The sequence below is a fragment of the Mesoplodon mirus genome (genome assembly GCF_964341445.2).
Source record: "Mesoplodon mirus genome assembly, chromosome: 1".
NCBI lineage: Eukaryota > Metazoa > Chordata > Mammalia > Artiodactyla > Ziphiidae > Mesoplodon > Mesoplodon mirus.
In genome coordinates, this window is record NC_138976.1 from 208,484,685 (window position 1) to 208,556,773 (window position 72,089).

General features: G+C 38.3%; 1 protein-coding gene across 1 annotated transcript; it reads left to right on the forward strand.

The window, feature by feature from the left end:
• Positions 1-14,444: 14,444 nt before the first annotated feature.
• LOC309807201 (E3 ubiquitin-protein ligase RLIM-like) lies at positions 14,445-33,517 on the forward strand (the record flags this gene model as incomplete). The annotated part of the gene is made up of 3 exons (XM_082626542.1): positions 14,445-14,555; positions 30,351-30,594; positions 31,926-33,517. The coding sequence occupies 3 exons, from the start codon at positions 14,445-14,447 to the stop codon at positions 33,515-33,517; spliced, it is 1,947 nt and encodes a 648-aa protein (XP_082482668.1).
• Positions 33,518-72,089: the final 38,572 nt, after the last annotated feature.

Here is a 72,089-nt window from a genome sequence, read left to right on the forward strand (position 1 = left end):
TTATTGATTTACTTTATATTCCAGTATAAGCCACTACCAATCAAGCAGTCATCATCTGCTTAATCCAAAGTTTTATTTTAAAATTGTTTTTTATGTTGCTTTTTAAGTTGATATGACATCTGGATTCTAAAACATGACATTCTGTTCTCTTTTGGATACAGGAAAAAATATTTTGATGTTTGAGACTGTATGATTAATTTTCCAAATGGTGGAAAGAGTACTGGATTGAGAACAGAGATTTTAATACTTCTTAATATTTAATATGCAATCATCTATCTTTGGTAAATTGCTTAGCTAAGCAGGCTCATAGTTTTCTCATTTGTAAAATGAAGGGACTAAAATATCTCATGAACAACGTGTTCTCAACCCCTTTAAGGGTACATGACTCTTAGTCACATGTTCATTGGATTACTCCGGAAATTCTTTCTAAGAATAAGACAGTGTAATTTTATTTTATTTATTTTATTTTATTAGTTTCTGCTTTATAACAAAGTGAATCAGTCATACATATACATCTGTTCCCACATCCCTTCCCTCATGCATCTCCCTCCCTCCCACCCTCCCCATCCCACCCATCCAGGTGGTCACAAAGCACCGAGCTGATCTCCCTGTGCTCTGCGGCTGCTTCCCACTATCTATCTACCTTACGTTTGGTAGTGTATATATGTCCATGCCTCTCTTTCGCTTTGTCACAGCTTACCCTACCCCCTCCCCATATCCTCAAGTCCATGCTCAAGTTGGTCTGTGTCTTTATTCCCGTTTTACCCCTAGGTTCTTCATGACATTTTTTTTTAATTCCATATATATGTGTTAGCATATGGTATTTGTCTTTCTCTTTCTGAATTACTTCACTCTGTATGACAGACTCTGGGTCTATCCACCTCATTACAAATAGCTCAGTTTCGTTTCTTTTTATGGCTGAGTAATATTCCATTGTATATATGTGCCACATCTTCTTTATCCATTCATCCGATGATGGACACTTAGGTTGTTTCCAGCTCCGGGCTATTGTGAATAGAGCTGCAATGAACATTTTGGTACATGTCTCTTTTTGAATTATGGTTTTCTCAGGGTATATGCCCAGTAGTGGGATTGCTGGGTCATATGGTAGTTCTATTTTTAGTTTTTTAAGGAACCTCCATACTGTTCTCCATAGCGGCTGTACCAATTCACATTCCCACCAGCAGTGCAAGAGTGTTCCCTTTTCTCCACACCCTCTCCAGCATTTATTGTTTCTAGATTTCTTGATGATGGCCATTCTGACTGGTGTGAGATGATATCTCATTGTAGTTTTGATTTGCATTTCTCTAATGATTAATGATGTTGAGCATTCTTTCATGTGTTTGTTGGCAGTCTGTATATCTTCTTTGGAGAAATGCCTATTTAAGTCTTCTGCCCATTTTTGGATTGGGTTGTTTGTTTGTTTGCTATTGAGCTGCATGAGCTGCTTATAAATTTTGGAGATTAATCCTTTGTCAGTTGCTTCATTTGCAAATATTTTCTCCCATTCTGAGGGTTGTCTTTTGGTCTTCTTTATGGTTTCCTTGGCTGTGCAAAAGCTTTGAAGTTTCATTAGGTCCCATTGGTTTATCTTTGTTTTTATTTCCATTTCTCTAGGAGGTGGGTCCAAAAGGATCTTGCTGTGATTTATGTCATAGAGTGTTCTACCTATGTTATCCTCTAAGAGTTTGATAGTTTCTGGCCTTACATTTAGGTCTTTAATCCATTTTGAGCTTATTTTTGTGTATGGTGTTAGGGAATGATCTAATCTCAAACTTTTACATGTCCCTGTCCAGTTTTCCCAGCACCACTTATTGAAGAGGCTGTCCTTACTCCACTGTACATTCCTGCCTCCTTTATCAAAGATAAGGTGACCGGGCCTCCCTGGTGGCGCAGTGGTTGAGAGTCCGCCTGCCGATGCAGGGGATACGGGTTCGTGCCCCGGTCTGGGAGGATCCCATATGCCGCGGAGCGGCTGGGCCCGTGAGCCATGGCCGCTGGGCCTGCGCATCCGGAGCCTGTGCTCCGCAACGGGGGAGGCCACAACAGTGAGAGGCCCGCATACCGCAAAAAAAAAAAAAAAAAAAAAAGATAAGGTGACCATATGTGCGTGGGTTTATCTCTGGGCTTTCTATCCTGATCCACTGATCTATCTTTCTGTTTTTATGCCTGTACCACACTGTCTTAATTACTGTAGCTTTGTAGTCTAGTCTGAAGTCAGGGAGCCTGATTCCTCCAGCTCCATTTTTCGTTCTCAAGATTGCTTTGGCTATTTGGGGTCTTTTGTTTTTCCAAACAAATTTTGAAATTTTTTGTTCTAATTCTCTGAAAAATGCCAGTGGTAGTTTGATAGGGATTGCATTGAATCTGTAGATTGCTTTGGGTAGTAGAGTCATTTTCACAATATTGATTCTTCCAATCCAGGAGCATGGTATATCTCTCCATCTATTTGTATCATCTTTAATTTCTTTCATCAGTGTCTTATAATTTTCTGCATACAGGTCTTTTGTCTCCTTAGGTAGGTTTATTCCTAGATATTTTATTCTTTTTGTTGCAATGGTAAATGGGAGTGTTTTCTTGATTTCATTTTCACATTTTTCATCATTAGTGTACAGGAATGCCAGAGATTTCTGTACATTAATTTTGTATCCTGCTACTTTACCAAATTCATTGATTAGCTCTAGTAGTTTTCTGGTAGCATCTTTAGGATTCTCTATGTATAGTATCATGTCATCTGCAAACAGTGACAGCTTTACTTCTTCTTTTCCAATTTGGATTCCTTTTATTTCCTTTTCTTCTCTGATTGCTGTGGCTAGAACTTCCAAAACTAGGTTGAATAAGAGTGGTGAGAGTGGGCAGCCTTGTCTTGTTCCTGATCTTAGTGGAAATGGTTTCAGTTTTTCACCATTGAGGACAATGTTGGCTGTGGGTTTGTCATCTATGGCCTTTATTATGTTGAGGAAAGTTCCATCTATGCCTACTTTCTGCACGGTTTTTATCATAAATGGGTGTTGAATTTTGTCGAAAGCTTTCTCTGCATCTATTGAGATGATCATATGGTTTTTCTCCTTCAACTTGTTAATATGGTGTATCACATTGATTGATTTGCGTATATTGAAGAATCCTTGCATTCCTGGAATAAACCCCACTTGATCATGGTGTATGATCCTTTTAATGTGCTGTTGGATTCTGTTTGCTAGTATTTTGTTGAGGATTTTTGCATCTATGTTCATCAGTGATATTGGCCTGTACTTTTCTTTCTTTGTGACATCCTTGCCTGGTTTTGGTATCAAGGTGATGGTGGCCTCGTAGAATGAGTTTGGGAGTGTTCCTTCCTCTGTTATTGTTTGGAAGAGTTTTAGAAGGATGGGTGTTAGCTCTTCTCTAAATGTTTGATAGAATTCTCCTGTGAAGCCATCTGGTCCTGGGCTTTTGTTTGTTGGAAGATTTTTAATCACAGTTTCAATTTCAGTGCTTGTGATTGGTCTATTCATATTTTCTATTTCTTCCTGAGTCAGTCTTGGCAGGTTGTGCATTTCTAAGAATTTGTCCATTTCTTCCAGGTTGTCCATTTTATTGGCATAGAGTTGCTTATAGTAATATCTCATGATCTTTTGTATTTCTTCAGTGTCAGTTGTTACTTCTTTTTCATTTCTAATTCTATTGATTTGTGTCTTCTCCCTTCTTTTCTTGATGAGTCTGGCTAATGGTTTGTCAATTTTGTTTATCTTCTCAAAGAACCAGCTTTTAGTTTGGTTGATCTTTGCTATCGTTTGCTTCATTTCTTTTTCATTTATTTCTGATCTGATCTTTATGATTTCTTTCCTTCTGCTAAATTTGGGGTTTTTTTGTTCTTCTTTCTCTAATTGCTTTAGGTGCAGGGTCAGGTTGTTTATTCGAAATGTTTCCTGTTTCTTAAGGTGGGATTGTATTGCTATAAACTTCCCCCTTAGAACTGCTTTTGCTGCATCCCATAGGTTTTGGGTCGTCGTGTCTCCATTGTCATTTGTTTCTAGGTATTTTTTAATTTCCCCTTGGATTTCTTCAGTGATCACTTCGTTATTGAGTAGTGTATTGTTTAGCCTCCATGTGTTTGTATTTTTTACAGATCTTTTCCTGTAATTGATGTCTAGTCTCATAGCATTGTGGTCGGAAAAGATACTTGATACAATTTCAATTTTCTTAAATTTACCAAGGCTTGATTTGTGACCCAAGATATGATCTATCCTGGAGAATGTTCCATGAGCACTTGAGAAAAATGTGTATTCTGTTGTTTTTGGATGGAATGTCCTATAAATATCAACTAAGTCCATCTTGTTTAATGTATCATTTAAAGCTTGTGTTTCCTTATTTATTTTCATTTTGGATGATCTGTCCATTGGTGAAAGTGGGGTGTTAAAGTCCCCTACTATGATTGTGTTACTGTCGATTTCCCCTTTTATGGCTATTAGTATTTGCCTTATGTATTGAGGTGCTCCTATGTTGGGTGCATAAATATTTACAATTGTTATATCTTCTTCTTGGATTGATCCCTTTATCGTTATGTAGTGTCCTTCTTTGTCTCTACTAATAGTCTTTATTTTAAAGTCTATTTTGTCTGATATAAGAATTGCTACTCCAGCTTTCTTTTGATTTCCATTTGCATGGAATATCTTTTTCCATCCCCTTACTTTCAATCTGTATGTGTCTCTAGGTCTGAAGTGGGTCTCTTGTAGACAGCACATATATGGGTCTTGTTTTTGTATCCATTCAGCCACTCTGTGTCTTTTGGTGGGAGCATTTAGTCCATTTACATTTAAGGTAATTATTGATATGTATGTTCCTATTCCCATTTCCTTAATTGCTTTGGGTTCGTTATTGTAGGTATATTCCTTCTGTTGTGTTTCTTGCCTAGAGAAGTTCCTTTAGCATTTGTTGTAAAGCTGGTTTGGTGGTGCTGAACTCTCTCAGCTTTTGCTTGTCTATAAACGGTTTAATTTCTCCATCAAATCTGAATGAGATCCTTGCTGGGTAGAGTAATCTTGGTTGCAGGTTTCTCTCCTTCATCACTTTAATTATGTCCTGCCACTCCCTTCTGGCTTGTAGAGTTTCTGCTGAGAGATCAGCTGTTAACCTGATGGGGATTCCCTTGTGTGTTATTTGTTGTTTTTCCCTTGCTGCTTTTAATATGATTTCTTTGTGTTTAATTTTTGACAGTTTGATTAATATGTGTCTTGGCGTATTTCTCCTTGGATTTATTCTGTATGGGACTCTCTGTGCCTCCTGGACTTGATTAACTATTTCCTTTCCCATATTGGGGAAGTTTTCAACTATACTCTCTTCAAATATTTTCTCAGTCCCTTTATTTTTCTCTTCTTCTTCTGGAACCCCTATAATTCGAATGTTGGTGCATTTAATGTTGTCCCAGAGGTCTCTGAGACTGTCTTCTGTTCTTTTCATTCTTTTTTCTTTATTTTGCTCTGCATCAGTTATTTCCACTATTTTATCTTCCACCTCACTTATCCGTTCTTCTGCCTCAGTTATTCTGCTATTGATCCCATCTAGAGTATTTTTCATTTCATTTATTGTGTTTTTAATCGATGCTTGATTCATCTTTAGTTCTTCTAGGTCCTTGTTAACTGTTTCTTGCATTTTGTCTATTCTATTTCCAAGATTTTGGATCTTGGATATAGAATCTTGGATCAGCTTTACTATCATTATTCTGAATTCTTTTTCAGGTAGACTGCCTATTACCTCTTCATTTGTTAGGTCTGGTAGGTTTTTATCTTGCTCCTTCACCTGCTGTGTGTTTTTCTGTCTTCTCATTTTGCTTATGTTACTGTGTTTGGGGTCACCTTTTTGCAGGCTGCAGATTCGTAGTTCCCGTTGTTTTTGGTGTCTGTCCCCAGTGGCTAAGGTTGTTTCAGTAGGTTGTGTAGGCTTCCTGGTGGGGGGGACTAATGCTTGTGTTCTGGTGGTTGAGTCTCGATCTTGTCTTTCTGTTGGACACGTCCGCGTCTGGTGGTGTGTTTTGGGTTGCCTATGGCCTTATTATGTTTTTAGGTAGCCTCTCTGCTAATGGGTGGGGTTGTGTTCCTGCCTTGCTAGTTGCTTGGCATAGGGTGACCAGCACTGTAGCTTGCTGGTCGTTGACTGAAACTGGGTGCTGGTGTTGGGATGGAGATCTCTGGGAGATTTTCGCTGCTTGATATTATGTGGAGCTGGGAGGTCTCTTGTGGACCCGTGTCCTGAAGTTGGCTCTCCCACTTCAGAGGCACAGCACTGACTCCTGGCTGCAGCACCAAGAGACTTTCATCCACCCGGCTCAGAATAACAGGGAGAAAAAGTAGAAAGAAAGAATTAGTAGAAGAAAGAAAGAGAGAGGGGAAGAAAGGAAGAAGGGAAGAAAGGAAGGAAGGACGGAAGAAAGAAAGAAAGGAGGGAGGGAGGGAGGAAGGATGGAAAGAAAGAAGGAAAGAACGGAGGGAGGGAGGGAGGAATGAAAGCAAAAGGAAGAGTGAATGGAAGAAGGGAGGGAGGGAGGGAGGAAGGAAAGAAAGAAAGAAAGACAGGAGGGAGGGAGGGAGGAAGGAAATAAAAAGAAAGTGGAAAGAAGAAGGGTGGGAGGGAGGGAGGGAGGAAAGAAAAAGAAAGAAGGAAAGGAGGAGCGGAGGGAGGGAGGGAGGAAGGGAAGGTAGGAAAAAAAGAAAGAGCAGGTAAAGTAAAATAGAATAAAGTATGAAATATAGTAGCGTTATTAAAATTAGAAAGTAATTATTGAAAAAAAAATGGACCGATAGAACCCTGGGACATATGGTGGAAGCAAAGCTATACAGAGAGAATCTTACACAGAAGATTACACATACACATTCACAAAAAGAGAGCAGGGGGAAAAATCAAAAATCTTGCTCTCCAAGTCCACCTCCTCAATTTGGGATAATTCGTTGTAAAAAGAGGAAAAGGGCGAGAAGTCTGAAATCTTGCTCTCTAAGTCCACCTCCTTAATTTGGAATAATTCGTTGTAAAAAGAGGAAAAGGGGGGAAAGTCTTAAATCTTGTCCTCAAAGTCCACTTCCTCAATTTGGGATGATTCACTGTCCATTCATGCACTCCAGAGATGCAGGGCACATCAAATGGACCGTGGAGCTTTAATCCGCTGCCTCCGAGGCTGCACAGAGAGATTTCCCTGTCTCTTCTCTGCTCTCACAGCTCCGGGGTCTCAGCCTTGGACCTGGCCCCGCCTCTGCACGTAGGTCACTGGAGGGTGTCCGTTCTTCGCTCAGACAGGACGGATTTAAAGGAGCCGCTGATTCGGGGGCTCTGGCTCACTCAGGCAGAGGGGAGGAAGGGGCGCGCAGTGTGGGGCGGGCCTGCGGTGGCAGAGGCCGGCGTGACATTGCAGCAGCCCGTGACGCTCCGTGCGCTTTCCCGGGAAAGCCGTCCCCGGGTCTCGGGACTCCGGCAGTGGCGGGGTGCACAGGACCCCCGGAAGGTGGGGCGGACAGTGACCCGCGCTCGCACACAGGCCCCGCGGCGGCGGCGGCGGCGGCGGCGGCGGCCCACGCCCGTCTCTGAGGTCCGCGCCTTACCCGCGGCTCGCGCTTGTCTCCGGCGCTTCCCCAAGCAGCCCTCTTAATGCCCTCTCCTCGCGTACCAGGAAACAAAAGGGAAAAAAGTCTCTTGCCTCTTCGGCAGCTCCAGACCCTTTCCCCGGACTCCCTCCGGGCTAGCCGTGGTGCACTAACCCCTTCAGGCTCTCTTCCTGCCGCCAGCCCCAGTCCTCTCCCTGCGCTCCGACTGAAAGCCGATACCTGAGCCTCAGCTCCCAGCCCCGCCCGCCCCGGCAGCCAAGCAGACAAGCCTCTCGGGCTGGTGTGTTCCTGAGGGCACCGGTCCTCTGTGCCAGAATCTCTCCGCTTTGCCCTCCGCACCCCTGTTGCTGTGCTCTCCTCCGCTACTCCGAAGCTTTCCCCCTCCGCCACCTGCAGTCTCCGCCCGCAAAGGGGCTTGTAGTGTGTAGAAACCTTCCCTCCTTCACGGCTCCCTCCCACTGGTGCAGGTCCCGTCCCTATCCTATTGTCTCTGTTTATTCTTTTTTTTCTTTTGCCCTACACAGGTATGTGGGGAGTTTCTTGCCTTTTGGGGGGTCTGAGGTCTTCTGTCAGCGTTCAGTAGGTGTTCTGTAGGAGTTGTTCCACGTGTAGATGAATTTCTGATGTATCTGTGGGGAGGAAGGTGATCTCCGCGTCTTACTCTTCCACCATCTTCCTCCGGGCCTCGATATTAGTCGACAGTGTAATTTTAGATGACACCTTTCTTTTAATAACATCAATTAATTTTTTCTCAAAAATTTCCAGTTAAGCAGTAGAGATAAATATCTTTTAGATATGGGGATATCAATAAAGTCTGAAGTTTTACTAAGCTTACAGAGTTGAAAGTAAAAGGATAAGTATTGTTAATATGAATATTATCATTTAGAAAATGGTTTTTACATCCTATAGGCTTAGTTCAGAAACAAATAATGTTTTAAGTCATCTCCAAGTGCTCAAAGGGCAAATAATCTATTCTATATATGACAACCATAAAAACACAATACTTTGATTCCTTAAATATGATTTCTAATTCAAACTTACCCCTCATTTATTATAAAAAGTTCATTCTTTTGATCTAAATTAATTTACTAAAATAGATATAAATTGTCTGTGCTAGATAATATTTTCAAATGTAACTTCCTTGTCTTACAATACCCTCATTTGAGACAGGAATATAATAGATGCATTATTAACATGCCTGCTCTTTCTACAATCTAATGGTTTTCAAAATGACTTAGTCAATCAATAAATACTTATATCAAAAGCTACTGAGACCAGGAACTTCCCTGGTGGTCCAGTGGGTAAGACTCTGTGCTCCCAATGCAGGGGGCCCGGGTTCAATACCTGGTCAGGGAACTAGATCCCGCATGCATGCTGCAACTAAGAGTCCACATGCTGAAACTAAGATTCCGCATGCCATAACTAAGAAGTCTGCATGCCACAACTGAGACCCAGTGCAGCCAAATAAATAAATATTAAAAAAAAAAAGTTACTGAGACCAGTGGTTTTTAAATTGTAGTTCTTGGAGTTTGGGGATTTTGTCAAGGACACTTATGAGTTTATGAAAGAGTGGAGGATACAAATAATCAAAGCCACACTTATTGTGTATTTCATAAAGTTATTGGGATTACATGTAAAATTTTGTTTGAAAGATGGGATATGTTGTATTAAACATTTGGATGTCACTGACTGTACAGACGCTTTTCAAATGTAGATGTTAATAGTAATAGTAATAATGCATATTGAGCATTCATTAAATACCAGGCACTGTTTGAGTGCTTAAGAGGCACTAAGTTATTTCATCCTAACATCAATCCAATGATCATTATCTCAATTTTACAGATGTAGAAATCAAGGCACAGAAAAATTAAATATCTGTCCCAGTTAGTAAATGAAAGAACAATAATCAAACTCAGGCTGTTTAACTCTAGTACGTTCACTCTTACCCACAACATTAATTCACTTTCTTAGGACCTCCTTAGAATAGAAAAATGGACAATCTTAAAAGTCAGAAAAAAAGAGACAAAATAGGCTAAATGAAGTTTCTGATCAGAAAAGTAGCAATACAAAAGTGGTATTAAAATATTTATCTGGTAATTAAAGTAAAATAAATAACAGGAGAACCTAACAACTTTGGGTATTTGGGCTCATTCATTTATTAATGAATATTAATTGAGCTAGTTATCATCTTTTGTGATTAGGCTACATTAATGAATAAAGCATAAAGAAAATTCTGCCCCCTTGGACTTTCTAATGGATCCAGAGACTAGTTACCTTGGCCCAAAGACCTGGCCTAGGAGGATAGCAAGGAGCCTACAGAGTGTTAGTTGAAAAAACATTCAACTTTTTTTCTATCTAAAGGCTACGGCAGAGATAGAAGAATGAGAAAATCAGAAAGTGGGACTAGGTTTGGAGAGAAAAATGATTTTGAATAGCTATCTTTCAAGGAATAGCAAGAAATCCATTTATGAATATTTAGAAGACAATTAGCAATACAAAGTTGGGGCTTTAGTGAGAGTACATTACATGGATACCATAGCCATTTCCCACTGAGGTAATAGCCAATCCAATGACAAGTTTTAGCTGGAAACATAAAATTGAATCAATAGTCTGATAGAGGAGAACCAGCACACAAAATACAGAAGTATGGTGAATTCCCAAAATAATGGAATGGGAAAAATCAAAAAGAAGCACTCAAAGTAACAAACTGATTTGCTAAATATGTGAAAAGTGTAACAGGTAGTACATAGTCAACACAATTACAGCAAAAAGATGAGTCATCTGTGAGGAGCAAAAAAATCAAAAGCAATTGAGATTTTAAGGTAAATGAGACAGAAGAAGAACCTTTGAATTTGCAAATTATAAAGCATTACTGATGTGGAAAATAAAATCTTGGTGCAACGTGGAATGAAAGCAGGGTGAAAAGAGAACATAAAGTGTATATGTCATTTGTTTTGCACATATAATACAAGGAAGGGGAGGAGTAGACCATTAGGAAGAAGGGCATGCTTCATTTTGGTGGTAACTGCATCAAGAACACTACAGGATTTTGAAACCACAAATTAGCTGAGGATTAGAGAAAACTTTACTTAGCTTTGGAAAAGCTGTGCTTCAAATAGCTTACGGATAGCCCAACTAATTCCTTAGTCTTTCCACTACTATATGCTGCTTCCAATAGAGTAATACAAACCTGTCACTTGTTTTTAATAATGCTTGCTCATTTCCCCAGCAGTTTTCTCTTAATCTACTATCTTTGACTTCCTTGCCTTAGCTTACAGTAACACTTTAATACAGGGACTATAACAATAATGCTGGACTCATTTATAATTCCATCTCTTCAAACACATTTTCCCACATGAAATGTTGTTAGGATTAAGTAAAAAGAAAGTAAAGTGACAAATAAGAAAACCCTCTTTTAAGAAGATTTTTTAAAAAACCTTTGCTCTAAAAGGCAGATATGAATCACTGACAGCACACATTTGGGTATTAGCTAGGTGTAATAAAGTTCTCACACTCTTTCACTCAAGCTTTGTTTCAGTCCAATTGTGCCCTCTACAGTCTTATCAAGTGAATGAAGGTGACTTTAGCTTGAAAGGAATCTGATAAGTCTCTGATACTCAGTCCACACTTTTCAGACACGAAAGCAATATTTGATTCTTTATAAAAATTTCCGACCTATTTAATTTGGGGGAACTCTCTAAGATAAAAGGTAATTAAATTTAACAAGTGGATACATTTGCTTGGCTGTGTGATGACCACTGGAAAAGAAAATAAAGTTTTATATAATCTAATTGTGTCCTTCAACACTGAAAACTATTATTAGTGACAATGTTGAATTTTACCTGACCCCTCGAATCCTGGAAAACAGCAAAAGTTAAGATATCTCTCTGCCATTTGTGTTGTGGAAAACAGCTTATTCCTAAAAACCACCCTTCCACAGATGCCTCCTCGTGTTTACCGATGGCAATGCCAGACAAAGATATTCCAAATTGCCATTTTTTTGGTCTCATAAATTATCAGCTGAAGTGTTTATTGCTACTAATCAATTGGAACAAACTGCTAATTAATTAAACTGTAAAGTTTCACTCCTTCCTCCAGGCTCCAGAACTCTGACTCACTGTCAGATTGAGTCAACATATAATCTCTCCTAAGAACAGGCTGAGCTCAGGGTAAAATATTCTCTGATCTACCATCCACTCAAGCTACTCTTTTATCCCATTTTCCCACAGCCTACCCTTAATACCCTTGTTACTTCCTCTCAAGAGAAGAAAAACCCCTTTTGATTAACCACTGAGAGGCTTGCAGATCGTAGGGTCACAGCATTCTCCCTAATGCAATAGTTCTCCTCCCCCAATTGCAATAGACCCCTCCTCGCACTTAACCGTTTCAGTAAAGTTTCTCCTTACTATGCTGGTATTGTTTGTTTTTTTCTTTTTAGTTGACATTGGCAACTGATAGAAGAAGTAAATATTGCTGCATCTGGATATATGTGATAATGGGGGATTGAAAACTCTAAAATTTTTAATTAATATTTATTGGAGTATAGTTCTTTTACAATGTTGTGTTAGTTTCTTGCTGTACAGCAAAGTGAATCAGTCATGCATATACATATATCTGCTCTTTTTTAGATTTCCTTCCCATTTAGGTCACCACAGAGCACTGAGTAGAGTTCCCTGTGATATACAGTAGGTTCTCATTAGTTACCTATTTTATACATAGTAGTTATATATGTCAGTCCCAATCTCCCAATTCATCCCACCCACCCCTTCCCCCCTTGGTAACCGTAAGGTTGTTCTCTACATCTGTGACTCTATTTCTGCTTTGCAAATAAGTTCATCTCTACCATTTTTCTAGATTCCACACATAAATGGTACTATACAATATTTGTTTTTCTCTGTCTGACTTACTTCACTCTGTATGACAATCTCTAGCTCCAACCATATCTCTGCAAATGGCACTATTTCATTCCTTTTTATGGCTGAGTAATATTCCATTGTATTTATGTACCACGTCTTCTTTATCCATTCTTCTGTTGATGGACATTTAGGTTCCTTCCACGTGTTGGCTATTATAAATAGTGCTTCAGTGAACACTGGGGTGCATTCATCCTTTCGAACTATGGTTTTCTCTGGATATATGTCCAGGAGTGGGATTGCTAGGTCATATGGTAGCTCTATCTTTAGTTTTTTAAGAAACCTCCATACTGTCCTCCATAGTGGCTGTACCAATTTACAGTTCCACCAACAGTGTTGGAGGGTACCCTTTTCTCCACACCCTCTCCAGCATTTATTGTCTGTAGATTTTTTGATGATGGCCATTCTGACTGGTATGAGGTGATACCTCACTGTCATTTTGATTTGCATTTCTCTAATGCTTAGTGATGTTGAGCATCTTTTCATGTGTTTGTTGGCCACCTGTATGTCTTCTTTGGAGAACTGTCTATTTAGGTCTCCCACCCATTTTTTGATTGGGTTGTTTGTCTTTTTGATATTGAGCTGAATGAGCTATTTGTATCTTTTGGAGATTAATCCCTTGTCAGTTGCTTTGTTTGCAAATATTTTCTCCCATTCTGAGGGTGTCTTTTCATTTTGTTTATGGTTTCCTTTGCTGTGCAAAAGCTTTTAAGTTTCATTAGGTCCCATTTATTTATTTTTGTTTTTATTTTCATTACTCTAGGCGGTGGGTCGAAAAAGATCTTGCTGTGGAAAACTGTAAATATTAAATGATTTGGTTCATTCAGTGAATTATGAGTGTTAATGAACATATTAAACAGTCCACAAAGAGAGAGTCCTTTAAGCATCTGCTGTGTGCTAGGGTTTCCTCTACTAGGCCACAATTAGAAAAATCTGTTTGCTCAAAAAGCACATAGGTCAGTACAGAAGACTAACATAAAACCATCATGAGATGCATTGATAGAAATGTACACAGAGTGCTATGTTTACATTTGATAAAGTCATTTACTATGAGTGCCTAAGGTCTATGGCAGGAAAATAATGTGACAAGAAAAGTTCTATAGTAAAGGTGATATCTGAGAAGACCAGCAAAGAATAAACACGACTTTGTCAGATGAACAAACTGTGAAGAATCTGTATTTGGCATTGGGAACAAAGTGATCACAAAAAGCCCAAGTAATACCATGGTTCCTCTGGAGAGCAAAAGTAGTTGGAACTGACTCAACTGTAGCTCACATATGTAAGACAACTGAAAGGGAGCTGGAAAGATGAGCAGATACAAAGCAGCACAGCCTTTTACAACTATGAAAGTTGGGGACTGCACAACTCCAGGGGGTACCATTCATAACAATGTCAATGAGAATGACACATGCTGGAGTTGTGTACAGCCCTGAGCAAGACCTCTGAGCAGGTACCAAATTAGTAGAGTATTTTTATGCCAAGTGTATAAGTTAGGATGCTTTTGGTAGCAAAAAATGGAAACCGAATCTGTCTGTCCTCAACTTTAAGAGGATTTTGGAAAGAACATCAGGGCTCATGTAACAGAGGAGGACCCTATGGGGCCTTCCTAGGACAGACCCCTCCCCCATATCCTCTACTTTAGCTCCTCTCTGAAGTACATAGATCACAGTATTTGATGCACATTTCCTGCTTTATAGATGCTAAAACCCCCACCAAATGGAAGGTTAACTACTTAATGACCATAAGCACATAGCCCCCAGGCCTACTGGAGCCAAAGTATTGATGACCTTAACCCCTGGGACACTGTCCTGTAACCTCACCATCAACCAAACAGAGAGCTGTGCACAAACTGATCACATACCTTGGGACTCCCCTCCCTCACCTTGCCTTTAAAAACACTTTGCTGAAACCCATCAGGAAAATGAGGCTTTTTGAGTACTAGTTGTCCCGGACTGTTTGTATGGCGCCTTACAATAAAAACGGCACTTTCTTTCACCACAACCCAGTGTCAGTAGATTGGGTTTACTGCATGTGGATAAGTGGACTCAAGTTTGCTTCAGTGACACTCACAGTACTGCTATGGGGCTTTTGCACAGCAATGGGAACCATAAACAAGACGAAAAGACAACCCTCAGAATGGGAGAAAATATTTGCAAATGAAGCAACTGACAAAGGATTAATCTCCAAAATTTATAAACAGCTCATGCAGCTCAATATCAGAAAAACAAACAACCCAATCCAAAAATGGGCAGAAGCCCTAAATAGACATTTCTCCAAAGAAGACATACAGATTGCCAACAAACACATGAAAGGATGCTCAGCATCACTAATCATTAGAGAAATGCAAATCAAAACCACAGTGAGGTATCACCTCACACCGGTCAGAATGGCCATCATCAAGAAATCTAGAAACAATAAATGCTGGAGAGGGTGTGGAGAAAAGGGAACACTCCTACACTGTTGGTGGGACTGTAAATTGGTATAGCCACTATGGAGAACAGTATGGAGGTTCCTTAAAACCTGAAAAAGAGAATTACCATACGACCCAGCAATCTCACTACTGGGCATATACACTGAGAAAGCCATAATTCAAAAAGAGTCATGGACCACAATGTTCATTGCAGCTGTATTTACAATAGCCAGGACATGGAAGCAACCTAAATGTCCATCAACAGATGAATGGATAAAGAAGGTGTGGCACATATATACAATGAAATATTACTCAGCCATAAAAGGAAACGAAATTGAGTTATTTGTAGTGAGTTGGATGGACCTAGAGTCTGTCATACAGAGTGAAGTAAGTCAGAAAGAGAAAAACAAATACTGTATGCTAACACATATACATGGAATCTAAAAAAAACCCAAAAGGTTCTGAAGAACCTAGGAGCAGGACAGATATAAACACAAAGACATAGAGAATGGACTTGAGGACACAAGGAAGGGGGAAGGTTAGGCTGGGACGATGTGAGAGAGTAGCATGGACATATATACACTACCAAATATAAAAAAATAGAGAGCTAGTGGGATGCAGCCGCATAGCACAGGGAGATCAGCTGGGTGCTTTGTGACCACCTAGAGGGGTGGAATAGGGAGGGTGGGAGGGAGATGCAAGAGGGAGGGAATATGGGGATATATGCATACATATAGCTGATTTACTTTGTTATACAGCAGAAACTAACACACCATTGTAAAGCAATTATACTCCAGTAAAGATGTTTAAAAAAAAGAAAAAGAAAATAATGGCGGTTTTGTAAAGAAAAGGGAAAAGCCAAAAAGTGCTGGATATAATTGAGGATTTCTGTATTAGAGATTCTGCAGCACTGAAGTACAAGAAAATTGAGTAGGGGGATGAAGATTTAAGAATGTTCAACTTTTTATGAATTTAATTCCTTTCACCTTTTTTTTATGAGTAATGGTTAAAATTTGAATTGCTTTATAAATTACTTTTGGGTGATTAACTGTGTTTTTTAAAATGCATCTCTGTACAGAGACTCTCTCTGACATTTATTACGGTGGCCTAAATAAATAAATACATCTTGAAGGTCTTAGTGGTAAATCACCACGTTTAATTCCAAGAGAATTTAAAAGGTAAAGAAAAATTAGTTTCAAAAATATTTTCAACAAGTTGACATTTATGAAAAAATTTGAAAGATGAGCAGCTATGGGCATACCACCTTATTTTAGCTGATGAACTAATGAATATAGACTTCACACATTTTCAAAGTACTGAACTGCCTTTTCTTCTATAACAATCCTCAACCTATACCAGGTTAAAAAAACTAATAATCTTAAATCATGATTTCTTCCCTAAAATCCCCTTTCTTCTCTTTTATAAATCCTCCTTAACATTAATTTTTTCCTATCATATTTCTTAGCCTTGATTATTTCATGTATTTGATGTACAAATATACTGAACACTTACAATATATACAAGATACTTTCTTTTAAAGCTACATGTTAGTTGACACTTTTGTGCTTGACACTGGAAGATACACTGTTGGAAAATTCAGCCCCTGCACTCAATTTTCTCACAGGTTAAAGAAGATTCAGACAAGTAAATCCACAATTCAACACTCTGCTATAAAAGATATGAGAAAGGGTTGCCCAGGGGGTTTTGATTGTAAAGAGCAGGAGAAACTATCTTTTCCTGGGTATGGGAGGATTCCTAGAGGAGATGTTACCTGAGAAAAGGAAGATGAAAAGAAATTGCCAGGTGAATAAGGGATATTTTTTTAGCTTTTATTTCTCTTCAATTCTCACCAAAAAAGAAAAACTCAAAAAAAATAAATGAAGGTATATGACTCTCAGAGCTCTTTAGGCTCTTTGGTATCTATATTTGTAGCTGGAGATACATGTGCCACAATTATGTTCTAAGTTAAGGGAGTCTGCGTGTGTCATACATCAAGCATGTAGCGCAAGCTCATGTTAATAAAAATAAATAAAAATTCAGGTATAATCAAGGTAGAAAAGCAACAACTCACTACATATTCACTGATACCTTTCCTCTAGTCTCCTCTCCTGTGTTCCTTTCACCCACCCAAATGTTTTGGTGTGTAAGCTTTCCTCTCAAGACAATGGAGTCCACAGCATGGCCATCACAAGTTTGAGTGTTGAACAATAGGTGAGATCCCTAGTGAATAATTATACCCAGTTGGAGAAGACTGAACAGTGCTTGGAGCCAGGTGAGAGAAATAGCGTTTGGCTTATCTGCTCTGAAATAATATCTGAAAGACTCAATCCATAAAGTTTCCATATGGTTGAAAGCAAGTTGAAGAGTGAACCCTGGGTCTTAACGTTATGTGTGTGTGTGTGTGTGTTTGTGTGTGTATGTTCTGATTCATCAAATGTTAGGGAGAAACATTTTATGATAGAAAGAGCATTGGCCCCAGAGGCATGGGTTTAAAGTTCTATATCTGTCACTCTCTTGCCAGGAGGCTTTTTTAAAAGCTCATTTAATGACTCAGTTAATGCTTTTTTACATTTGAAAAAGCATGAGGCTTTTTCCAACTTTAAAGTTTGATGATTTTATGGTCACTTTTATTTGCAGCTTTTAAGACTCCCCATCTAAATAAACTCTTAGGCTCCGTGACGTGTGCCCAACCTAGACATGCCGAAGGGGCTTTGAAATCCTGGCCTGCTTTCAGCCAACTTTATGCATTTATATCAGCTGATTTGTTACTTGATAAAAATGTTCAGGATAATGCAGTCACTTTTTTAAATGCTGTAGAAAAGACCACTTCAGAAACAGATTAGAACAGCCATGATAATGGACCGGAGTCCTGAGGCATTGAGCTGAGAATTCCATCTCCCCCCTGCATGAGAGAGGCAGATCGTTACCCTCTACAGCATCTGAAGTTGGGGATTTGCTCCCTACCCCCTAACTCTGGCTAACAGCTTCCCATCAGCCTACCATCTGTGAATGAATCTGGACCTGCAGATTTATAGTCTCAGTTGGTACCGTGTCTTAGGATGTGGAGGACAGCTTGCTTTATTTTTCCCTAATGCTGCTTCTTCCCAATCTTAAGAGCTAACTCAAGATTTAGTGAATAATCTATACACACGTTACATGAGCTACTCAGATTCCCTCCCACATCGTGTCTTCCAGACTGAGGAGTTCTTCTAACCGCCTATTCTCAAACGGAAGTTCCTCCTCTCCCTCGATGGTTTTTGCTTCCCTCTGTATTTTAAGGTGTACTTATCAAAACTTCCTAAGAACTTCTAGGTTTAAACAAATTTCTATTTTGTCCAAGGGTAAGACAATACCTTTCACTTTGTTTCCAATAACCTTTGTGATAATGTCCAACAAATTTGGTCAGTGTTGGTTTCCTGGTCGTAATCTTAGACTGAACCTTCAGGCAACGGAGTCCTTAGGCTTTCTTCCACAGTGATAATCAGTTCTCAGAGGCTTCCATCTCATAGAAGAGTTTCAATGATTTTACCTGAACTGTTTCTCCCTGCTCTTATTAGAGCTCCTCTGCTCATTTCAACTCCTGTTCATCCTACTTTGATGATTTTTTTATTACCTGGAAGAACTTAGTTCTGTGCACAAATTTGGAAATTCTCCCATGGTACTTCTTATCTTGAGCCCTTGAAAAAAATGTTAAATAAGGCCAGTTCAATATGCCTTCTTAGGGGTTCCTATTATAAACCCTTTTCCTTCCAGAGAAAATGATCATTTATCCCAACTCTTCATTTACTCTCTAAGATAATTCTCTCTCCATCTCAAAACATTGTCTCTAATCCCAAGAAAACTCAATTATTTAGCTTTAGTGAGGTGTAATTGATATATAATAAACTGTACACATTTAAAGTAAAATAAATAAATAAACTCAACTATTTCTAAACTTCCAAGTATATATAGATAGCTGATTACTTGTGACCTCTCACTGATGGGCCTATTCCACTCAACTAAAGACAACTATGCCGCAGAAATGCACTCAGTCTGTGTAGAATACAGATCTAAATGTCTACCCACTTACGGTGTAATAATGTATACTTAATAAAATGCTCTGTAATATTGATGACTGTGGTCTTTAGTGTCCCATGAACCTAAACATGTTGATTAACGGAGTAAAATGTAGATTTCACTGTGTGTTATTTACAGGAGCTTTATTTTTATTAAGGTCATTGCTAGAAAAATATGTTTCTGCTAATAGTATTTATACTATACATCAAAAGTTAAAGTTATTATTTTGGCAAGATCAGACTCCTGATACTCACTTATTTAGTACTGCCCAATAAATTTTCAATATTGGAATTCTTTATCGATGAAGAATAAAGAATTTATGATACTTTTATTATTCACCTTTTACATTTGTATCCACTAAGAAGCATTTTCACAATACATGCATATGAATATTTGTGGATTATTTTAATGTATCTTTCACAATGTTAAAATCTCTTTCAAGACCCATTTGCTGTTAAGAGGTCTTACCTCTTTAATAATAGATGATAGATGATTTATTGTCATATTTGCCAATGAAAAGGAAAACCATGGCCAGAATTTGTGATGTCACTCTATGTAGACACATATGCATGGAAATAACCTGTAGGTGTTACACACACACATATATAGTCCTATATATATAAGTATATATTTTTATATGTATATATTGTGCATACATATGTATGTATATGTATATGTGTGTGTATGTACTCACTTATCTTTCCACCCACCCATACATGCATCCATTGATCTATCTAGCTATCTTCCAACACACAGTACCCCTACAATGATAAAATAGGATCAGAGTTTCATAGAAATATAGAGCCCAAAAGATCCTTAGACATAGTTTAAAAACAAAGAATGTTATTCTTAGAGGTGTAACTCTCCAAGATAGCACCAGGAGAAAGAACTCAGCTGGAACCTAATCCCCATATTCCAATTACAAGTTCAGTTTTCATTCCACCATACCACACTGTCTTTCGCACAGATATCTGTTATACAGATGGATAGATACTGATCCTTAGAAGACAGTGTCAGTGCTGAAACTATTTTCTGTACTGAACACCCTGCTGTCAACTAAATTCTCGTTTGAGTTTTGAAGTTTACTGATGGTTTCTGTCAGTCCCAAGCCCTCCTAGGCATTTTTACACATAATCAATATGAGGGGAGCTTCCTGTCTGGCATCAATCAGTTCTTTAAACAACAATTATCTATTAAAATATTGTTCTTAAGTCAGGAAAAATGGATGTTAGTGTCAAACACAGCTTTGCTCACTCTCACACACACACACACTCACACAAATTACAAATAGTATTCGACTGCTCTATATTTCAGGCTATTCAATAACTAGATAAATGAAACATACTTTCTGTCTACATAATTTTTTTTACTATGCCAAGGCATACACACTAGTTGTTCCCTGCAGTACCTGCCGAATGCAACTAAATTTGCAACAGAGTTAATCACTGGTGCAGCTGAATATTTTAAGAGATTTCTCCTCTAGTAGGAAATTCATCTTTTTTCCAAGAAAAGGGCATTTACCCACTCCTTCATCTCCAACTGAAGTAGTTCCGTGATTTCCTTCCTTTCTCTGATTTCCACACTCCAATTCCCAAAGACAAGCTCATTTCTGATGACCTTTCAGTCTATGAGTATTTGGGGTAGGAGTGGGGGTAGTCCACAGTTAAAATAAACTTTGTATACAATCACTTTCTATGTTGTTATGAAATTATTCTAAGCTTCCCTAATAATAAACTTACAAAGAAACCATGCAAATGATTCAGATGTGCATATGGAGATAGCTATTATCTAGAAAGCATCCAGATTTCTTAAAAAGCCAAAAAACAAGAGACTGACTCACTCAGGATATATGGAAATATAAGTGAGGTAGGTGGGCTAGAGTGTATGTCATTATCAATAAAGCCCTAGGAGAAAATCATAATTTGAAAAGATACATGCACCCCAAAGTTCACTGTAACACTATTTACAATAGCCAAGACATGGAAGCAACCTAAATGCCCACCAACAGATGAATGGATAAAGAAGATGTGTTCCATATATATATATATATATATATATATATATATATATATATATATATATACACACATACACACACACACACATACACACAATGGAATATTACTCAGCCATAAAGAAGAATGAAATAATGCCATTTGCAGCAACATGTATGGACCTATCATACTAAGTGAACTAAGCCAGACACAGAAAGACAAATATAATATGATATCACTTATATGTGGAATCTAAAAAAATTATACAAATGAACTTATATATGAAACAGAAAGACTCACATACATAGAAAACAAACTTATGGTTAGCAAAGGGGAATGGGGTGAGGGATAAATTAGGAGTTTGGGATTAACATATAAACATGACTACATATAAAATCGATAACCAACAAGGACTTCCTGTATAGCATAGGGAACTATATGCAATATTTTGTAATAACCTATAAGGGTAAAGAGTCTGAAAAAGAATATATATGTATATATATGTGTATATATATATATATATACATACATAACTGAATCACTTTGCTGTACACCAGAAACTTATACAATATTGTAAACAACTATACTTCAAGAAAAAAATTAAATTAAATAAAAAATAAAAAATAAAATAAACACCTAGATATATTTTTGCATAACTGAATTAAATTCTTAAAACCCCAAAAATGAATGTTTTAACTGAATTTGAGAAATGAAGACTAAATTAAATCTTGGGTTTAGAATTAATTTGATTCATAATGGAAGGAAGTTAGAAAATAACATTTATTAAGAACAACACTGTTTAGCAATCCTATATGAAGATATAACACACAAAATATCTCCTATTACTTCCCTGTTAGAAGAGCTCTTTGCTTTAATACTTACACTACAGAGAATTTAATTAGTTCTCAATCAAATATTCTTCAGCCAGTGATTATACAGCAATAAAACATATCTGCATCTGCAAACTCAAGGTAACTTTTATAAGAACACAGTGGTTGGAGAAAATCTTGAGTTACATTCCAAATACACTGGGTAAAACTTCAGACTCCTGTGTAGACATTTTGAAAAGCCTGCAAAGTGTCACAGAAGAGGATGTGCAACTCTGATGTTACTGGGGTTAAGAGAGGCCATGTTACTGCAAAGCAATGTTTGTTAAAACCATATTAATTATTAAGTGGTTAGGATATGATGATTTTAAATATCTATATTATAACAATTTTTTGTTTCTTTGGTTTCATTGCATTTCAGGAAATTTGTTGGGGTTGTTGGGCTAACATATAAAACATATTAAAGGTTTCCATTAAAATAATAGGACATTTTTTCCTGGTTACATTTTAACAAAACTGCTTGATTTTTACAAATGGATTCCTGACCTCAAGCAGGAGACACCTTTACATATAGTATCACATTTACTTTATTTTACATAGAATGTCACTAAAGTTTACCACAACCCATTTAGTTATCATTGCCTTTTACAAATAATGAAACTAAAACTGAGAGATTAAATAACTTACCCAATGTCACACAGCTCATGAGCGGGGGAGATCAGAGTCCAATTCAATAGCCTTTGAATTTTTCACTATATAGTAGGACCATAGTTCAACTAATCAGGTATTTATTGAGTTTCTAACTGTGCATAACATTTGGTGTTAGGCATTAGAGGGGCACATAATGATGCCTACTTCTTGCATCACTACAGTTTACAATCTAGTAGAAGGCAAGTGCACACATTGTTCTATTTAAGAGTCTAAGAGGAAGCAGGAAGGTGAAAAATGGCAAATATTTATGCAAACAGGAGTTTTACAGGCCATCTTGAAGGGCAGTGTATTTAATACAGGACTAGAAGGGTACAGATATTGCAGAGAGGTTTGATATGAACTAGGGCATAAAGGGTAGGCCATCGCAAGCACAGATTACAATGTGGACAAAGGCGTGGAAAAAGTGACAGCACATGCAGAGAGATGTAGGTAAGGAAAGCCTTGAAGGTATTGAAGAAAACAAGTCTACATGATACTTGTTAAAGATAGCAAGGATAAGTCAGGGAGACTACTACAGAGGGGCTGTGTAGTAGGAGAGGGAGACGGGGCTCAACTCCTAATATAATAAGAACAAGTAGAGATATAAAGGCAAGGAGCAGGGTGGGGGTCAGTAGAAAATTACTAAGAGGAAACATCAGGGCTAAGGAGAATTCTGGCTAAATCAATTTGACAGAAGTTTTTTCTGTAGTCAGGCTAGGGTGATAAGACATGAAGGGTGAGGGATAAAGAGTTTGATCATATATCAAGGGTAGAGGATTTTTGCTAAACTGACCCACCAGAATTCATGCTAATACTAGTCTAAATGGGCCAAGGACAGAGCCTAAGGTCAGGGACTAGTTAGAAAGAGGACTCAGAGAAGGCTGACTCACGTTTGGTCAAAGAAGAGTGCTATGGTCTGAATATTTATGTTCCCTCAAAATGTATATGTTGAAATCCTAACCCCCCAAATTGGTGGTATTAGGAGGTGGAGCCCTTGGAAGGTGATTAGGTCATGAGGGTGGCACCCTCATGAATGGGATTAATGCCTTTTATTTCAGATTTTTTGTGACTATTATTATTATTTTCATTGAAATATAGTTGGTATACAATATAAGCTACAGCTGTACAATATAGTCATTTGCGATTTTTAAAGGTTATACTCCATTTATAGTTATCATAAAATATTAGCTATAGTCCCTGTGCTGTACAGTATATCCTTGTAGCTTATTTTATACATAATAGTTTGTACCTCTTAATCCCCTACCCTCTCCCCTTCCCTCTCCCCACAGGTAAGCACCAGTTTGTTCACCACATCTATAAGTCTGTTTCTGTCTCGTTATATTCACTTGTTGGTTGTATTTTTTAGATTCCACAAATTCCTTCATGAATGGGATCAATGTCTTTTAAAAGAGGCTCCAGAGAGCTCACTAGCCCCCTTCCACCATGTGAGGACACAGCAAGAAGGTTCTGGCTATGAATCAGGAAGAGGGCTTTCACCAGAATGAGACCATGCTGCTATCTTGATCTTGGACTTCAGGCCTCCATAACATTACAAAATAAAGTTCTGTTGTTTATAAGCTACCCAGTCTGTGGCATTTTGTTACAGCAGCCAGAATGAAAAAAGACGGAGAGAGAATCTTTGCCAGAGGCAATTCCTTCCTCCCTTCCTCCCTCTGGCCTTTCTTCCTTACTTTACTTATTTCACTCTCCAACGCATATTCATTTAGTATCTACTTTAAGGAACTGAATAGATGGAAAACACAGGTTGAGCTATAAAGATCACTATTCTTATAGTATACAGTTTATTGGAGGAAGAGATAAGCGCCTGTGACAGAGCATGACATGCACAATTTTATTTTAGATAAACTGGTCAGGAAGACCTTTCCATGGAAGTGACATTTAAACTGAAGTTTGAAAGATGAAAATGTAGTAATGTTGGCAAATCTAGAGTGATTTTTGTAAGGACTTACTACACATTTTACTTTATTCTATATGCAATAAGTTGTCAAATGTGTTTGAAGATAGAGGATGCATTCTAATAGTGTGGATAAGAGCTTGCATTTAGCCTGAATATTAAAGAGGCCCCAGGAAACCCGACCATAGGGAAACCCAAACTCTGCTCCCAATACAAATGCTACTTTTTAAAGAACTTTCACCCTTTGGTCAACCTACTGTCCATTGAATTTGTTGAGGTTTGTGGATATTAAGACTTAAGCAAGAGAGGCAACTTGATTATAGTACAGTAGTTTGAATTTAAGCAAAATGGTATGCCTGAAATGTAGGGGCCTTTTTGTAATGTAATTTGAAAATGTGGTGAGTTTCTTTGAATAGGCAACCCAGACTGACCATTCAGTGACTCTCCATAAGAGCGACTACAACACCCAATTAGCACCATAAAAGGGAGAGTCGACATGACAGAGATGTGAGGTCACCATTTTTACCCGCACCACACGCTGCCATTGTGGTTACACCTACTGGTGTAAATACTTGGTGAAAGAGGCGGTGCACCTCCCTGTGACTGCAGGCTACTGAACAAAATCACCAACCTCCCTTCAATAGGAGCATATAAAATTCTAGGCCTGGAGAAGAACAAGTAATAAAGTAACTATTTACTCTCCCTGAGTTCATTATCCTCTTCTCTTCTCCCTACTGGGTCGAAGGAAGGCAGAAGATAGCATTAAAGCTCATTTTCAGGGTCTGCATGTTCAGTTGTACAGGTGGTGCACTGCATATTTATAGGAGTGTCATTCACTTTCTTCTTTACATGAATGGTGCCCCCTGGGAATTTTAGAGGGCACAACCTGTGAATCTGTATACGGCAGGCCTGCTTAATTTGGTTTTGCTCATATATTGTGAGCTTTTGTGTTGCTTATTCATTTTGTGTTCTCTGTGTTCATTTGTTTTCAGAAACAAACCTGATATCTGTTTCATCCTTGGAACCGTAAAATTCATCTTTAAATATACCTATATAGGTAACAAACAGAATATTATTTATGTATATGTAAGTTTATTTATTTATTACAATAATCTAGAATGTAAGACTTTACAAATAAACAAATGTGCAGAAATATGAACTAACTTGCTTGTGAATAACAGACCTGGAGCATGCCTCAGAGAAAGTGTGTACAATGGCTCAAAACTAGAGAGCATAGAAGCAAACTATCCACTGACACGGCACTAATAGAAAAGCTATCAAAAGTCTAAATCTGAGCAGAACCGGGAAGAAAGGAAATCATAAGAGGGATGAGACGTTGCTAAATAAATACATTTTTATTTCCATAATTAGAGGTAAGCATAAGGAAGAGATGAAACTAATTCCTAGTGTCCAGCCTATGTAAGTGGAAAGGGTGTGATTTCAATTAACAAGAATTTCGTGTTTAGATTCAAAACAAGTATTTGTGTCAAAGAACCAATTCCAGTAGATTCCATGAGACATGCATATTTATATTCATTTTTCTGCATCAATGCTTTCAAGCTTTTAACCCATCCTTCTGGTGGGAAAGAAAAAAACATAAAAATATGAAATATCTTATCAAGCTTTAATTATGTTTCCTTCTTGATTTAAAATTACTCTTTATTAAGTTAAAACGAAGATATTCTAGACTAACTCCAAAGCAGAATTGAAATGGCACACGAAAATGATCAAGCATGATTCAAGCATCTCATTTAACTGAGATTTTACTACGTTTGTGTAATGATGTCTAAAATTGTGTTTTCATTAAACATAGCAGAGTAGAGTGAAACAGGGAGAGTCATCCTATAGACCTTGTTTGAATCTAAACATATTATCTATTACTGTAACTTTCAGAAAATCACTTAATTTGCATCAGCCTCAATGCCTTTATCTCTGAGAATAGTAATACCTATCTTGCATGGGGCTTGAGATCAAATAAGTTAAAACACAAGCAGAGTGTCTAGCAATTACAGTTGCTCACTAAATAGCTCTTGATATTACCAATGGTCTCTGATGTGGGAAAACTATTACATAATAAAAAGATCCTTAATCTGGTATCTTTAAAATCAGGCTGAATGCAAAGAACTTCAGATTTTATGTCCTCCCTTTTTTTATTTTTACCCAGAGAATAATGCAATTCAGAAAACAGAGGGAGAGATTAATTTCCACTTCAACTGAAAAGTCATCATTATAAGATTTTTTTCATCATGTGCTATAGTACATTAAATATAACCATAAAATCTTTGTTACCTCTCTATTGAAAGGTAGAATGTGGTGTCCCACTTCTTGAATATGGGCTGATACAGTGGCTTATTCAATCAACAGAATGCAAGAGCAAAGGTGTTCTTGCACTTGTGAGGTTAAGTCATAGGAAGACTTACAGATTCCAGCCAAGTCTCTTGAGATGTTTACTTTGGGTGAAGCCACTCACTATGTAAGAGTTCAACTACTTTGAGATATCCAGGTTGCTAAGACTCCAAAACTACACCGAGAAATTTCATGGAGAAAGACAGAGACAGAGAGAAAACCAGCCCCAGATTTTTCAGCCTGTGCAGCCCAACTCAAGCCCCAGATTTGTGAATGAAGATGCCATCTTGGTTGGACATTTCAGCACCAAAAGATGTGACTCAAAGAAAACTTAGCCAGAACCAAGGCCCCAGACATATGGCACCAGTCAAGTTGTCTAATCTATCTCCAATCATTCAAGCCACCACAGCTGAGGCCCAGTCATGATGGAGCAGAGATGAGCCATCCCCAGTATTCTTTATCTTTATTCTTAGCTCACAAAGTCCTGACTATAACAGCATGGTTTCTATTGTATCTACCACTGCGTTTTGGACTGGTTTCTTATACTGCAATAGGTATCTGGAATATATGTCTTGATCATTTCTTATAGTTCTAAAGCCACGGAACTCCTTTTACCCATATTCAGGGAGAATGCTATCTCTTGTTTATTTTCAGTCTCCCTTTGAGTCATAGAATCTGTTCAGAAGCTTCTTTGGACAGAGTCAGTAAAAGAAAACTCTTGATTACAAAACTCCATTATTACAACCAGGATAAAAGAACAGCCAAATCTGCTCACACACACCCCATTTTTTCACCACATCATAAACAATGGATTGGCCAAATTTTTAAGTGCTTGACTCTGTTTGAAAGTAAGCAGCTTTCCATCTTCAACCTCTTCCCCTCCAACTCAACTTAGAGTGATGCTCTAGTCAACCTCCGGACTTCCTGATGCACCTCCCATCTCTGAAATGAGAAGTGAAGAAAAAACATCTTCAGAAGACTTCTGATATCAAGACAAGGGATAGAACAAAGGCCAAAGCAGCAATATTGCCATCCAGAGGAAAAACTACTGAACCTACACTGCAATACTCAGAAGGAAAGTCAAGACATGAGAGAACTAAGTGTAAAGCACAGCTATATTGGTGGCTTCTATTTAAATAATCAAGGTCAATAAGTAGGTCTCTGGGATGATGATCCTTATACCCTGTTACTTGCACCAGAATTGGGACATAACCAGGAACAAATAGTTCAGGAAGCTAGAGTCATTGACACTGAGAGCCAACTACAGGGAACACCAAACATCCGGGGCTATTAGTTCATGTGCTTCTGTACCTAAATTTGGAAAGACTGTAAGACTTTCTGAATCTTCAGGTAACTTGCATACTATTCTAATCATAAGCAATCATGCTCCCTCTTAAGCTAAACCATACAACTTCAGAATCAGGTGTAACTTCTTATTGGTACCACTGTCCACTAAGCAAAGACAGAAATACAGAAGTAATCCTGATCCCTGCCTTTCCCTCATATATTCCCCCTCCTCACTTTTCCCTCTTTCCCACATATTACTAGGTTTAGTCAGTTCTGCTGCCTAGAGATCTGTTAAAGTCCTTCATTTTAATCATATTCCTTTGCCCTGATTCAGATCCTTGTCATCACTAGCCTAGGCTGCCCTCTATCTATTTCTGACCCCCCCATCTGAACTGTTGCCCTTCATATTCATCCTCAACACTACTATCAATATTATTTCTAAATTGCAAATTTGACCATCAACTGTCTAAAGACTTCAACATCTTTCCATTGCACTAATGATAAAGTCCAACTTCTAAACATGTCATAAAGGTCTCCATTTTTTGGCTTTGCTCTGCCAATTTAACTAATGTCTTTTTTTAGTAATTAAAATCTACTATCCTTGTTGTTTTACGAGTGTTAGCAGTTGCTGTTCTCACTTTTGAAAATATTTCCCCCTTTCATTCACTTAGAAAACTCCTATTCATCCTTTAAAACCCAAATGCAGTGAAACCGATTTTCTCTCTCACTCAAATCACTTTCTCCTCAAAACTGTAATTTTACTTCTGTGTAGCTCAATTGTTTGTTATACTCTAATGACAACAGATTCTTAAATATACTCATCTTTGTATCTTAATATCCGATAATATGACTGACATTTAACAAACGCTAAACATACTTGACACTTGAATTGATTGAATTGAATTAAACTGAATCAATCACTCTCAAGAACACTAACGATTGTGAGGGTTTCCTGCATCAAGAGTACAAATCACGCTGAATTTTCATAATACTGCTAGTTTTGATTGAGGCACAGCAAACAAGTTTACAACAGAGTTCCCCTGTGAAAAGAATAACTTCAGTAAAAGATAACAAATACACTCAGAAGTCCATAAAGGAGGCAGGGTAGTCTAGGGGATTCTGTTCTCATCCAAAGACTTGCTGAGATTTGATTCAGAGGGGAAAGATTGATTTTTCTAGCTTAAGTTAAACGAGGCATGGAACAAATGTCAAAAGCAGGACATAGATTCTTCACTGTCACACCAGTAAAGTTACCATCCTTCCATCTCCTTGAGAACAAACAAGAAAGCCTGCTGTGGACCGTGAACAAAACAACAACTGTGAATTTACACAGCTCCTTCAACTTCTAAGCTGTGTACTGAGAGTGAATTAGAGGTCTCCTCCAGATAGCATTGCAAATGAGCGTTATTTTATTTTCACCAAGCCTTTCAGGTGATACATGCGACAAAATCAGCAAAGTCAGTACTCACTGTGGCAGACAAAGTAACTATTATGTATCTGTCCTAAAAGTTCCTGTGATGTTCTGGCTAGTTTTGCTTAAGTACTATTTATAATATTTATGAGAAAGGAGGACAAAAATGAACCTGATGCTTTTGTGGAGAAGGAATTCCCTGGCTGAGCAGAAAAGCCTGCCAAAGTTTTGGTGTTTCTTGTTTGTTTGAAACAAGACTGAAGGACCATATAATGCAAGATGAAGCCATTAACAGTTAAAAGAGAGAGGACACACTAAAGAGACTCAGCCAGGGCCCTGGTAAATTATCAAAAATTGTGGGCTTTCTTAGTGAGAGTCTAGGATTTGAGAAATTCATGAGGAGGAAAGGCGGAGGTCCCTGGGCACCTGAAAATGAGAATTGCTGCATTGAACTAGGCTGACTTTGGCATGGCATTTTGAAGAAGGCAGTCATATGGAATGTAACGAATAAATAGAGTATATCAGAGCCTGAAAACGCCTCCTGAAAACCTGAGAATAGGCTCATGTGGGTGAAACGAGGTGAAGCACGGTGCTTGGTACACTATAAACCCTCAGTAACATTGGCTGGTTTTGAATGAAATGAAACCTAACCTGAATCCAGTCCCTACTCGGTAACAGCGGGGAAGATAATGGGTGCCTAGGCAACGTCTAGCAAGTTCTGGGCTAGAGGCGGCTCCCAACTCTTGCGTCACCAGGGGCCACAGAACTGAGTCGGGAAGGGAGAAGGGAGGAATCTGTGCGGAGGGTCATCCGACTGAGTCGGAACCGGACACTCTGGCAGGAAGTAGAAAGCGAAGAAAACGAAACGACCACTGGTGAATTTCAACACCACGTCGTGAATTTCAGATAATTTTCCACTTGTTTATTAAGGTGGAAAACTCGGATTCCAACGATGAAGGAGATGGAGTTTCGGCCCAACACATAAGTCAAACGGACCGATTGGTTCGGGAAGAAGATTTCTCCAGGTTCGTAAATAATCTGAGTGAAGAAGATTACGAACTTATGAGAGACAACAATCTTCTAGGCATTCCAGGTGAAAGTACGGAAGAAGAGTTGCTGAGAAGACTTCAGCTAATTAAAGAAAACGCACCACAAGACTCAGATGAAAATACAGGTATATTTTGCTTTTGGAGGGAATCGGATGGGATGAATAAGGAACTTCATAATAGGAAATAGTAACTTCATAATAGTAAAGAGTAAATTATACAGAAGTGACTTACATTAATTTGGTAAGTAACTTCTCATAAAAAGAACTGGCATTTACTTGATTTTTGGTGAGCATGTCAAGGTATGTTTGTTTGTCTTCCTGATTCACATTTGGGTTGTTTTAATTGGGAAACAGTGCAAAGTAACCTATTTGTATTTTTCTTGGTTTTCGACCTCAACTGAAAGTCCCTCCTACTTCCTGAATTATTTTTTCTACATAGACATGTAAAAAAAGCAAACAGAAATATTCTCCACTGGGGACAATTGTGCTCTCTTCAACACCTGGGGACATTTGACAATGGCTAGAGATATTTTTGGTTGTCACAGGGGAGGCATGGGTGTTACTAGCATCTAGTGGGCAGAGGCCAGGGATGCTGCCAAAGATCCCACAATGCACAGGATAGCTCCCCAAAACAAAGAATTGTCCAGCACCAAAATGTCAGTAGTGCTAAGGCTGAGAAACCCTGCTCGGACCTCAGGTCTGGTGTCCTCCCTCCCAGTGTGAAGTAGAGGATTTTGCTGTCTAATGAAGAGGATACTATAATACTTTGGCTCTTGAATATGGTCTTATATGTACCATGCTAGGTTCAGTCTATTCATTTGATCTGACCTTCAATTTAATGTCAATTAAAAATCTTGGTAACATTAAGAAGTATTCAAAATGCAAACACTTTTAAACCTATAAAACTTGTTTATGTTTGGGCAATAACCTTATATTTTAAAACAGCTTATCTATTATCAAAAGCACATAAGTGAAGAGCCTACAAGTAGTCATGTTGGAGACTAATGAAAATTAGACAATAATGTAAATTGAACTAAACTACTAGCATTGCACCTTAACTGGTGTTTACCTTGTTTAATTGCATTAGTGTTTTGACAGTGGACTGAAAAAAAAGTCTCTTGACATTCCTCCGACAGTGGTACACAGGGCTGTGTATATGATGAAATACTGAAACATAGACTTCCTCCGGATTCCCTTTTTAAAAAATTCTCTAAGTTTATCTAGGATTAGCTCACTCTTTTTGGATGGAATCCAAACTTTTCTACCTTTACTTATAAATCTACACAGTGCAGTTTATAAAATATTAACTCTATAAATGTGAAATCAGTTGAAAACATCTGAGTATTTAAGTTCTCATTTTTTGTTTGTTTTTGAAACAAAGTTTCAGAGTGCTATTTTATGATGGTTCTAATTTTGGTGGTTCTTTTATGCACCCTCCCCATTTTTTTTGTTAACAGACAGAGGAGACTCTTCAGATGACATGTCTAGTGGTGACTCTCTAATAGACTGGCTTAACTGTTCTGGACAAACTGAAAATATGACAAGTGGACAAAGAGAAAACCAATCTTGGAGGGAAGAGAGCCTAATTAATCCTAAAAGTGATCAGTTCATATTCAGTTTAGAAATAAATGTTAACCTTGATAATGGGAGTCCAAATGCAGAGAATGAATATGTAGCATCTGCAAGACTTTCCAGAAGAGAAAATATGGAAGACAGCCAAAGGCAAGTGGAAAGTCCACAATCTGAATCAATATTTACAAGACCATCTATGTCTGAACAAGATACAACTGAAACATTAATGGAATTCCCACCTACCACAAGTCAGCGAAGAGCAAGAAGTAGGAGCCCAGAGTATCGGAGAACCAGAGCAAGAATTGAAAGTTGGTCGCCTCCACGTTCACTTAGGGAAATTGTACAAAGACTTAATCATAGTATACCCTCTCAGAATTTTGAGCAGCCTCTGCTAAGTGAGAATGCGAGATTTTCTAGAACTGAGCACCAAGAAATATTGACACAGCAAATGACTGGATTTGAGTTGCAAAATAGCGGTCTTATTGAAACTTCTAGAACAAGGAATGCCGTTCATGGAGAAAATTCTCCAGATACAACCAGCAGTGGTGAATCTTGGGGAATGTGGGAAATATATCCAACCATACCCTTCAATCTTGAAGTAGGACAAGTTTATTCTGGAGCATATTCTCAGAGAGACAGCAGAGCTAGTAGAACTCAGTTAACATCTGAGACACCAAACAACACTGTCACTTCTGAAAGTGAACGAGGACTGAGGCATATGTATTCACATTCTGAGCAGGCAGGTGTGAGAGCTTATGTCAATACCATTAGAAATCCCGTTTGCAGAACTTTAAATACTAGATTAAATGATACAACATCTGTTCCAATTCAGAGCACGTTAAGGCAGACAATGGCAGAATTTAGTAACTCAAGTAACCTTATGGACAGTGACAGTAATTTAGAGCATAGTGTCTCACCTCCAAGTCAAAACATGGAATGGCTAGAGTCACCTAATGGTAGTAGTAGTGGTACATTTGGTTCTGATTCAAATGCTAGCTATGATACCCATTCAAGTTCCACACTGAGTTGGCATTCAAGCCCCAATTGTACGTCTAGTTCCAGTTCTAGTCCTATTTCTGGTTCCAGCTCAAGTGATGAAAATTCAGGAATTAGCTCACTGATGTTTGAAGGCAGTGAAGAGACAAACTTATCATCAGAGACCAGCCAAGGGGTTAGACAAATTAGCCTAATAATATATGATGAAAGTGACTCTGGGTCCTCCCATAATCTGCAAACTACAGGACTCACCAAAGCACAGATTGACAGCTTGGCTGTAAGATCTTTTGGTGAAAATGATGCACTAAAAGCCTGTAGCATTTGCCTTACAGACTACACAGAAAACAGCAAGCTTCGCATACTACCTTGCTCCCATGAATATCACATTCACTGCATTGATCGCTGGCTGTCTGAGAACTCTACCTGTCCGATTTGTCGTGGGGAAGTAGTGGATTCCAATGAGAGTGAAAATCCTGATTGAGATCTGAATTCGCAGCTATATAAAGTGTTATAGGGCTTCCCTGGTGGCACAGGGCTTGAGAGTCGGCCTGCCGACGCAGGGGACTGACAATAAAAATTAATTTCACACCATAGCAGTTCACTGAATTTCAATAAAAGCTTAGCATGTGCACTGGGTTGGGATGTTCCTGATTCCATGGGAGAAATGCCTTAATATGATATAATGAATCTAGATAGATCCTAGTAGTATTATCTCGTCATGTAAATCCCAGACATCTCTTAGCCCTGTTCAATCCTGGTTGTGCATGCAAAGAAACAGAAACCCAACCAAATATCAATAATTAAGAAGCCATTTAAGACTACCTTAGAGTCATTCACATAAAGAAGTCATGTTACATTCCTAGAATGCCATAAAAAGCTTTGAAACCCTTCTCTTCCTATCTCTCTCCACAGCAGTTTATCCCACCTCCCTAACACTACCTTAACGTTTCTCCTATTCCCCACTACCAATGTATCAGTCAGTTCTAGCTAAAAACTGATGGCACACTTTAAAAGAGTGATGGAATAGCATTTAATGAAGAGACTAAAGTGTGTAAAGAATGAAGGGAAACCAAGAGATGATGAAGTAGCCTGAGGCTAGCAGCTGTGAGAAGCCAGTATTATAACCACTAGGTTTGAAGGGGCATAGAGAGATAGCAGTTCCTGCAACCCAGAATGTCTTCGAGTTATAGGAGAAGCCCACCCAACAAGAGATGTAACCTTAGAAAATGGCATCCACTGCCAACCTAAAGTTTGGAAGGGGGCAGATCATGGAAATAAATACCCTTGCCTTCTTTCCTCCTGACTTCTAATCACTTATCAGTAGTTCATATTAACCAAACCCAACCTGAAGACACAGAGAGACTGGTCCATGAAGCTGATAAAGATCAGCCTCCTGGAATCACGAAGCAGGGTTAAGAAGGATGGCGAGTAGATCCGGTAAGCAAATCAGAGACCATCTACTATAACCAGCATTCCCAACTCTCTTCAAACCCAGCCTGTGTATGCTTTCTTGCCTCTTCCACTTCCGCTTGTTCTCTATTCCACTCTATGACTCAGCTCTTTAACAACCCTCTCTATTTTCCTTTCATTTACTCAGATCTTGTATTTTTAAAAGTGATAAGATGACAAAGCCTTAGAACTTAATTACCTTTTTCTTAAACATGTCACACTTTGATTTGCTGTGATTGTAAACAACTAAGGATAAAGGGCAGTTATAGGTATGTCTTTAATTTTTGCTTCTTCAATATATTCAAGCTTCAATTTCTTTCTATATATGTTTAGTTCATATACTTAATTTTTAAAACAGATTCTGATTTCTTATAAAGGGTTTTATGGTTTATATATGACTCTGAATCCTTGTGTGAATGACCCAAAGTAGCCAATTGCTGCTTGGAGCCTCACAAGCTGCAATATGAAAGCCTTAAAGGTAAAACTTGGCTTCAGGAAACATGTCTACATAGTTCAATTCTAATTGTCCCCAGTAAAACCATCACCCAAAACCCCGAGTATTTGAAATCAAAATTTAGGTCATGCTTCCTTCCAACCTAAACATAGTGAAGGACTTTTCTCCTAATTCAGCCTGAAGACTATTTTTGGGGGGTTGTATTGGCCAGTCCAGAAAATTTTGCTTAAATTTTTCAATCCTGGTATAGGTGAGAGTACATTGTATTATAACCTAAAGCAATAATCAGAAATTTTGTGCAATGTGCAACCTATACAAATGTAGGCAGTGTTAAGTATACACCTTCTCTAAAAAGTTAAAGTCAGCAACATCACTGACCTTTCTTTTCTCTGTGAATTGCTGGCAGCCACAGTATTTGCACATAAGTACAAAATATAAATGGGGAGTGGTGGTGAAGTTTTTGAAAACATCTTTGAGGTAGCATATTTTTCACACAGAGGATATCTGCATGGCCAGAAATGAAGGCTTGGATCAAACCTCTGAAATTTACATTAACTTCTGAAAGTTGTTTGAATAGTCTGATTTTTAGGAAGTATTTTTGATATCAGATATACTTCATTTAAAGTGAGTAGAATAATTATAACAGTACTTGGCTTTCATACTATCCTAACAGATTAAAACCTTCCAAAGGATGATAATTGCTTAATTAATGCTTCAGTACATTCACATGCACCTTCTGTGGTCGACAGAATTCTAAGATGATGCCCAATGATCTTTGTAGGAGCCCCTCCCCTTGAGTATGAGACCTGTGAATGTGATGGAATATCATTCCCATTATTAGATTATGATATATAGCACAGTTGATTGGGAGATTATACAGAGTGAGCCTGACCTAATCAGGTGGGCACTTAAAAGGCACAGAGAGGACTTCTAATCCAGATAAGATGGTTTATACTCCCCTCTCCCTGCTCCCCCTTTATACGCACAACTATATATCCTGGAAATAATATGAGACAACCAAAGGAGATCTCTGAAAGGTCTAGAGAAGGTGAATTGCCTAGGGACCCTCAGAATGGATGAACAGCCTCATGGCAGGGCACCTTATGACCCTCTACCAACAAAAAAATGTGATCCAGGCCCAGCATTTCCTAACTCCCAACTTAGTAACAGGAAGTGGCTCAAAGAGGCTCTTCCTCCATCACATCAAATGGGAATCCCCCAAACACCAGGCGAGCCTTGCAGAACCTGCAACGACGAACAATTGGAAGCCCTGATGACACTAAGTGACCAGGGAAAGTGCTTTCCTTCCCCACTGGGCCTGAGATCCCCCTTCACCACCCAGACACATCAGTGGCTAAGGGTCCCAGCAAAAGTGCTCCTACCACAAAAAGCTCCCACCTGGACAATGCTCTCCTCAGATGGGCCTGAGACTCCTCTCCCCTCCCCAGAAACATCAGGCAACTTGCTGGTACCGGCAACGGAGATCCCGCCACAGAAAGCTCTCAACCTGGTAAGCACCCTCCACTCCTTACAGTCCAGGGAGACCCTGTCACAAGTGCCTGGCCCAGGAAGGACTCTTCATCACGTGTTCCAGAGATTCCCTTCCCTCACCAGAAGCACCAAGTGCCGTATCCTGGGGAAGCTACTTCAGACCCCATAAGCAGCATGAGAAGGGACCAGAGGTAACCCCACCTGCACAAGAGAAACAGACCATAAGAGTACCACAGAGGGTCAGAAAATTAGGTTATCATGGAACCACCATCCATAAAAGTACAGGAAATGGGTGCCAAACCTATAAAGAGTGAATGCCTGCTAAAAATTAAAAAAAACAAAACACTTTAAATAGGGACCAAAGTATCCTAACATAATAGCCAAAATGTCCAAAAGACAATAAAATATCACTACTTATACCAAGAACCAGATACATGACAGCTTGAATAAGATGTGACAGATGATGCCAACAGAGATGAATTAGATGTTAGAATTATCTGACAAGGGTTTAAAAATGCTGATTTCAGACCTTTAAGACCTTGAACACAGAACCTAGTCACTCCATGCCAGTATCCCAACCTATAGAACTGTGAGCTAATAAAGGGAAGCTGTTTTAAGCCATTACATTTGTACTAATTTTTTATGCAGCAACAGACAACTAATACAACTTCTCATCTAGGATCCATCCTGTACCTAGAAAATGATTATAATGAGTCCTAGACAAGTAAATGGCTTAATGTCTTGATTCTAGGCCCACTATAACATTATATTCTACCATTTTTCCCAAAAATGAAATCCCTAATTCCTGCTACTGAAGCTGCTAGAAGACAGTATCCTTCCTGTTTGAACAACCACCAATATCTTATCGCTCTAACTTTACTTCACATCACCCTATCTCATTCTACCAGTGTATGCTGCTTATATCATAAACCCAATTTAACACTCTGACTTTGAAACTATAGAGCCACTTATTTTGCTCTCAAAGCGATTGCTGAGTATTATATTGCTCTTCCAAATCATATTCCTCTCTGTCTGCCCTGACAAATCAGAAATGGAGAAGATTTGTACCTGAATCTTCTGAGCTCAACCTGATATGTTTTTTACATTACAGTATATCAGTTTAAATACACAGCATCACTGTGGTTGTGAGCATAAATATTTCCATCTTAAGAATTTTCTCTGTATTTTCTTGGTAGCTTTTAAAACATTTGTTTATTTTGGCCTAATTCCAAAAAAACCCTTATCTGAATAACAAATTCTTTTTGAAAGTAGTTATAGCCTGTGGATAAGTTTTTGATAGCAATATAAAGTCTATCTTTTTTGGCTAACCATGAAAATAAGTTGTGCTCTCAATATTCCATGAAGAATTAATTATAAAGATTCTTTTGTTAATGCAAACAAGCCTGAGCATCGAACAACATGAACATCAAAACACTGCATGTACTGGAAAGTTCACAAAGAAATGTGACGTTTCTGTTAAGTAATATTACTTGTTATCCATATGCAATACTTTGAGATCTTCAGTATCTTCTTTACTACAATTAACCAAACATTTCATGTCTTTTCATTATTTGAGAGGTGAATGTATACTCCCTTCAATGAGAAGTTTCCTGGTATGAGAATTTCGAATGGAAATCTGAACTGCATTTCTTTTCTGTGACTTCTTTTAAGATTTGAAAATTCGTTACCATCTTAACTCAGGCTTTCTCCCTATGAAATAAGAGGCTCTCCTTTGTGTGATATTCAAAACTCTCCATTTTTAATCATCAAGCCAGCATCTTTAACATCACTGCAAAAATGTGAGGATTTGGAAAAGCATGTTGGGGAAAATCCTTTTTCTCTCATCCACCATTCGTAGAGGACAGACACTAATTATAAGCCAACTCTGGGCTCTGGGTTCTCCATTCTCACATCACTAGTCACAACACAGTTATCTACCACCCCTGGCCTTGTCATCTTCTATTCTGGAAGTGTATTTTTTTTTCTTTAGTAGCACTTGTGACTATCTAAAACATTTTTTATTTATCTTGTGCTTGTTTTCTTCCCCATTCCTATCCCAAAATAGAAGCTCCAAAAGATCTTTCTTTTTTTTTAAATTACTACTACATTTCTAAAAACTAGAACAGTTACTGGCATACATACCCACACCCACACACACACACACACTGCTTCAGAATTTTTGGCCACTGTGAGCATCCCAGACTTATTTTTCACCCTTTATTCTCCAAAGAAAACCTATTTTAATACTGTTACCTACCATCCTGGATTTGATGTATTTCAACCTAGATCTCTCTCACTTACTTAACATATTTGTATAGGGTTTCTTGCCTATTAAGTTATAATATCTGCCAACCCTTTTCTAAATCACTATTTCAGTCATTCAACGCTGACCAAGAATGTGCCATGCGCGATGCTGGGTGCTAGGGTTATAGTTACGAAGTACAGCACTTATCATGAAGAAATGTATTACATTTTAAAGAAGGCAGATGAATAAACATACAGTAACACTCTAGGTCAGGGATGCCCTGACACAGATTCAGATACAGGATAAAATGGAATGATCTAGGAGGAGAAATCTACACTAATAATTCAAACCTCCTTAAAGTTGGGTTATATCTGAGTTGTATCTTACAGGACTAGTAGCAATTAGCCAATGAAATGAAGTCATTAATTTTATTCTAAGCAAAATAAACACTGCATGCAACAGTAAAGATGCATTGAAAATTTAGGGCTCAGTAAACAGTAAGTATGAATCATCATGCTCTGGGGTAGAAGAGGAAGAGATGTAAGTACATTAGCAAGAAATGAAGAGATGAGGCCAAAGAGGTAACAAGTGGTATTGTGTATCAGGCTGAAGAGTTGAACTAGATCTTCTAAGCAATGCACAGTCAACATGATTTTTCTAATAGGAATAAAATTTTTCAATTTTTAGAATGGTCATACTAGCAGGGATATGAACAGATTGTCAAAATTTAGATTGTCCCACTTACGGAGTTATGGCATTAACTGGAAGAAACAAGTATAAAGTCCTGATATAATGGTGAGACAGTTGCGATATGGATGCATATAGATTCAAGTAGTGTTAAAGAAGCACAATAAAATTTGGTGGCTGCTTGGATAATTTAAAGATGACCTTAAGTTTCTGGTTTAGGTGACTGAGTAGATGGTGAGAAGTTCCACTGATATAAGAAATGCAATATAACTTGTTTGTCATACTAGAGGAATAGATGACAATTCAGCTGGAATCTCTGAGATTTGAGATGTCAGAGTGATATTTTAGTGGCAATGTTCATCTAGCTATCACGGAATAACAAGTATGCTTCTAAAATTAGGATAAAGATGCCAGACTGAAGTCAAAGAAGTATGAGGTATTGCCTGTGAAAGTATGTTCCATGGTAGTAGTGGAGGGAGATGGATGGAATCCTTTGGAACAGGAGCAATTATAAAGTAGACAGACATAAAGAAGCTAGCAGAGATAATCAAGACAGAAAAATGAGAGGTGTAAAGATAATCATAAACACAGAGCTCATGGTCTTCATTCATAAATATGAAGAGAAAACAAAATATCTCTAGATATTAAGAAGAATGTAAACTCCTAGGAAAGCAAGGGTTTTGTAATTTTCACTACAATAGCCATAGCACCCAAAAAACACTGCCTTGCCCAAAGTCGATGTTCCGTAAATATTTGTTGAGATATTTGAGATAGGCATGACATAAGAGAGAATAAGATAAATATTAAAAATAGCAAAATGAGTCCTGGGAGAAATAGGAATAATTCATGGACTAGGAAAGAACCTGAAAGGCTTAGTTTTACCATGAGCAGATGGAGACCTGCCACTATTCTAAACACATACAAATGTTGAAAGAATAAGTCTTTGGCAGGGACTGTAACAAACACACTGGCCATTATAGATCACCTGGAAACAGTCTTTACATATCTTTTTTAAAAGGCTCCTTTTTAAAAGAAAGAATTGGTAAGAGGGTGGTTAAATGCCTTTCTGTCAGGCTTTTTATTTGGAGAAAAAGGTGTAGGTGAAGTAACTCTGCCCCACATAGACTTTCAGTCTATGTCTCCCTCTTGCCATCCTGAGTTACTCAGGAGTTCTGCTGGGCACATATATATCTCAGAAGCTGAAGTCCCCTCCTTGCATATTATAGTAGTGGGCTTCCCTTTCTTTCAGATTTCACCGTTATTATGATAGGTTTTTGAGAGGCAAAGGTAATGGCTACGTATGCTTACATTCACAAACATCTTGAAGCAGAGCCCATTTTCTTTTGTATTTTGAAATCCAATATAAAGGAATTTAAAAATTCAGCAAGAGGGAAAGGGTTTCAGAGTATTTGGACTTGAAAGAGTATATACCCATAACTTCATTTTTGCAAGAAAATTAGCTTCTTGAAATCTTATGCAATTGCTGCCATGGTCATTGTATTAATTTTAAGTTGTAATTCTAGAGAACACTTACAAATTAGTTTAAAAGCTAGAAAGGAATTTATTGACTCACAATACAACAAAGTTTGAAAGTGCTGATACTTTCAGACACAGGTAAGTGTGGGGGCCCAAAGGATATAAATAGAAAATGTTTCTCTGACTTGGATATTCTTCCCTCTGCAGTTTGTTTTGTTTGTTTTGTTTTGTTTTGTTTTGTATTATTTTGGGGAAACCTTTCTCCAAGGGGTGGCAAGAAAAATGACCAAACGCAACTCTATTTTTGTATATTACCAATTTACTGAACCCAGGCAAAGAGACAGCCTTTATACAAAAGACTGACTCAGCTTGGGATTTCTGTTAAAACCTCAAGTTCAGGGAATTCTAACTGGCCAGGTCTTGGTCACATGCCCAGCACGAGAATATGGAGGTGGGATCTCCAAGCCAAACCAGATGGAAATGTGAACAAATTCACCAAAAGTAGCAATGAAGGTCTTCTAAGGGTTCTCTTTTATTTTTCACACTCTTCTGGAATCAATTCTGGTGGTATATATTTTACTAGGAAATAATCAATTTCATCCAGGTTTTAGATTTTTACAGCATATTTATGTTCAGTGAATCATCCTAAATTTAATATATTTCCCTTTGTGTTATTTTTCTTTCTGTTCCTATACTTTATACCTTGGCTTTCTCCCTTTTTCCTTGATCAGAATATCAAATGACATTCGATAAACTCTATATTAAGGTTTGGTTGGACAAGTAGAACCACTAGAAGGACTTTATTATAGAGATTAAACCTTACATGATAGTGGGGCTTTGTTAAGCAGTCTATGTAAATCCACTGCCCCTGCCTCTTGGTGCCAGTCCTGAAGTCAGTAGGGCTGGCAGTCAGGAATGAGAGACGATCGTAAGCTAGAAGATCAAGGATAAGCTGGAACCTTCAAAGATAAGCTATAATCCAACTAGAAAAATGAACTGAACACCATATTAAAAGGATTATACATCATGGCCAAGTGGGGTTTATGTGTAAAATGGTTCAACAGACAAAAATCAATCAATGTGATACACCACATTAACAGAATGAAGGACAGAAAAACCACATGATCATCTCAATTGATGCAGAAAAAGGCAGAAAAAGTATGTTCATTGGAGTTCAAAACCCCATAGAAAGTTTAAATAACATATTTGATAAAAGTGAATTTGAATTTTATAAGTTGAAAATAAGCCAGAAGAAATGATGAGGTTAAATGAAAATGTGAATGATAAAGGAATAAAGGATAAAACGGAAGACCCACATTCATCTAATAATATTTTTAGAAGGTGAGATTAGAGTGAATTTAACAAGTATTTGAAGAAGTAGTACTTCTCAGAGATTAAGTTAGAAATAAATCCTCAGATAAAAGAAGTGCATGGAGTCACCAGTAAAATAAATGAAAACAAATATATGACTATATCCTGTATCATATACCTCACCTCAGCCTGATCCTTCCTTTGTTCCACATTAAAAGAATGTGCAACACTGGCAGACTACTTATATATACAATCTGACAGTGTCTCACTGTGTTCATGATTCCAACAAATCTATCCTCCACCCCTCTCCTTACTCCAGCAGGTGAGAATATTCCTAAAGCAACCTTTTCAGTTCTCCCACAGGCTAAACCCATGGATGAATTCTTTCTCCTTTCTTCACATTCCCTCCCCATAATTTTGAGATCCAGTTTACAGAACTTCCAGAGGTCAAATCCCAGCTTGATCATGCATTTTCATATTGAATCGCCATCCTTCCCTGCTTCACTACTTTTGCCCTGCAATCCGGTTCACTTGCATTGTACTCTCTAATTAAATAATAGCACATAAACTCTTGGCCTGAGGCTCTGCTTTCTGGGGAACCAAGGCTAAAAAACAGCTGGTAAACCACATCACATAATGGCAAAGGGAAAGTCTACAAAGCAACTTGGAAGAAAGAAAGAATATCAAATAAAAAGAGCAATGAGACTAGTAGCAATCTTCTCATCAGTAACAATAGATGCCAGAAGATAACTGAAAGCACTATCCTTAAAGTACTAATGGAAAAATCACTCTTAGCCTAGAATAGAACATTTAACTAACCATATTAAAAAATGAAAGAGATGACATTTTCAGACAAAGACAGAAATTTCTACCTATAGATCTTCAATACTAAAACTTCCAAGGAATAGGTTTCTTACTGAAGGAAATTAAACTCACCGTGAAGAAGTGGGATTAAAGAACAAACTGAGCAAAGAAAGTGATATACATGTAGATAAATCCAAGAAGTTTAACTGTTAAGCACTGTGTAATTGTGTGACTAATTTGGGGGCCAAGTCAAAAATAAAGTGCAATTCAATGGAATATTACTCAGCCATAAAAAGAAACGAAATTGAGTTATTTGTAGTGAGGTGGATGGACCTAGAGTCTGTCATACAGAGTGAAGTAAGTCAGAAAGAGAAAAACAAATACCGTATGCTAACACATATATATGGAATCTAAGAAAAAAAGAAAGGTCATGAAGAACCTAGTGGTAAGACGGGAATAAAGACACAGACCTACTAGAGCATGGACTTGAGGATATGGGGAGGGGGAAGGGTAAGCTGTGACAAAGTGAGAGAGTGGCATGGACATATATACACTACCAAATGTAACATAGATTGCTAGTGGGAAGTAGCCGCATAGCACAGGGAGATCAGCTATGTGGTTTGTGACCACCTAGAGGGGTGGGATAGGGAGGGTGGGAGGGAGGGAGATGCAAGAGGGAAGAGATATGGGAACATATGTATATGTATAACTGATTCACTTTGTTATAAAGCAGAAATTAACACACCATTGTAAAGCAATTATACTCCAATATAGATATTAAAATAAAAGAAATTAGAAACTAAAAATAATAATAATAATAAATAAGTACAATTAAAATAGAGATGATAATTACATGGAGATGATATAAAATACAATCAGAACCAATGCTTTGAAACTCATCAATTTTGTTTTCTGTAAGGGTTAGAGCTATTAAATATAAGACTGTGATCACTCAAGTAGGAATGTTCGACCTTTAATTACTAAAAATCTAGAATTAGAATAGATAAACTCCAAATCTGTTGAGGGGAAAAACATAACATTGAATGAAAAATGCAAGTTACAAAAGGAAATATATTATTTATGCAAGTTCAAAATATAAAAGAGTAGAATAGGATTTCTAACTATAAACAAATTCTTGATTTACAAAAATATGGATGCTAGAGTATAGTCAAACTTTAGACAGTGTGTAACTAAGCAGCAAGGAAAATGCCATGGACTTTGAGAGCTCTCATGTGTATCACTAATATTTTATTCTAAAACAAGGTACCAATCAAATAGGGAAAAATCACATCTTGACTCTGAGTTTTGGATATACTAGTGATTCTGTGCTGTTTTATTAAGTTTGAATAGTTGTAAACAGTAAAAGTTAAAAAAAAACTGTAATGGATCAATGTCCTTTACTAAGTCCTGAGTCTTAGATCATGCTTTCTCCTCCTCCTTGGGCCAGTCCTTCTCTCTTCCTCCTTTTCCTTTTATCTCTAGTACATAACCTTGTATATGGAACATAGTAAGTACACATTAAACATGTGTTGACATGAATAATTCACATGAATGAGCTTTGCAAACTAAAGCCATTATCCTAAACATAAACTCCTCACAAAATAGCACAATTGTCTTCCAAGAAGTGAACCACTATAATAAACTCTGTTATGTGCTACAGAGTACCTCAACATTAGTAAATGTGAAAATATGTACCATAATTAGAAAGCTATCTTAAAGAGCATTAAAAGCAAAAGAAACAATTAACCAGCATCAGTATATTAGGTAAAAATTGCTTTGTTAGATGTCTTTCCAGAAAATTGCTAGACTACAGAAAATTGTAGACTGAGGAATTTTCTAAATATGATTCTGACGTGAATCCTGTAGACCTATTTTTGCAAATAAAGGTTTCTGTAGAGAAAGTGACATCATATAACACTGGTGGAACCAAAGCTTTTATGACTAAAGTACTTACTGGTGCACAATTATATATAACTTTGGTGGGAGACTATTAAATATCTAGCATGCGAAGGTAATCTATTAATCTAAGAGTATAATTTTTAAGAGAGGTGAGAGTAGAAGGCCAATTTTTATGATAGCATAAATGCTATCAGAATTGCACTTGCGTTACTATTATAAAGTAGGACACTCGCAGGTACAGAAAAATAGGTTTCTCAAGTGTGGAAGGTGAAAGAAAGAATAATGGAAATTTTAGCTTTTTGAACATAAAAATGTGAAATATATGCTTTAGCAATGAAAATGAAACTACAAAATAATCGTTTTTATTAAAAATATTTTCTTTCCAGTTACTAGGTCTTGCTAGAATACTTTTAACCAGATCATTTAATTCCCATTTCAATCCATTCTATATACCCGATTTGGTTATGATTTCTAAAAGTAATATGTATTCCCCCCCACACCGCAATATTGCACACAATATGAAAAGAGAATATTAAGCTTACCGTGAGATTGAGTAAAACCTATCATTATGCAGTGTCCTCATAATGAGATTGCATAGTATAAAAAGAACAAAACAGAATTGAAATAATGTATGAACATCCATATGTTATAGTTAGTTCTACTTGGGTGACACATTATACAATAATTCCGTGAAATGAATTGGAGAGAAATATCTCAAGACTTGAAAAAAAATCCAAATTCACAGACATTAATCTACTCTAGCATTAATTTTACTACTGTTCTTTAAAAATACTGTGAGCCTTTCTTGAAAATCTATTCTAAGTCAAACTCTCTGTCATAGTCAACTATGATTTTTGTACATTTATTCTATGGACTCAAGGAGAGAACTGAATGCTGATATCAGAATGTCCCTTGAGTCCACAGATAGATTCATTGACAATCATCTATATACATAACAAAAAAACATGAGCTGATACTCACTACACGCAACACTTTTGGTATTCGTACTTATAGTGTTTCCTTCAAATTGATGTTCCATAGATTTTTGGTATACAATTATTGATGGAAAAAAGGATGAAATATTAAAATCTATAACATCGCATAAATACACATACAGTTGATAATGTCTATAAGCAGTTAAACCAAATTTTTAATTCATATTTTATTTTTTGCATTTTTGTGAGAAAAGTATCAAACTCAAAGAAATGTTGAAAGACCAGTATAATGAATAAATATACCAACTATTAATGTACCACAATGCCAGTTTTCTCTCTCTCTCTCACTCTCCAAACACAGACACACACACACACACACACACACACTCACACACACCTATGTCTCTTTTATCAAACAATCTGATATTAGCCTGAGGATATTATACTTCACCTCTAAATACTTCATTATGCCTGTAATGAGGATACAAACCCATATCACCACTACCACACTTATGAAAATTAACATTAATTCAATTCTATCATCCATTATACAAAAGTGGAGGAAAATTTGGGACCCCAAAGTATGCCTCTTTGGCATAAGAATTATTTTAGACTGGTTATTTTTTAAAAAAGAGCAGACTCAGGAGAAACTCAGAAAACCAAGTAGAAGTTACCCTTTTGTAAAGGACATTTACAAGGGGAAATCTCCATTTGTAAGGGTGTCTCCCCCTCTATATCAGAACAGGAAGGATGACTCTAAATCTCTAGAAACTCTTATCAGTAGAGAGGAAAATGACTTAAATCTGCATAACAAACATATCTTTATTTACTCTGCTTTGCCCGGTAACCTCCCATAACTGCCCCCCCACACTAAACATCTTCTTTGTCTTTAGCTGGAGATGGTATCTCAGGTGGTGGCTTGGGCCATTTTGGGGAGATACTCAGTTTTCCTGGGTACCTCCCATGTATATAGGAGGTATACCTGCTATTAAAATTCTGTTTGGGGACTTCTCTGGTGGCACAGTGGTTAAGAATCCACCTGCCAATGCAGGGCACATGGCTTCGAGCCCTGGTCCGGGAAGATGCCACATGCTGCGGGGCAACAAAGCCCGTGCACCACAACTACTGAACCTGCGCTCTAGAGCCTGCGAGCCACAACTACTGAAGACCGCATGCCTAGAGCCCGTGCTCTGCCACAAGAGAAGCCACCGCAATGAGAACCCGCGCACTGCAACGAAGAGTATCCCCAACTCACCACAACTAGAGAAAGCCCGCATGCAGCAACAAAGACCCAATGTGGCCAAAAATAAATAAAATAAAATAAATAAATTTATTTTAAAAATTCTCTTTTTATTCCTGTTACTCTGTATTTTATTATAGGAGGATTAAAGGGGAACACATTTTTCTACCCCAAAAGATGTCTCTTTGGCATAAGGACTATTTTGAGCGAAAGATAATCAAAATACATCAGATTCAGGAAAAGCCCTTTAGCTCCCCCTCAACAGCTTAAATTTACATTGGAAAGGGAGCCTGTACCAGGAAAAAAGCTATTACCAGAGAGAACTTTTTACCTAAGAGACTTACTTGCGTAACAGGGCAAACTTTGTTTTCTAAACATCTCTTCCTTCCTGTGAATGGCCTTCTTTCCCTTTGTACCCCCAGACCCCTACCCCTTTCCTTAGCTCAGAATGTTATATAAGCTTCAATTCCCTGGCTGCCTTTTGGGGCTCTTATTTTTATGGGACTCCCATACATATAAAATTAAATTTGTTTTTCTCCTGTTAATGTCTTAGGTCAATTTGATTATTAGACCAGCCAAAGAACCTAGAAGGGTAGTAGGAAAATATTTCCACTCGAGTTGGCAACCATGAAGCGACCTTCACTGGCTGGACACTGCTCACTCTGGCTGCTGCAGCTGAGAGAACCTGGGACCTCTGACAAAAGCCAAAAGAAGAAATCTCATGTCAGTCTCCCAGATCTCTGCCTGCAGGGTCTGATGGAAGTGAAGGTGGTGAGAGTCCTTTGCTTTTTCTAAATTTAGATTAGCAGGAGAAAATATTTGGGTGAATTCGTTCCTTAGGAACACCTACTCTGGTAAAAATTTGATATGAGTACTCTTGTTTTCTATTGATTCTTTTCCTACTGTTTCTTTTCTTTGTTTATGTCTTTTGTGTCATTTGCCATAAGGATGAAAACCACAGTGTATAACAGAGGCAAAAGTCCTATAAGCTTGTCATTTGAGCCTGCCTCACAGACTGGTGAGTTCCCAGTTCTCACCAGACAGGCACTGTGAGTTAATGTGCACATGAGGTAAAGGCTATGATGAATGGAATTTCAGAAGCAAGCCACAAAATTGGTGGGCACAGTCGAGCACTTAAAAGCTGTTAGAGCACTTGCAACCTAACTCCAAGACCCCCAGGTTAGGATAAGTTGGCCATGAATGGGTTAAATTGACTAGGTCACCACCAACCTCAAGAAAATTTCCATGTCATGAGGTACATGGTAAAATACCACAATCCCCAATCCAGTGGCACATGCCTCTTAGCTATCAGTTTGGCTCCAAGAGACCCAAGGCTTAGCTGAAGCCATTCATGTGTACATGAAAAAAAAAAAAAAGAGGTGCAGGAAATTTTTCTTTTGTGTTGTTCTATGCTTAAGAGCTTAGCTTTATGACCAGTGAGAATATCACGTCTAGTCTCCACCACCTGGAAGGTACCTATACTTATGTGCATTTCCAGTTGAAAAGACTGGGATTCCAACTGTGGTAGCCAGTTGATCAGAATCACTGGTAACAATCTGGGCTTGCAACTGGCATCTCTTTGTCTGACTATGCCAGCTCTCAGGGGAGTCTGTCACAAGGTGCCTTTGTCATCTCAACCTTCATTGTCTCATTCTAGATATTGTTAGGGCTGCATGTTTGCAGTCTCCTTTGGGACATTTCTTGCATCCATGGTTAAGCCATAAAAAGTCTTATTGGTTTGATTTGATATTGAGATTAAGATAAGATCCTACCTGTCAATTGCCAGACAATGGGAGCTTCGAATTGGCTATATTTAAGTGTAATGGCTATTGTTAGGGACTCCCTTAATAAGACGAGAGAACAGAAATTAGACTCAGAACAAAAATAACATCTACACCTGACATAAATTCCCCTTTTTCATCCTCTTATACATTCCTTTACCCCCAACTCCCTGTCCCTGACCCTCCAGATCTTTTGGCTCTCTGGGCCTCTGGTCTAAACCCTACGTCTCAAAATCCAACTCCATCACCTCAGTGAACTCCCTTAGGTCCCCAGATTCCTCCAACTTCCCCCAAAATCCATTAAACATCAAGTTGCCTGTCCTGACTTCCCTTTCTTTACAAGATTTACAGAGAGCACTCTGGCCTAACCTCTAGGCCTGGGGTATACAGATTAGGCATTAAAATACTAAAAGCAAGGAACTGAATTCAGAACAAGTACCAGAGACAGATGGTAGGGATCATTTTTCCATCCCTTATGACCCTTGCCACTTTCCAGGACTCTGTAAACAGGCTCTGCCAGCTTTAGGCCTTCCTATGCAATGCCTCTATGGTTGTTTCCAGGACCCACAACAAAAAAATTCATGTCCCCCAAACAGCAGCAGATCTTCTAAGTTATAAAGCCTTTTACCTCAACTTTCAGAACCTCTTACCAAATTTAGAGAGGAATGGAAAGCTTAGTGGCCATTCACAACCACACTCACAGCAACCTAGATTGGCTGTTAAGGGATGTTCTTCCCACCCTTGATTATACTACAGCTATCAGACAAGCCAGGCAGTCCCCTGAGGAACACCTCCCCGCTGCAGAGGAAACAGATGGCCAGAAGTTCTCCCAGGCCCTCCTACAAATGATCGGGAAATGGGTCACCTGGAGGCCAATGTTTAGGGGCTAGTAGAAGCAATAGTACAGGTTTCTCCCTAAGGTGAATTGGTCTGAGGTTGAATTTTGTACTCAGAAAGGTCTTTCTTAAATGCTTTAGACAGACTTTTTGAAGGCATACTGCATTAAACCCTCAAGCTCTAGAAATCTTTTAATTTTCATCTTAGTTGGAAATCTCCCTGATATAAAGAAGCAAGTTTAGTTGGATGGGCACATCAGTCCCTTGATAGGCTGTTAACCAGGTCTTTGGGGAATTGGAAACAACAATCTTTGTCTTACAAACCTCTAAAAAACCAGAAATGTGGCTCTAGAAGCAAATCAAATTCCACCTATTCTACCAATCTCCAAATCTCCCCTATTCATCTCAAAATGCTTGTAGATATTGTTAAAAACCAGGACATTGGAGACAGAACTGTCTTGCACTTAAGAAAAAGAAAAAATTAAATAGTAATTACCCTGGACCTCTGAAAACAGGCAAATATGCCTGAAAAACTCCATCTTGGAGAAAACTTGGATACTTTCTCTGTGATGTAGATTTTCTACCTCCATCTCCTCTATTGACTCCACAGCCATTCCCTAAAATGCAAATCTTAGGGAGATGTTCCTCATCCGAAAAACGGGGAGGGATGGTAATTAGAAATTGGGCAAATAAAAAAATCTTAAATGTCCTCTCCACAAACATTAATAAAAAGCTTTAGCCATCTGAGCAGGTGAACATCACTTATTCCAACTGCCAAAACAAAATTTGGATCCACCTGTTCATTTATAAACTAGTGAGTTTTATATTACTGTACCTTAATCATAGCTAAAATATTAAAACTATAGTTATAAGGCCTGTTTGCATCTGTCTGTATGTTTATGTGTGTCTATATATGTACGTGTGTCTATATATGTACATTGTATATGTGTGGTATTTTTCTACCTTAGGATGGTATTGCCAAAATTAATTTGTAAAAGAGCTCTATTTAGTTGGGTTGAAGGTCAAGTACTTGAAAAAATTGGGTCTTCTAAAACTCTCAGAAATATAGAAACTAACCCAAGTGTTAATCTGGGATAATCTTCAGTAAATAAAACCTAGTTTAAGTTTGTTATTTTAATTAAAATGTGTGTGTTGGTTTAATTAAAATAATGAATGTAAACAAATTTTATTCTACCTGAGTTTACTAGAACTGCTCCTATAGAACACCCACTGATCACTGGCAGAAGACTTCAGACCTCCCGAAAGGCAAGAAACTCCCCACGTACCTGGGTAGGGCAAAAGAAAAAACAGAGACAAAAGAATAGGGACGGGACCTGCACCACTGGGAGGGAGCCACGAAGGAGGAAAGGTTTCCGCACACTAGGAAGCCCCTTCGCGGGCAGAGACTCCGGCTGGCGGAGGGGGAAAGCTTCGGAGCCACGGAGGAGAGCGCAGCAACAGGGGTGCGGAGGGCAAAGCGGAGAGATTCCCGCACAGAGGACCGGTGCCGACCAGCACTCACCAGCCCGAGAGGCTTGTCTGCTCACCCGCCGGGGCAGGCTGGGGCTGGGAGCTGAGGCTCGGGCTTCAGTCGGATCCCAGGGAGATGACAGGGGTTGGCGGTCTGAACACAGCCTGAAGGGGTTAGTGCACCACGGCTAGCCGGGAGGGAGTCTGGGAAAAAGTCTGGACCTGTGGAAGAGGCAAGAGACTTTTTCTTCCCTCTTTGTTTCCTGGTGCTTGAGGAGAGGGGATTAAGAGCGCTCCTTAAAGGAGCTCCAGAGACGGGCGCGAGCCGCGGCTAAGAGCGCGGACCACAGAGACGGGCATGAGACACTAAGGCTGCTGCTGCAGCCACCAAGAAGCCTGTTTGAAAGCACAGCTCACTATCCACACCTCCCCTCCCAGGAGCCCGTGCAGCCTGCCACTGCCAGGGTCCCGTGATCCAGGAACAACTTCCCCGGGAGAACACACGGCACGCCTCAGGCTGGTGCAACGTCACGCCGGCCTCTGCCGCTGCAGGCTCGCCCTGCACTCCGTAGCGCTCACTCCCACCGGCCTGAGTGAGCCAGAGTCCCCGAAGCATCTGCTCCTTTAACCCCGTCCTGTCTGAGCGAGGAACAGATGCCCTCAGGTGACCTACACGCAGAGGCGGGGCCAAATCCAAAGCTGAACCCCGGGAACTGTGCGAACAAAGAAGACAAAGGGAAATCTCTCCCAGCAGCCTCAGGAGCAGTGGATTAAATCTCCACAATCAACTTGATGTACCCTGCAACTGTGGAATACCTGAATAGACAACAAATCATCCCAAAATTGAGGCGGTTGACTTTGGGAGCAAGATATATTATTTTTTCCCCTTTTCCTCTTTTTCTGAGTGTGTATGTATGCTTCTGTGTGAGATTTTGTCTGTTAAGCTTTGCTTTCACCATTTGTCCTAGGGTTCTGTCCGTCCATTTTTGTTCTTTACTTTAAAAAGAAAATTGATTCCTTGATAATTATTTTTTATTGTAATAACTTTATTTCATTTTATATTACTTTATTTTATTTTATTTTATCCTCTTCCTTCCTTCCTTCCTCTCTCTTTCTTTCTTTCTTTCTTTCTTTCTTTCTTTCTTTTTTCATTCACTTTTTCTCCCTTTTATTCTGAGCCGTGTGGATGAAAGGCTCTTGGTGCTCCAGCCAGGCGTAAGTGCCGTGCCTCTAAGGTAGGAGAGCCAAATTCAGGACACTGTTCCACAAGAGACCTCCCAGCTCCATGTAATATCAAATGGCGAAAATCTCCCAGAGATCTCCATCTCAACACCAAGACCCAGCTCCATTCAACGACCAGCAAGCTACAGTGCTGGACACCCAATGCCGGGGTCAACAATATGATGACAGTTGACAACTAATCTTTTCGTGGTGAGCACACTGTAGTTTATATAAATGTCAAAATATAATATTATACACATGAACCTTATGTGTTATTAACCGATGAAAATATAAATAAATAAAAATTTAATAAATAAATTTACTTTCATTAACTTATGAAACAGCAACATACTTTGCCCAATTTACTTAGCTTCAGAATTTTCATTTGTACAGTTTGAAACAGAAGAAGTACCTTTATTGGTTTATTTTTTTCTAAAATTCTAAGACTAAATTGTTATTACAATGTCTTCAAAAAATTATTAATAGAATGCTTTCATAATTATCTCACATAAATATTTAGGTAAATAGCTATGTAATAGCTGAATTTTCTCAAACTGTTAAAATATTATTTCTAAAGGTATATTTCAGGTTAAGAAGGATTAAGCTGCAGAGATATAACGTTTAATGATATTACTCAAGTGATAAGAACTTACTATCAGAAGCATGTAATATATTAGTACCCTCATTATGAAGTTCAGCTTCTCCAGCAGAAAATGCTCAGGGCATATGTGAGTGATGTTAATTTTTTTTCTATGCCTATATTCCTATAGCATTTCTTATCATGATGTCATTGTGTAACTGCATTTAAAGTGGGCTCTTAGGGACTTCCCTGGTGGCGCAGTGGTTAAGAATCCGCCTGTCAATGCGGGGGACACAGGTTCAAGCCCAGGTCCGGGAGGATCCCACATGCCGTGGAGCAACTAAGCCCATGCACCACAACTACTGAGCCCGTGTGCCACAACTAGTGATGCCCACGTGCCTAGAGCCCGTGCTCTGCAACAAGAGAAGGCACCGCAATGAGAAGCCCACGCACCGCAACGAAGAGTAGCCCCCACTCCCCGCAACTAGAGAAAGTCCGCGTGCAGCAACGAAGACCCAACACAGCCAAAAATAAATAAATTTAAAAAAAGATGATTCTTTAATCAATCAATCAATCAATCAATCAATAAAGTGTGCTCTTAAGCATTTGCCAATTAAAGAAACTCAACCTAAAGACCCAAAGACCCCATCTGAGTTTGCTAAGTGATGCAGTGTTAATAAAACTGCGGCTCATTGGAATCTAGTGTGTTACAGGATTTTTTGCACACTTAGCTCTTCAACTGATTTGGTTTGGATTCTAGTCAAATTACTTGGTACCTTGGTTAAGTGGGCTTGTGAAAAATACCTGATGTATACAACCACTTCCTATGGAGCTAATAGCTATGTGTTTGCTAAGTATTTTGTGAGAAGAAAAGATCAGAGAGCAAAGAAAGCTGGATTTCCTTCAAAGCACTGAACTGTAACATGTATGTAAAGACTGGGTAATTACTGGGCAGAAACAGGCCTGCCAGTAAAAGCCAACGATATGCAGCTCCCTTCTTTTGCTGAAAATCTGTCCTAGTTTCATGTTAAATTATATATTAAAAGAATACTACATTTTTCTATAATGATGTTTGTATAATATAGAGGGTATGTTTCTGACCAAAGACTCTACATCCACGATATATGATAAAAGCAAAGGTATAATGATAAAATATCATACTCAACTCATTTAAGTAGTAAAGTATATTCTAAACCTCATAATGGACAAATATAGTCACTATGAGGTGGTTCTATAAGTCTCTAATATATTTTAAAAAGGTATATATCACGTTCAAACGAATTTCTACTATATCTTAAATTATGACTATATAAAATGAACACATTAACTTTAATGACCACTTATTGACACTAATATAAGTCTGTTCCCCAACAAGAAAGTTGTACATATGTATATGGGTGTTTGTATGAGTTAGGTAACTGGCATCTTTTAAAAAAACTGTTCAAGAAAGTTTGAAGTAATGAATTTTCATGTAGCATGAGGAGGTAATCAAAATCATTCTCCCATATTTCCTTAATTCTAAGGTACCTTATGTTGTATATGTCCTTAAGTTAGGGAAACTTTTTTTGGAAATAAAAAGCAAGTACACCAAATGCGCACATTAGAAGGAAAGTTCTGGTTTTATAAATTTTATAATGAAAAAAGAAAATGGAATACATAGTTTTATTTACCTTAGAATTAAATTTGAATTTAAGCTTAATTTCTACAGTAACCTTTAGAAATTTTTTTTTTAATTTTATTTTATTTTATTTTTTTGCTTTATAACAAATTTAATCAGTTATACATATACATATGTTTCCATATCCCCTCCCTTTTGCGTCTCCCTCCCACCCTCCCTATCCCACCCCTCCAGGCGGTCACAAAGTACCGAGCTGATCTCCCTGTGCTATGCGGCTGCTTCCCACTAGCTATCTACCTCACGTTTGGTAGTGTATATATGTCCATGCCGCTCTTTCACTTTGTCACAGCTTACCCTTCCCCCTCCCCATATCCTCAAGTCCATTCTCTAGTAGGTCTGTCTTATTCCTGTCTTACCCCTATGTTCTTCATGACATTTTTTTTTTCTTAAATTCCATATATATGTGTTAGCATACAGTATTTGTCTTTCTCTTTCTGACTTACTTCACTCTGTATGACAGACTCTAGGTCTATCCACCTCATTACAAATAGCTCAATTTCATTTCTTTTTATGGCTGAGTAATATTCCATTGTATATATGTGCCACATCTTCTTTATCCATTCATCCGATGATGGACACTTAGGTTGCTTCCAGCTCCGGGCTATTGTGAATAGAGCTGCAATGAACATTTTGGTACATGTCTCTTTTTGAATTATGGTTTTCTCAGGGTATATGCCTAGTAGTGGGATTGCTGGGTCATATGGTAGTTCTATTTTTAGTTTTTTAAGGAACCTCCATACTGTTCTCCATAGTGGCTGTACCAATTCACATTCCCACCAGCAGTGCAAGAGTGTTCCCTTTTCTCCACACCCTCTCCAGCATTTATTGTTTCTAGATTTCTTGATGATGGCCATTCTGACTGGTGTGAGATGATATCTCATTGTAGTTTTGATTTGCATTTCTCTGATGATTAATGATGTTGAGCATTCTTTCATGTGTTTGTTGGCAGTCTGTATATCTTCTTTGGAGAAATGCCTATTTAAGTCTTCTGCCCATTTTTGGATTGGGTTGTTTGTTTTTTTGCTATTGAGCTGCATGAGCTGCTTATAAATTTTGGAGATTAATCCTTTGTCAGTTGCTTCATTTGCAAATATTTTCTCCCATTCTGAGGGTTGTCTTTTGGTCTTCTTTATGGTTTCCTTGGCTGTGCAAAAGCTTTGAAGTTTCATTAGGTCCCATTTGTTTATCTTTGTTTTTATTTCCATTTCTCTAGGAGGTGGGTCCAAAAGGATCTCGCTGTGATTTATGTCACAGAGTGTTCTGCCTATGTTTTCCTCTAAGAGTTTGATAGTTTCTGGCCTTACATTTAGGTCTTTAATCCATTTTGAGCTTGTTTTTGTGTATGGTGTTAGGGAGTGATCTAATCTCATACTTTTACATGTCCCTGTCCAGTTTTCCCAGCACCACTTATTGAAGAGGCTGTCCTTTCTCCACTGTACATTCCTGCCTCCTTTATCAAAGATAAGGTGACCATATGTGCGTGGGTTTATCTCTGGGCTTTCTATCCTGTTCCATTGATCAATCTTTCTGTTTTTGTGCCAGTACCATACTGTCTTGATTAATGTAGCTTTGTAGTATAGTCTGAAGTCAGGGAGACTGATTCCTCCAGCTCCATTTCTCTTTCCCTAGATTGCTTTGGCTATTCGGGGTCTTTTGTGTTTCCATACAAATAGTGAAGTATTTTGTTCTGCTGCTGTGAAAAATGCCAGTGGTAGTTTGATAGGGATTGCATTGAATCTGTAGATTGCTTTGGGTAGTAGAGTCATTTTCACAATGTTGATTCTTCCCATCCAAGAACATGGTATATCTCTCCACCTATTTGTATCATCTTTCATTTCTTTCATCAGTGTCTTATAATTTTCTGCATACAGGTCTTTTGTCTCCTTAGGTAGGTTTATTCCTAGATATTTTATTCTTTTTGTTGCAGTGGTAAATGGGAGTGTTTTCTTGATTTCACTTTCAGATTTTTCATCATTAGTGTAGAGGAATGCCAGAGATTTCTGTGCATTAATTTTGTATCCTGCTACTTTACCAGATTCATTGATTAGCTCTAGTACTTTTCTGGTAGCATCTTTAGGATTCTCTATGTATAGTATCATGTCATCTGCAAACAGTAACAGCTTTACTTCTTCTTTCCCGATTTGGATTCCTTTTATTTCCTTTTCTTCTCTGGTTACTGTGGCTAAAACTTCCAAAACTATGTTGAATAAGAGTGGTGAGAATGGGCAACCTTGTTTTGTTCCTCATCTTAATGGAAATGCTTTCAGTTTTTCACCATTTAGGACAATGTTGGCTGTGGGTTTGTCATATATGGCCTTTATTATGTTGAGGAAAGTTCCCTCTATGCCTACTTTCTGCAGGGTTTTTATCATAAATGGGTATTGAATTTTGTCGAAAGCTTTCTCTGCATCTATTGAGATGATCATATGCTTTTTCTCCTTCAATTTGTTAATATGGTGTATCACGTTGATTGGTTTGCGTATCTTGAAGAATGCTTGCATTCCTGGAATAAACCCCACTTGGTCATGGTGTATGATCCTTTTAATGTGCTGTTGGATTCTGTTTGCTAGTATTTTGTTGAGGATTTTTGCATCTATGTTCGTCAGTGTTATTGGCCTGTAGTTTTCTTTCTTTGTGACATCCTTGTCTGGTTTTGGTGTCAGGGTGATGGTGACCTCGTAGAATGAGTTTGGGAGTGTTCCTCCCTCTGCTATATTTTGGAAGAGTTTGAGAAGGATAGGTGTTAGCTCTTCTCTAAATGTTTGATAGAATTCGCCTGTGAAGCCATCTGGTCCTGGGTTTTTGTGTGTTGGAAGATTTTTAATCACAGTTTCAATTTCAGTGCTTGTGATTGGTCTGTTCATATTTTCTATTCTTCCTGATTCAGTGTTGGCAGGTTGTGCATTTCTAAGAATTTGTCCATTTCTTCCAGGTTGTCCATTTTATTGTCATAGAGATGCTTGTAGTAATCTCTCATGATCTTTTGTATTTCTGCAGTGTCAGTTGTTACTTCTCCTTTTTCATTTCTAATTCTATTGATTTGATTCTTCTCCCTTTTTTTCTTGATGAGTCTGGCTAATGGTTTATCAATTTTGTTTATCTTCTCAAAGAACCAGCTTTTAGTTTTATTGATATTTGCTATCGTTTCCTTCATTTCTTTTTTTCTTTTTTTTTTTCTTTTTTTTTTTTTGTGGTACACGGGCCTCACACTGTTGTGGCCTCTCCCATTGCGGAGCACAGGCTCCGGACGCGCAGGTTCAGTGGCCATGGCTCACAGGCCCAGCCGCTCCATGGCATGTGGGATCTTCCCGGACTGGGGCATGAACCCGTGTCCCCTGCATCGGCAGGCGGGCTCTCAACCACTTCGCCACCAGGGAAGCCCCCTTCATTTCTTTTTCATTTATTTCTGATCTGATTTTTATGATTTCTTTCCTTCTGCTAATTTTTGGGGTTTTTTTGTTCTTCTTTCGAATTGCTATAGGTGCAAGTTTTGGTTGTTTATTCGACATGTTTCCTGTTTCTTAAGGTAGGATTGTATTGCTATAAACTTCCCTCTTAGAAATGCTTTTGCTGCGTCCCATAGGTTTTGGGTCATCGTGTCTGCATTGTCATTTGTTTCTAGGTATTTTTTGATTTCCTCTTTCTATTTGATTTCTTCAGTGATCACTTCATTATTAAGTAGTGTATTGTTTAGCCTCCATGTGTTTGTATTTTTTACAGATCTTTTCCTGTAATTGATATCTAGTCTCATAGCGTTGTGGTTGGAAAAGATACTTGATACAATTTCAATTTTCTTAAATTTACCAAGGCTTGATTTGTGACCCAAGATATGATCTATCCTGGAGAATGTTCCATGAGCACTTGAGAAAAATGTGTATTCTGTTGTTTTTGGATGGAATGTCCTATAAATATCAGTTAAGTCCCTCTTGTTTAATGTATCATTTAGAGCTTGTGTTTCCTTATTTATTTTCATTTTGGATGATCTGTCCATTGGTGAAAGTGGGGTGTCAAAGTCCCTGGCTATGATTGTATTACTGTCAATTTCCCCTTTTATGGCTGTTAGTATTTGCCTTAGGTATTGACGTGCTCCTATGTTGGGTGCATAAATATTTACAATTGTTATCTTCTTCTTGGATTGATCCCTTGATCATTATGCAGTGTCCTTCTTTGTCTCTTGTTATAGTCTTTGTTTTCAAGTCTATTTTTTCTAATATGAAAATTACTACCCCAGCTTTGTGTTGATTTCCATTTGCATGGAATATCTTTTTCCATCCCCTTACTTTCAGTCTGTATGTGTCTCTAGGTCTGAAGTGGGTCTCTTGTAGACAGCATATATATGGGTCTTGTTTTTGTATCCATTCAGCCAATCTGTGTCTTTTGGTGGGAGCATTTAGTCCATTTACATTTAAGGTAATTATCGATATGTGTGTTCCTATTCCCATTTTCTTAATTGTTTTGGGTTCGTTATTGTAGGTCTTTTCCTTCTGTTGTGTTTCTTGCCTAGAGAAGTTCCTTTAGCATTTGTTGTAAAGCTGGTTTGGTGGTGCTGAACTCTCTCAGCTTTTACTTGTCTGTAAAGGTTTTGATTTCTCCATCAAATCTGAATGAGATCCTTGCTGGGTAGAGTAATCTTGGTTGCAGGTTTTTCTCCTTCATCACTTTAAAAATGTCCTGCCAGTCCCTTGTTGCTTGCAGAGTTTCTGCTGAGAGATCAGCTCTTAACCTTATGGGGATTCCCTTGTGTGTTATTTGTTGTTTTTCCCTTGCTGCTTTTAATATGTTTTCATTGTATTTAATTTTTGACAGTTTGATTAATATGTGTCTTGACGTGTTTCTCCTTGGATTTTTCCTGTATGGGACGCTCTGTGCTTCCTGGACTTGATTAACTATTTCCTTTCCCATATTAGGGAAGTTTTCAACTATAATCTCTTCAAATATTTTCTCAGTCCCTTTCTTTTTCTCTTCTTCTTCTGGCACCCCTATAATTCGAATGTTGGTGCATTTAATGTTGTCCCAGAGGTCTCTGAGACTGTCCTCAGTTCTTTTCATTCTTTTTTCTTTATTCTGCTCTGCAGTAGTTATTTCCACTATTTTATCTTCCAGGTCACTTATCCGTTCTTCTGCCTCAGTGATTCTGCTATTGATCCAATCTAGGGTATTTTTAATTTCATTTATTGTGTTGTTCAAAAAGAGGAAAAGGGGAAAAAATCATAAATCTTGCTCTCAAAGTCCACCTCCTCAAGTTGGGATGATTCCTTGTCTATTCATATATTCCACAGATGCAGGGTTCAAGTTGATTGCAGAGCTTTAATCCGCTGTTTCTGAGGCTGCTGGGAGGGATTTTCCTTTCTCTTCTTTGTTCTCACAGCTCCTGGGGCTCAGCTTTGGATTTGGCCCCGCCTCTTCGTGTATGTCACTGGCCGGCGTCTGTTCTTCACTCAGACAAGACGGGGTTAAAGGAGCAGCTGCTTCGGGGACTCTGGCTCACTCAGTCTGGTATGGAGTGCGGGGTGAGCCTTCAGTGGCAGAGGCCGGCGGGACGTTGCACCAGCCTGAGGTGTGCCATGCATTGTCCCGGGGAAGTCCCTGGATCACAGGACCCTGGCAGTGGCGGGCTGCACAGGCTCCTGGGAGGGGAGTTGTGGATAGTGACCTGTGCTCGCACACAGGCTTCTTGGTGGCAGCAGCAGCAGCCTTAGCGTCTCATGCTCGTCTCTGTGCTCCGTGCTCTTAGCCATGGCTCACGCCCATCTCTGGAGCTCTTTTAAGCAGTGCTCTTAATACCCTCTCCTCGCGCACCAGGAAACAAAGAAGGAAGAAAAAGTCTCTTGCCTCTTCAGCAGGTCCAGACTTTTCCCAGGACTCCCTCCAGGCTTGCTGTGGTGCACTAACCCCCTGCAGGCTGTGTTCATGCCGCCAACCCCAGTCCTCTCCCTGCATTCTGACCCGAAGCTGGAGCCTCATCTCCCAGCCCTGCCTGCCCCGGCGCGTGAGCAGACAAGTCTCTCGGGCTGGTGAGTGCCAGTTGGCACTGATCCTCTCTGCCGGAATCTCTCTGCTTTCCCCTCCGCACCCCTGTTGCTGTGCTCTCCTCCACGGCTCCGAAGTTTCCCCCTCCACCACCCGCAGTCTCCGCCCACGAAGGGGCTTCCTAGTGTGTGGAAACCTTTCGTCCTTCATGGCTCCCTCCCACTGGTGCAGGTCCCGTCCCTATCCTTTTGTCTCTGTTTATTCTTTTTTCTTTTGCCCTACCCAGGTACATGGGGACTTTCTTGCCTTTTGGGAGGTCTGAGGTCTTCTGCCAGCGTTCAGTAGGTGTTCTGTAGGAGTTGTTCCACGTATAGATGTATTTCCGGTGTATCTGTGGGTAGGAAGGTGATCTCCATGTGTTACTCTTCTGCCATCTTCCCCTCGTCCTCTGTTTGGTACTTCTTAATATTTTCTGTCTCTGTATTGAAACTCACACTTTGCTCGTGCTTTATTCTCCTGACATCTGTAAGCATCTTTATTACCATTATTTTGATCTCTGTTGGGTAATTACTTATATCCACTTCATTAAGGTCAGCTCCTATAGATTTGTTTATTTGCTTGAAACATCCCCGTTTCTTTACTTTCCTTGACTCTCTGTGTTGGTTTTTGTATAAAACTGCCCCTTTTCCCAGTTTTGACACATTGGCCTTGTGTAGGATATGAACCTCCTTAATCAGCCTGGCCTGGTTGTTGAAATCATTGTCTTTGTTCTTAGTGACTTCCAGCAGTTGAGGGTGTTCCAAGACCCATCAGTGTCCTCAACGATGTGGTTAATGCTCATATGCCTGTTTAGGCTTCTGGACAACTGCCAGTTGCCTGCCGCTTTAACTCCCTGATGCAGGTTAATTGGAAGCCCAATTATCAGGCAGGAGCTGGAAAAGTCAGAATATGACATATGTAGTCTAGCCCCTATGAAGAAGAATCCAGAGCTGGAAGAGTTTCTTCTTCTTCACTCTGTGCTGAGCCAAGGGAAATAATTGCTCTGAATGCTTCTCTGTCCAACTAAAACAGCCTTTGTTTTTAGTGGTCCCAGGGACTCATGAAGGCTGAGCCCTTTCAGGTCCCAGAGCTAGGTGAATTTGGGGCGGACTAGTCCCTTAGGTGGCAGTTGAAAACTGGTGTGCTAGGTGTGTGGACATGCTCCTTCCAGGAGAGAAGATAAAAATTTGGTCTTACTTGGAGCTGGGGGAGATAGCAGGGGACATGCCCACCAGCTTTACCAGGCTCCCAAACGGATCCCCGTGAGCTTCCACATGCAGACTAACTGGAAGCCACAACCACAGGCAGCAGCTAGGAAAATATACAACTTCCTTCCAGGGAGAAACATTCTTGCTGGGAGATGGGCATTTTTTTTTGTCGTCTCCCTCCATGCTGGGTCTGGGTGTGTAGCTATGGGGAATCCTCATGAATCCATTTAAAAACTGCTTCTTTGTCTTCTATAGTACTGTGGCGCTCAGGAATGCAAGCCCAATTCACTTTCAGAGGTAGGTTATTTTGGGGTCCATCCCTCAGGTGGCAGTTTTAAAAGTCAGGGTTCTAAATGTGTAAACAAGCTCCCTCCAGGGACATGCAGGAGATTTGGCTTTATTGTTGAAGGAAGCTGGCGGGAGAGTGCAGAGTAAGTACCCACTGGCTCTTTTGGGCTCTGGGCAGGATTCCAGTCAGCTGAAATGCAAGCTGATTAGAAGCTGGACCCTCAGACAGTAGCTGGGAAAGTATGTAGTCCAACGCCCTCCAGGAAGAAATTGGGAGATAAGCGTTTGTGTGTGTTCCCTCTGCTCTGGGCTTGGGGAGATAGCCAGAGGGAGTGCTCAAGCACCTTGTAAAAACTGCTTATTTGTTTGCTATAATACCATGGGACTTCTGAAGGGAAGCCCTTTTGGCTCTCAGAGCTAGATGATTTGGGGACCCATCCCTCAGGCGGCAGCCTTAAAATTTGGGACATTAGAAATGTGGTGCAAACACTGCACTAATTGGGAGGAGGCTAGGAGTTGGTGGTTTCAGAAAGATTATAAGGCAGTGTTCTTGGGTGGGGTTTATAGTAAGAGTGTGTCTCATCCTTTCCTATACATTTCTGAGTGGGTATTTTCTCAGTTTCCCAATGTGTAGGGGTCACTAAAGTTAGTTTCTTGATATCTTTCAGAGGGGATTGATCTGTGTGTAGCTGTATATTCAGTGCATCCATGGAAGGAGGGAAATTCAGGAGTCTCTTCTGTGTCCATCTTGAGGTACGTGTTGATCTTTTCTAATAACCGACTCCTGGTTTCATTGACTTTCTATATTGTTTTTCTGTTTTGTTTATGTATGCTGTAATATTTATTATTTTTCCCATCTGCTGGCCTTGGGTTAAGTTTTTTCTACTTCCTTAAGGAAAATGTTAGATTGTGGATATGAGATCTTTATTCTTTTTTAATGTAAGCCTTTACAGCTATAAACTTCCCTCTCATCACTGCTTGTGCTCCATCCCGTAAGGTTTGCTATTATGTATTTTTTTTTCTTTGGTCTCAGGGTATTTTGTAGTTTCTCTTGTAATTTCTTCCTCGACCCATTGGTTGTTTAAAAGCGTGCTGTTTAATTTCCACATATTTGTGAATTTTTGTTTCCCTTCTGTTACTGATTTCCACTCTTATCCCATTGTGATGGAAAAAGATTCGTTGTGTGATTTCAGTAGTTTTAATTTTTATTAAGAATTGTTTTGTGGCCTAACATATGGCCTATTCCAGAAATGTTACACATACACTTGAGAAAAATCTGTAATTTACTATCTTTGGGTAGAGAGTTGTGTATATATGTGTCTGTTAGGTCCATTTGGTTTATACTGTTGTTTAAGTCTTCTGTTTCCTTACTGATCTTCTGTGTGGTTGTTCTCTCCCATTTCTGAATGAAGGCTATCAAAGTCTCCAACTCTTACTCTTTCTCCCTTCCATCAAGGTTTGCTTCATCTGTTAAGGAGCTCTGGTACAAATGTTTATAATTTTTATTTTTTCTTAGAGAATTGATCCTTTTCTCATTATATAAATTCCTTCTTTGTTCCTTGTAAAAGGTTTGACTTAAAGTCTAGTTTGTCTGATATTAGTATAGGCACCTTGTTCCCTTTTGCTTACTATTTGCATGGGATATTTTTCCATTCTTCACTTTCAACCTGTGTATGTCCATAAATTTAAACTGAATCCCTTGTAGACAGCATAGACAGCTTATAGTTGGATTCTGTTTCTTATCCATTCTGCCAGCTTATGCATCTTAATTGGTGAGTTTAATCCATTATACTTAAAGTTTTAATTACTGATAGAGGAGGACTTTTTTTGCCATTTGTGACATTTGTTTTCTGTATGCTTCATTAAATTTTTGTCCCTTCCTTACTGCCTTCTTTTGTGTTTATTTTATTTTTTTGAAGTGACACATTTTGATTCCCTTCTCACTTCCTTTCTGTATACTTTGTAAATATTTTCTTTTTGGTTATCACAGGGATTACATACAATATCCTAAAGTCATAACAATCTGTTTTAAACTGTCAACAACTTAACTTCAGTAACATACAAAAATTCTACTCCTTCACAGCACCACTCCTCCAGTCTGTTATTGATGTTAAAAAATACATCCTTATATATTGTGTATCCATTAACATAGAAATTATGTTAATTTTTAATTTTCTTACTTTTAATCCTATAATATATAAAAAGTGTGATTACCAACCCACGTTGCAATACTCATGTTTTTTATATTTCCCCACTTATTTACCTTAACCAGAGAACTATATATTTTCTTCTAGCTTTGAGCTACTTGTCTAGCATTTTATCATTTCAACTCCCTTTTGTATTTCTGGTAGGGAAGGTCTAATGATAGTAATTCCCTCCAAGTTTTGTTTATCTTGGAATGCCTTAATTTCTCCTTTATTTTGAAGTACAGTTTTGCCGATATAGGATTTTCAGTTTATAAGGCTTTTTTTTTTTCTTCACTACTTAAAATACATCATCCCAGTGCCTTCTGGACTGCAAGGTTTCTGCTGAAAAATCTAAAAATTTTATTTGGCATCATTAATACATGATGACTCAGTTGTCTATTGATTCTTTCAAGATTCTTTGTTTTTTACTTTTGCCAGTTTTGATTATAATGTGTTTTAGTGTGGGTCTATTTGATTTTACCCTATAGTTCATTTAACTTGTATTTTTCTATTCAAGTATTTCACAGTTTGGGAAGTTTTTGTCCATTATTCCTTCAGATGAGGTTTCTGCTGTTTTCTCACTCTTTTTTCTTCCTGGATTCCCATAATGTCTTCTTTTTTGGATTCCCATAATTCCATTAGGGTCTGTTCACGTTTCTTCATTCATTTTCCTTTTTGCTCTGAGAACTAATAATTTCAAATGATTTGTCTTCAAGTTTGCTGATGCCTTCCTCTGCCTGTTTCAGTCTACTTTTGAACCCCTCTTGTGAAATTTTCAATTTAGTTACACTTTTAACTCCACATTTGCTTTTTTAAAATAAATTGTCTCTTTGTTGATACTCTCACTTTGTTGATATATCATCTTCCTGATTTCCTAGGCAGTTGTTTTCAAGAGTTCATCTAGCAACTCTGAAGCCTGTGTTTCTTTAGTGTCGCTTTCTAGAGATTTATTATGCTCCTTTGAATGGGCCACATTTCCCTGTTTTTTCCTGTGTTTTGTGAGCTTTTGTCAAAAATTGCATATTGAAAAAACAGCCACCTCTCCCAGCCTTGTAGACTGGATACTTGCAGAGGAAGGCCTTCACTAATCAGCCTGGTGTAATGACTTAAGGGCTACTCAGATCTTTTCTGAGGATGTGCCTTCACTGGGCCTGTGTATGAAGCCCAGTCACAGCCACTAATTCTGCCACACACAGAGCTGCTTTTAAATGTTTCATTTCCCCAAGAGCCTCACCCCTGTCTTCTTGGCCCTTAAATGTTCTGTTGTATTCCTCTGTCAGTAATCTCTGCCCTCCAGGTGTGTGCAGGTCTACAGTTGCCATGAAGTTTTCATGGGCCATTGAATCCATTATTGCTTTCACAGCCACCAATCTGATATACAAAATATTCCACTATTCGTATCTCAGCTGTGAGTCATGTGAGACAGAAATCAGACTCTCAGACATTGCCTGGCATGCCACACATTGCAATCAAGTTGCACTCTTTTACTTTTCTCCCAATGGAGGACCAGTAATTGGGCAGCTTTCACTCTACTGCACCATATTGAGTCAGGAATGGGTTAGGATAAGAGTGAGCAAAAATGTCACGAAATTTGCTATCATTTTGAGAGTGACTCTTTCTTGATTGGGCATTCACTTTGTTGCTTCAGATTACTGACTGGTTTCTAGAGCTCCCACAAAGCTATTTGTATTCTATTGTTTAGTTCACTGTTTTCATGGGGTTACAGACCTGGAGCTTCCTATTCTGCCATCTTACCTATATCACTGCTGTCCTTAATTTTTGGAAGATGGTTTTACCAGATATAGAATGCTTGGTTAACAGTGTTTTTCTTTCAACATATGAATATGAAATCCACCAGCCTTCTCCCTTGATGCTTTCAAAATTCTCTTTGTTATTATTAGTTTTTGCAATTTTAATATAGTGTTTTTGTGTAGATCTCCTGTTGGAGTTCACTGAGTTTCTTGGATATGTACTTTCATGTATTTTATCATATTTGAGGAGTTTGGGACAATTATCTCTTCAAATATTTTCCCTGACTTTCTATCCCTTTCTCTCCATGCAGGATTCCTATTATGGATATGTTGTCATACTTGATGATGTCTTGTAGGTGTTTTATGTTCTGCTCGTTATTCTTCACTCTTTCCTCTTTCCACCCCTCAGAGTGGATCGTCTCAATCAGTTCTTCTTCAAATGTGCCAATTCTTTATTCTGCCTGCTTAAATCTGCTAATGAATCCCCCTAATGACTTTCTTATTTCAGTTGTGGCACTTTTCAACTCTAGAATATATATTTGATTCCTTTTTGTAATTTCTTTCTCGTTATTAGTATTCATCACTTGGTGAGGCACCATTTTCCTCATTTCCTTCAGTTCTTTGTCCAAAATTTCATTTAGTTCTATGGGAATATTTAAGAGAGTGATTTAAAGTCTTTTTAATGCCTGGACAATGTGTATATGTGTATGTCCACATTGTGTGGACAGTGTATATATATATATATATATACACACACACATATATAGATGTATATATATATAGAGAGAGAGACTTTTATTCCTCATTCATGGATCATAATTTGTTGTTTGTTTTCATACCTCATAACTCTTTGTTGAAAATTTATATGTTGAGTAATATAAAGTAGAAATTCTGGAAATCAGATTCTCCCCATCAGGATTTTCTGTTAAAGCTGTTTGTTGCTGTTGTTGGTGGTGGTGGTACTGCTCCTGTTTGTTGAAATCTAGCTTTCATTTGGGAAGATGTAATGGTTATTACAGGTTGAAAGGAAGCTTTATGATATGAGAAGCCCATACCATTTTTTGTGACTTTATTTTAAATTAATATAAAATGGTGTTGGCTTTATTAGATACATTTTTATGTTCCATGCTACTAACGTTTAAGATTCAAACATTTGACAAAAGTGTATTTAGGACTTTTCATAAGTATTTGATTGAAAGTATTCAGTGGTGATATTTTGTTTATTGTATATACATGGGTTTCTTTCTGGGCTCTCTAGTTTGTTCCATTGGTGTATATGTTTGTATTTAACCCGGTACTATTCTGTTTTAATTACTGTAGGTTGGTAATATGTTTGTTTGTTTGTTTGTTTTTGTTTTTTGCAGTACACAGGCCTCTCACTGTTGTGGCCTCTCCTGTTGCGGAGCACAGGCTCCAGACATGCAGGCTCAGCGGCCATGGCTCATGGGCCCAGCCGCTCCATGGCATGTGGGATCTTCCTGGACCGGGGCACGAACCCGTGTCCCCTGCATCGGCAGGCGGACTCTCAACCACTGCGCCACCAGGGAAGCCCGGTAATATGTTTTGAAAGCAGGAAGTGTGATCCCTTGAGCTTTATTCTTTGAAAGATTGTTTTGGCTATGTGGGGTCTTTTGTGGTGCCCTATGAATTTTTGGATTGCTTTCTCTATTTCTGTACTGAGCACCATTGGGATTTTAATAGGGACTTCATTGAATCTGTGGACCACTATGGTAGTATGTACATTCTAAAAATAGTAATCATGAACATGGGATGTCTTTCCATATTATCAGCGTCTTCTTTAATTTTCCTCATCATTTTTTTATACTTTTGAGTGTACAGGTCTTTCACCTCTGGTTAAGTTTATTTCTAAGTATTTTATTCTTTGTATTGAAGTTGATAATGGGATTGTTTTCTTACTTTACTTTTCAGATTTTTCATTGTTAGTGAGTAGAAATGTAATTGACTTCTGTATGTTGATTTTTATGTATTTCAACTTTAGTGAATTCATTTTCTGTGGAGTTGGTAAGACTTGCTACCAAAAAAATTGTGTCATCTACAAAGATAATTTTACTTCTTCCTTCTAATGTGAATGTCTTTTATTTCTTCTCCTTATGTAATTTATCTGTCTAGGATTTCCAGAACTATGCTGAATAAAAGTGGCAAGATTGGACATCCTTGCCTTCCTGTTCATAAAGGAAAAGCTGTCACTTTTTCACTATTGAGTTTGATATTAGCTGTGTCCTTTTCATATTTGGCCTTCTTTATGTTCATTTCCTTCTATTCCTAGTTTATGGAGGATTTTTATCTGAAAGACTGTTGAGTTTTTTCCAAGTCCTTTTTCTGCATCTGTTGAGATGATCATGTGGGGGTTTTTGTTTTGTTTTGTGTTTTTCATTCTGGTAATGTCATGTATCATGACATTGGTTGATCTATGGGTGTTGAACCATCCTTGAATCCCAGTGTCATATGTATAATCCACTTGGTCATATGTATAATCCATTTAATGTGCTGTTTAATTTGGTTTGCTAGTATTTTGATGAGGTTTTTAACATCTATGTGCATCAGGGATATTTTATCTTTTCTAGTAGTGTCTTTGTCTGGTTTTGATATCAGGGTAATGCTGGCCTTGTAAAATTAGTTTGGAAGAGTTTGCAGTTTTTCAGTATTTAGCAAGAGTTTGCTATGGTTTGAATATGTCCTTCCAAATTTCATATGTTAAAAACCTAATGCCTGATGTGATAGTAAGAGTAGGTGGGGCCTTTGGGAGTTGCTTAGGTCATGAGGGCAGAGCACTCATAAATGGGATTAGTGTCCTTATTTTTTTTTAATAAAAGGCTCCAAAGATACCTCTAGCCCCTTCCATGATGTGAGAATACAGGGAGAAGGTACCGACTATGTGTCAGAAAGAATAGTCTCATCCCAGTGTGATGATGCCATAATGTCAGACTTCCGGCCTCCAGAATGGTGAGCTATTATTTATAAGCTACTCAGTCAGTGGTATTTTGTTAGAGTATCCCAAATGGAGTAAGCAAGAGTTTCAGAAAGATTGGCAGTAATCTTCTTCAAATGGTGGCAGAATTCATCTGTGAAGACATCTGATCTTGGGCTTTTCTCTGCTGAGATATTTTTGATTACTGATTCAATCTCCTTACTAGTTTTAGATCTCTTTAGGTTTTCTATTTCTTCTTTACTTAATCTTTGCAGGTTGTGTGTTTCTAGGAATTATCCATTCCTTCTAGGTTATCCAATTTCATGGCATACAATTAATCATAACAGTCCCTTATAATCCTTTTTATCTCTGTGGAATCTATTTTATGTTTCTTTTCATACCTGTTTGATTTTATTGGGATCTTCTCTCTCTCTCTCTCTCTCTCTCTCTTTGTTAGACTAGCTAAAGATTTGTCAATTTTTGTTTTTCTTCTTAAAAAACTCAGCTCTTAGTTTCATTAATCTTTTCTATTGTTTTTCTAGTCTATTTCATTTATTTCTGCTCTGCTCTTTATTTCCTTCCCTCTGCTAAATTTGGACTTACTTTGGTTTTTTTTTTTCTAGTTTCTTGAGGAATGATGTTAGGTTGTTTATTTGAGACTTTTCTTGTATCTTAATCTAGGGATTTATTACTATAAACTTCCCTTGTAGAACTGCTTTTGATGTATCCCATATGTTTTGGTATACTGTTTTCATTTTAATTTTTCTTAAGATATTTTCTAATTTCTCTTTTGTTTTCATTTTTGAAAACAAAATAATCTTTCTCAAGATTATATTATTTAATTTCCACACATTTGTGAATTTTCCAGCTTTTTTATGTTGCTTTTTATTTACATTCCATGGTGGACAGAAAAAATACTTAGTATAATTCAGTCTTGCTAATTTTATTAAGACTTGTTTTGTGACCTAATATGTGATCTAGGAGAAAGTTCCATGTATAGTTGAGAATAATATCTAACCGTTGGGTGGAATTTTCTATATATGGCTCTTAGGTCCATTTGGTTTATAATGTTGTTGAAAGTTAGCTGTTCCTTTATTGATTTTACGTCTGTATGTTCTATCCATTATTGAAAATGCTCTGTGACACTTCAAAAATTCATATCAGGGATTTCTCATTGACTCCATGCTGGCCCACAGTGAAGCTAAAAATAGTATTTCCTGCAGGCATTCTTTTTCTTTAAGCTACAATGCAAAGAGACAGAATGACAGTCCCCCCTTTTGTTTCTGTTCTATTTTTTAAAAAAATATTTATTTATTTGACTGTGCCAGGTCTCAGTTTTGGCATGTGGGATCTTCATTGCCGCATGTGGGATTTAGTTCTCTGACCAGGGTTCAAACCCAGTCCCCCTGCATTGGGAATGTGGAGTCTTTTTTTTTTTTTAATTGGAGTATATTTGCTTTACAGTGTTATGTTAGTTTCTGTTGTACAGCAAAGTGAATCAGCTATACATATACATATATACCCTCTTTATTGGATTTCCTTCCCATCTAGGTCACCACAGAGCCCTGAGTAGAGTTCCCTGTGCTATACAGTAGGCTCTCATTAGTTACCTATTTTATATATAGTATCAATAGTGTATATATGTCAATCCCTGTCTCCCAATTCATCCCACACCCCCTTTCCCCCTTGGTATCCATGCGTTTTTTCTCTACATCTGTGTCTCTATTTCTGCTTTGTAAATAAGATCGTCTATACCAATTTTTTCAGATTCCAAATATATGCATTAATATACAATATTCGTTTTTTTCTTTCTGACTTACTTCACTATGTATGACAGTCTCTTGGTCCATCCACATCTCTACAAATGACCCAGTTTTATTGCTTTTTATGGGTAATATTCCACTGTATATATGTACCATATCTTCTTTATCGATTCCTCTGCTGATGGACATTTAGGTTGTTTCGATGTCCTGGCTATTGTGAATAGGGCTGCTGTGAACATTGGGGTGCACTTGTCTCTTCTTTCTCTTTAAGCTATAATGCAAAGAAACAGAAAAACAGGTGTTTCCCTTTAATTACTTAGAGTTTGACACTGCCCACCCTTTGTTTCTGTTCTGAACACTGTCCACAAAAGTTACAGTTTTACACAATACTTGCCAATGAAATACCACCTGAGAGACTCTGAGAACTTACTTGTTTTCCTGATCCAGCATGGCCCCTTCCAACTTCTGTTGTCCTTTATAGGTCAATCATGCACACTTGAAAGCAAAATAACACTTTCCAAAGATGATGTGGCAGTGTGATAAAACTTACCTGGGTCCTTCATCACATCATTGAGCTGTCTCTCCAACCCTGGATTTCTTATTAGGTGAGAAGTATAAACTGCAATATATTTAAGCCACTGCTGTATAATTTCCTGTATTCTTGGTAAAGAATGACCCACCTGGAAATGGCATTTCGAGGTGCAGACCTCAATATTTAAAATCGGCTGAATGGGGGTAGAAGAGAATATTCAGTTATTCCAGGCAAGAAAATTAGACATCTTTATTACATGGTGATGAAAATGTGTGATCAAACAGGTACGTACTTATCCTGGGACACAAATTATAGGGTAAGGAGAAATGATAAAATAAAAAAAATTGAGAATTTTAACTTGGGTGTGTTATATTTTGCTACTTTCTATGCAGTCCTCAAAGGCAGGGATGATTTCAGACTTCAGCCAACCATTCTGCTCAAGACATGGAAGAATGAAATATAGCTTTGCTGAGGGAACATTCTCTAACTGCAGGCTGTAATCTATATTGAGTAGAAGAGTCATGATTTGGAGTTCTGTGAGTTGAAATAATAACAGCTAACATTTATATGATACTCCCTACATGCTAAACACTGTTGTAAGCACTTTACATTTATGAACATATTTAATCCTCACAACAGCCCTGTGATGGGTGCCATTATCTGCAACATCCTTCCCGTATTGACAGATTTCTAAATGGAGGCCCAGAGAGGTTAACTACCTTGCCCCTAAGGTCACACATATAAACTAGGATTTGAACGCTGGTTATCAGGCTGCAAATTCCATGATCACCAAACCTACCCTATAGCACTTCTCTTCCCCAAACTGAAAA